At 32.9% G+C, this 72,089-nt stretch overlaps 3 protein-coding genes and 1 non-coding gene across 10 annotated transcripts; 2 read left to right on the top strand and 2 right to left on the bottom strand.

The window, feature by feature from the left end:
* The first annotated feature begins 19,172 nt into the window (after nt 1–19,172).
* LOC121222742 (small nucleolar RNA R71) lies at nt 19,173–19,279 on the top strand. Its single transcript, XR_005920113.1, has one exon. It is a non-coding gene; the product is annotated as a small nucleolar RNA R71 (small nucleolar RNA).
* A 12,196-nt stretch (nt 19,280–31,475) lies between these two features.
* Nucleotides 31,476–34,928, top strand: LOC107914351 (protein RMD5 homolog). 4 transcript variants are annotated; one of them, XM_016843246.2, is made up of 4 exons: nt 31,476–31,600; nt 32,024–32,068; nt 32,449–32,663; nt 33,420–34,928. In XM_016843246.2, exon 4 carries the CDS (start codon nt 33,475–33,477, stop codon nt 34,618–34,620), a length of 1,146 nt encoding a protein of 381 aa, XP_016698735.1. In that variant the 5' UTR covers nt 31,476–31,600; nt 32,024–32,068; nt 32,449–32,663; nt 33,420–33,474; the 3' UTR covers nt 34,621–34,928. The 4 variants fall into 4 exon arrangements, with proteins under 4 accessions (XP_016698735.1, XP_016698734.1, XP_016698737.1 ...); XM_016843248.2 differs by lacking the exon at nt 31,476–31,600 and adding an exon at nt 31,619–31,876; XM_016843245.2 differs by lacking the exon at nt 32,449–32,663.
* A 9,123-nt stretch (nt 34,929–44,051) lies between these two features.
* Nucleotides 44,052–47,389, bottom strand: LOC107914352 (auxin-responsive protein IAA9). Of its 4 annotated transcripts, none has more exons than XM_016843251.2 (7): nt 47,137–47,389; nt 46,560–46,595; nt 45,592–46,206; nt 45,261–45,487; nt 44,984–45,125; nt 44,588–44,649; nt 44,052–44,385 (listed from the first exon to the last, which is right to left on the bottom strand). In XM_016843251.2, exons 3-7 carry the CDS (start codon nt 46,176–46,178, stop codon nt 44,348–44,350), a joined length of 1,056 nt encoding a protein of 351 aa, XP_016698740.1. In that variant the 5' UTR covers nt 46,179–46,206; nt 46,560–46,595; nt 47,137–47,389; the 3' UTR covers nt 44,052–44,347. The 4 variants fall into 4 exon arrangements, with proteins under 4 accessions (XP_016698740.1, XP_040959090.1, XP_016698739.1 ...); XM_041103156.1 differs by having other exon boundaries at nt 45,261–45,490; nt 45,592–46,204; nt 47,137–47,295; XM_016843250.2 differs by lacking the exon at nt 46,560–46,595 and having other exon boundaries at nt 45,261–45,490.
* Nucleotides 47,390–67,629: 20,240 nt separating this feature from the next.
* LOC121222031 (uncharacterized protein At4g37920) lies at nt 67,630–71,120 on the bottom strand. Its single transcript, XM_041101914.1, has 6 exons — nt 70,814–71,120; nt 70,027–70,304; nt 69,088–69,253; nt 68,678–68,922; nt 68,087–68,274; nt 67,630–67,993 (listed from the first exon to the last, which is right to left on the bottom strand). The coding sequence occupies exons 1-6, from the start codon at nt 71,118–71,120 to the stop codon at nt 67,786–67,788; spliced, it is 1,392 nt and encodes a 463-aa protein (XP_040957848.1). The 3' UTR covers nt 67,630–67,785.
* Between the last annotated feature and the right edge of the window lie 969 nt (nt 71,121–72,089).

Below are 72,089 nucleotides of genomic sequence, written 5' to 3' on the forward strand. Positions count from 1 at the left end.
TTCGATTTAGTACAATTTTTACAATTTAGTCCCTATACCAAAATCTAACCAAGCAACATTTCCATCAATCAACCACCATAGATTTAGTTACCTAACACCATTTTCGTACAAAAAATAACCCAACACACATTCAAATCACACATTCAATTAAGCACAAAAATAGGGTTAAAGAAAGCTTAGAGATTTCTAGGTGGTTGTTTAGAGAAGATGATGGTGTCAACAATGGAGGTGAAAAATACCAATAAATTCTAAACTTTTAACTAAGAAAAAGGAAATAGAGTTGAGCTATATTAAAAGCTATGGATTAAAAAATGAAAATACAAAGAAAGGTTGAGTACCAAAATGTAAATAACACTAATCTACAGTAGAAACTAACTAAACTCAGAAAAAAACCCTAAACTTAACAATAGAGAAGAAAACATCTCCTTAAGCTAAAAAAATGATAAGAAAGTAAGGAACACAGTTGGTTCCTTTAAAGTTATCAGTCAAAAGTCTTTTTACATCTAAATACAACCCAAATTGTGGACAAAAGAGCCTCTAGAAGCTTTATTTTGATTGGAGTTGGTGTTAGATAAAAACTACCCATGTAGTAAATCCCTCTTGTCAGGCTTGAGTGTCGTGACACCCAAAACAGTAACTAACTTGTGGATTTTTAGAGTCTCGGTGTCACGACATTACTGAAGTTAGCCTCAATTTCTTCACTTCAACACCTTCAGGGATATCACAAATTTAGAGGCTTAATATTGTGATGTTGGCTTGGTGTCATAACATCAGTCCCTTGGTACTGTAACTCTCACGAAAGTATGCTCCATGTTTATTTTGTGTTGAAGTTTTGCATCCTCAAAGTGAAAGGTTTGGGTGTTGCAACTTCTACGTTGTGACACATTGTTAATATCATGATAATAGTAATAATATTTTAATATTATGATAATAATAATATTTTAAATAAAAATTAATTTTAAATATGGAGGATTTTTCTAAAGGTTTACATGGTGATTTTCCCCCTAAACTATCCCTCATTCCTAAATGTGGTACATGTGGTTTTTTTTCTCAATTTGGTATCTATGGTTTGATACCGTTAAAGAACTTACCCTAAACTATTACGAAGTTTAATGTGGCAATCTAGGGCTATTCAACGCTTTACACGTGTCATTTTTAAAAAAAAAGTCTTCAATTTTTTCCTTTTATATTGGTTGGTTATAGAGCTATAATGCACTTTAGTTATTTAGTGTTAGGGGATGTAATAAAGGATGGCTTAATTTTTGCATATGATAATACATCTTTTCTTTTGATGATAAAACACATAAGAAAAAATGGTGTGTTACATGTCTATATAGAGCATAAGGTAGACAAACCTCAGTTTGAAAACCATGTTCCAGTAAATAAAGAAGTCGGGAAAGTTGGGTAATCATGTGAGGCATCTAATGTTGGCGGTCCATAAAATTTTGTTGTTGGTGAGGCATTTAATGCTAGTGGGTCCAATACTATGAAAATTTATGAGAGGATGGTTTGATTAATATGGAAATATGTGAGTAAAAATGATAAGGATAAAACTAAGGGTTTTAGAGAGTTTAAAATAAATGGTGAGGATGAGTGTGGGATGGATGGTGAGGGTGATTCTTCATTGGACAATGATTATTTGGGTTTTATTTTTTCTCAACAACAAGGTTATAGGAGTGAGGATAAGGAGATAAGAGAGATAGAATAAAAATATGTTCAAATCAAGGAAAAGAAAAATAAGAAGACTATGTCAAATCATGATGTAGAGAAAAAGGCCAGTTTTGATGTTGAGTTCAAAGGGGTGAATTGTGAAGCTAGTCAGTTTGGTGGTAGAATAGAGAGCGAACACTCTTATAGGAATGATGGGAAAAATTAATCTAGTGGTTCTATGATATATTATATTAATATCTCAAATATAAGAAATTATGAGAGTGATGATGATGAAGTTCACTGCAAGAAAAGTAGAAAGGTATTTTTTTATCCTTCAGATCTAATACCACATTTGTAGCTTGGAATTATATTTGAGAGTCCAAAACAGTTCAAAGATGCTCTAGCAAACTCAAGCAAAGTATTTTATCTCAAAGAGGTTTGATTATATGTTAAGCAAGAATGAAAAAGATAGGACAAGAGCTAAATGTAAGGGTCTTGGGTGTCATTTTGTGGCATATGCTGTCACACCCTATCATCTTTTATGTCCCAAAATTTAAGGGAAGTTAGGATTAAATTGAATGGATTGGCAAATTTTTGGGCTCCATTGGGAATTTTAAAAATTTTAGTGGCTGAATTATGTTTAGTTGGATCCCAAATCTGGTTTAGTTAGTTTGAAACTGGCTACCTCCTTATTGGGAGACAAAATAATTAGCAATTAATGACTAAAATAGATTAAAGAGACTCTGCAAACTTTAAATATATATGTATATAGAAAGGAAAGAGTTCTCCTGAATTAACTTGTAATCTCGTTTTTGTTTGCAACATCTTCTTCGGTTATTCCGAAAATGAAGAAAAATAAATGTAAGAAGGCTTTGCATAAGGGAGTAAACGTGAGATTTTAGTCCAAAAAAAAAGATAGTTGGATAAGCCGGTAAGCCCCTAAGCCTCATTGTACTTGTGGATTAGAGGAAAGAAAAATAAGAATTCTTGAAAAGTTTCTACATAATTATTGATTTCAGGTTTTGTTTGCAATACCTTTGACTTGACCAGTAAATAGTTGTTATGCTTAGCTTCCAAGACGACAGAGGCTTTGGCGTTTGGACAAGCTAGCTGTTGAGGATAAAGAAAGCAATATGAGTCATTGTACTCAATTTTTGGGTGATCGTTGATGTTGTGTTGTTTGCTTGAACCATTTTCGTGTCTTCTTTGGGTTGTGTATGAATATAGAAGATAAGTAAGTTGGGTATACATAATGTTGCAAGTGTATTTTTTGGCTGTTATATAGTTGTGAATTGTTGAATAGATACATGATGTACTGTATGTGTTAGTAACTAGCATAATAGATTGTATGAGATACATGATTATATTATATGCGGAGTATGGAGGAAATTTACCTTGACGAGGTAGATGAAGTTATGAAAAATTGTTGGAATGGAAGAATGGGCAGGTTGTTTAGGGGATCCAAGGGAGTATGGTAGTTTCGTGGAATGTAATCGACTGGCTCTCTAAAATGACAGCGTGATGATGGTCTATTGAATCTATGAAGCGACACCAGCACAACAGTATTGGCTCACTAAAGTGACACCACCACGACGGTTATCAACTGGCTCACTAGAACGCACCATGACGATGGTCTATCGACTCTATGGAATGACACCGCAATGACGGTATTAGGCAGGTCCTTCAGTGCGACACCAAATTTTGTGGGCAACCTTCCCATTTGATCCCTAAACTTTGATACATCAGAATTATGTTCCTTTTTTTGTTCTCAAACTTTGTTCTTTTTGAAAAAATTTTAAATCAAACTTTAAATTTCATAAAGTTCCAACAACTCAAACATTGCATTTTAATTATTTTCAATTCATTAAACCATTACATTGTAACACTCTGAAAGTTAATGGTGCGAACAAATGTAATTTTGAAACCTTGTTTTCTGATGATTGAGCCTTAAAATATTATTAATTAATATTTACAAGTCTATTATGGTATTATATTAAATTTTGGTCTTCGAATTTTATTGAATTAATAGCTAATTAAGGTACAATTTTAATGACCCTAAAGTTAGTGGTTTTGAAATATGAGGTATCGGGATCTTATTTTTGTAAATCAAGCTCATAAATATTTTAAATAGTTACAGAGTTATTGTATAGGTGAATTGAATTTTTGATAGGTGTCATGTGCAAAATGGTGTGCGATTCTTGTGCAAGTATACACGTCAGTTCAAGTAATAAAGAGGTAAGTAAGTATCATTCCCACGAGGATCGAATTGAGGCATAAAATTGGTCAATTTATCTTAATAGGGTCAAGTTAATGCTATAGTAAAATGATTGAAGGAAATGTTATGGAAAAAACTAAGGTAAATATGCGATGATGGGTAAATAACTGGAATTCCTATGGCAAAGGTGATAACAAAAATGTAAATATGGGAACTATTACATGAATAATATATAAATGAACAAATAATCAACTAAGAATGCTAAGGTGAATATATTTCAGCAGAGAATCAAGTATAGGGCCTAAGATATTTATGTGGAAGGTTGGGATTACTCAAAATCAACCTTACTGTCAGTAATGTCGTGGAAAAATCTTGATTAACTTACTGTGCAAAAGAGTCATAGAGAGCTCTTCCCCTTTCAGGGGCAAAACCTCAAGTTACTGTCCCTGCTTATAGGGCCTTAATACAGTAACCTATGTAATTCCTTTTTTATGACACAAGCATCATTCAAATTTTGCTCATGCCATCCAATATTAGTTAAGTAATCTAACCTTTCCCGCATTAAATCAACTTAACAAGAATAATATGCCATCGACTATTCCTAAGGATTGCACTTAAATAATTGAATGGGCAGTAAAATAATCAGATTTATACCATAGAAACTTAAAATAGTTAAATATCATCAAAATAACCCCAACTCGATGTGATTTAACTCATCGGTTGGAAAATATAATTTCAAACCATCATCATCATTTACAACTAAATAAGTTCACAAGAGAGCACTAAGGAAATAATGAAATAACGTCGGGAAAATAGCTTCCGTTGGTCCACACTTTAGCAGCACAGTACTGTGTTGACCGAGAGGATGACTTCCTCTTCCAGTTGAGATCTCTTACTCTACTACTTTTCTCTGGGATGCCTTTTGAGGTTTCTTTGACCGTCCTTTTATAGATAGAGTTCAACCAATCAATTTGTGTTAATATCCTCCTCTTTTCTAGGGTGATTTATCTAGTACATTTTTAAATTTCAAATTGAAACAACTGCACGTGAAACGATTGACTCAGTCTTCCCAGCATTGCTGCGGCACTCGTGCTGGCATATCATTTGCACTTTGCCCTAGAAAAACTTCACTCCTTTATTTCATTTCTTCGAAAACCTGTTCTTTTCCTACCACCACACAAAACTTCCATAAAAACCAATTAAAAGCACCAAATAACTCAACAGAGTCTAAGTCCGAATGCAATATAACAAATGCTAATTAAAATTCCCTAAAGTGCAACAAAATATACCTAAGTACAAACAATTAGTTAGGCCAAAACATAGAAAGTATAACTCTTTTCAAGAGTTACCAATAGGTAATTTTTTTCAAATTAGTGACTAATTAAGGTATAATGACTAAATTATAAAAGTGGTAAAAGTTAATCGCTATGTGTTTTTAATTAATTGAAGGACCAATTAAGCAATTAAGCCATTAGAGAATGAATATACGGTAGTGGATGACACTAGAAACTCACCTAGTGATGTTAATTGTGCTTAAACTTAGTTAATAAATGTTAATTTAAGCTAATTATAATTACTTATAAGCTAATTATATGTATATAAATCAAAATAAAAAAGTCATCATCTTTTATGTTTTCTTCTCTCCATCAAATTCACTAAAGAACCTAAAGAAGCCATTGTTTTTTAGCTTCAAACTTTCGACCCTTTGGTAAGTGTTTTCAATTAAATATGTTTCTTGTAATTTTTAAACTTTTGAGATCCTGAGAGCTTGATTTAGATAATCCATGCACTAATTTACAAAACTATTAAAGTTTGCAAAAGTTTCCATTGTTGAATCTTGAAGCTTTTGATACTAAATTGTCAAGTTTTAAGGTTAGATTTGAAAAAGGACTAGTTTGTAAAGTGAAATCTGTTAGTATTGAATTCAGGGACTAAAATGAAATAATTTCAAATTTTGTGTAAAATTTCTATAAATATAGTTATTAGAGGGCTTTAGAAGGATAAAATTGAGATCGATTTTGAAATCAAGACTCAAATTTGGTAGCAATTTCAATTTTAGGGACTAAATTAAATAAAATATGAAAATTTAGGGGAATTTTGACAAATGAAAATTAAATTTTCATATGCATATAATTATTTGATATAATGTATTTGGGAGTGATAAATTGAAACCGATTATCGTATAGATCAATATTTGAATTGAGTCAAGGATAACCAAGAAAAAGGGAAAATTTCTTATTAGTCCCTTCAATTCAACTTGTCTGCCAATTTTTTCAAGTAAGTTCATATGGTAAAATTATATTTAAATTTGTATTTAATTGAATTATGCATGTATGAATGTTTAATTATACTTTGAAATTTTTACTATTTAGTATGAAAGGTGAAATATTGATTAATTTGTAAAATACTACAAATGTGATAATTCTAAACTTGAATGAAATACTGAAGGGATATGAAATATGTTATAGCAGACGGTATGTACATGATGATGCTATAGCGATATAAATGTTACGAATTCAGTATTAATACCCATGTGAATTTAGTAAACTATTAGGATAAGATTGACATTCCAACAAGGTTAGTTGCGTGATTGTACAGGTTTGCACTTCAGTGCCTCTGTACAACACTATAGTGCTTTCTGATGTGGTTAGTTACTTGTGTATCCAATTTTATTTACTAGAGTTCATCAGGTTAAATGGTAAAAGAAAATAGATGAATTGTGATCAAACAACATAAATTTGATTATAATATATTAATTGTTGTATTGATTATGAAAATGGAAATAAAATGTTGTGATATGTAATTAGAAATTTTTTTTCATGAAATAGTATATGATATGGTTTCAACTTAACTCACCTTGTTGTTATGTGTTATAACATGTTAGGCATTCTTTGCCGAGTAAGTAACTAGTTGTGTTTATATGTATAATAAAGTAAGTTTACATTTCAATACATATGAATGTACTAAGCATTCAAAATACTTATACCATTGTGTCTTTCCCTTATGGTTTCAGTTTACGAGTGTGACGATAAGATCGCATAAAAGCTCACACTATCTGCCTATCAATTCAATAGACTTTTACTCACTTTGTACCTCGGTATTGTGGCATTTACATAGGTGTTGTCTATGTGTCTCTTGTGAATGATATTTTGGGTTGAACTTAGTTTAATGCTAAATCTTGTAAATTTATGTGCATATATGTAAAAAAAAAATACATGTTTTGGTATGCTTGGAGGTTTATGGATAAGTTAAGTATTTGAAATGGAAATGTGATGATGAATTGGTAAGGTATGAAACTCATAGTGTATAATTAGCATGAAATGGTATGGGAATTTGATAGTAATGAATAAATTATATTCATGTTAACATTTTTGGTATGACTTGTTGTGAAATGGTGCCAATTGTGGCATATTCGTATGAGTTGGTAATGTTTAATCTATCATCTAATTGATATTTTGAGTATGTTTTGATATGGTATGGTTCAAATGATGGAGTAAAATGGTAACATATGTTTAGAATAAGTAGTGATGTATGTTTGAATGATTATGAATTCATAGGTTTAAATGATATGCTTAAGTGTCTAATTGGTGCATACTAGTTTGATGGCTATGAGATGGTAAAATGGATGTTTGTTATATGTTTTGAATTGATTTTATGTAGGACAAAAGTGTGAATTATGTATCAATTGTGCTAATGGTTTGGCTTGGCATGAAATAGGTATCAAATGGCCTAAAATGTACAAAAAAAACAGAGTCTACATCGAGACAAGAAACTCTCATCGTCGCAATGTCAGCCGATATTTTATGACATCCCGACATTGAGGGGTTGGACATCACAATGTGACAAACTATTTGGCGATGTCACGATGTCGGCCCTAGATTTTCAAAACTTTACAATTTGGTTCTAATTCCTAATCAAGTCAACAAAAGAGCTTTTGTAAGCTCAATTAAGGTTCGAATTTAGTTGTGAATTGTATTACAAATGTGTTTAAGTCATAAATGTTTTTTTATTGATGTATTTATTGTACTCTATCAGAAGTTACTCCAGAAACTCAAACCCAACAATCGGGTCAGGCAAGGGGTGTTACAACATGCAACTACTAAATGTGAATTAAACAAGTGATGTTCCTGACAGACATAAGTTTTGGGACAAGCCACTCTAAATTTAATTACCACCCATAAAATATATTAACATAACCATCAAGCAAAATAATAATGCAATATTGTACATGGAAGCTTCTTTTTTTTGGCCTTCATTAGCTTATCTTCAAACACTTTCGAGCTTTCTCTCTCGGACTCAACTTTCTTGCAATTCAAAATTACTTGTGCAATCCTCAATTTTTTATTGTCCCTTAAACAATATATTATTTTCAATTCATGAATCAAACTCCTGAAGTTATCTTCTCTTGCCTCAAACAACATATTATTTTCAATTCATGAATCTAACTCCTGAAGTTATCTTCTCTTGCACATTCTTCCTTAGTGCTTGAATCAATCCAATTGAAAAACTCACATCCACCTTTCTGTTATAAACAAATCAATAAAAAAATGACAATTTAAATTTTACAATTTTGAAACCTAATTTCTTTCACTTTGCAAAAATGGAGACAACCTCATATCAACTATCAACAAACCCAACTTTTTTAGCTTACATTATATTAAAAAAAATATGAAAAAATCAATTATCACTTTTAAACCCAAAAAATCAAATAACCATTTCCAAAGGTTTCTTTGAAAAATCAAAATACTAACCTCAAAATACATAGAGGAATCATAAAATTTATTCCTTTTACTTGATGGAGTTTTGGAGATAAGAATCTCAACCCTAAATCGACAATGAAAAAAAATATTTCTTCAACGTCTCATTCCTTTTGAGTTTGATGAGAATACCGACATCTTAAGCAATGTAGGGCTTCTCAATTATTTGTTCAACTCAACTCAAGGAGAAAAAAAAAAGAAGACCACAAGAATTATGGCAAAAAAAACCCAAGTTGAACCCAAGACAAATACCACTGTATAAATATGAGAATAAGAAGAAGAAGATATTAAAAAGAGAACTAATCAAATATACACATGGAAAATAAAAGAAAATATAAAGGAAAATTTTGGGGAATTATGACACATGTCAAGCGCTGACTGGCCTTGGACTACCATGTCAAATTTCATAACAGTTTGGGGTAAGTTGTTTGACGAAATCAAGCCACAGTTATCAAATTAAGACAAAAATCCACAAGCAACATATTTAGGAATGAAGGATAGTTCAAAGGGCAAATCACCATTAGTAGCCCAAAAGAGTATAAACTAAATGAAGTTTTTTGTATTTTGCATATTACATATGACTATGTTTAAATTAATAACATCAAATTATGATAGTAATTAATGTTTTCTTATTATTTAGTCGACAAATTGGAGTGATGTGTTTTAATCTAAAAATTACTAAACTAATTTAACTAAAATGGCAACAGAGAATGAATTAGGAAAAAAATCGAAAGATAACCAATGAAAGAGACAATACCTAGGAAAGAATCCACCTATTCTTCTATTATTATGAATCTAAATTAAAGGATTTATTCACTTGTTATCTTGATCCGTAGAAATCCCTAAATTATGTTAATATCTCTTTCGAGAGTAAGAACAACTAACTCTAGGTTGATTAATTGGAATCTCTTTCTAATTAAAACCCCTAGCGTCGCATTAATTAGATTTATGGATTCCCCTATTAGATTTGACTCTAATCCAATAGATTTATGTCATCTTATTTCTAGGATTGCATGCAACTCCACCCAATTATGCTAGATCTACTCTTAAGCATGAACTTTTCCTCAACTAAATTAAGCACATTAAACATGAATTAATATCCCGAAAACACTAAAACAAGAAATTAACACACATAATTGAGAACAAGAATCAAGTATTTATCATGTAAATCAGAAATCAAATAATAGAATTTGTCATAGGTTTCATCTTCCCTAGGTATCTAGGGAATTAGTTTATAATCCTAAATGAAAACATCTCAAAGTCAGAAAAACCACAAGACATAAAGAAACTCAATAAAACTTCTAAAAAAATTAAAATGAGATCTTCAATCTTGATGAAGACTCGCTTTTGAGTTGGCTCCGATAATGTTTCTCGAGTGTTTTTTTCGATCTTCTCTGATGGTTCCCTTATCTCTTCTTCTAATTGGTATTTATAGACTTTAAAATGCTCAAAAAGCCTAAAAATTTCATTTTTCTGTGCGTTTGGAAAGCAAGGTGCAAAATTGACGCGAGCTGGCACATGGGCGTGTGTCTAGCCCGTGTGGAAATGCCCAGGCCGTATGGCTCTTGAAAACAACTCTATTTATCCGATTTTGGCTCATTTTTCGCTCATTTTGCTCCCAAATGCTCTCTTAAGTGTAGACACATGAATTTAAATTATTAGGAGCATCAAATTAACTAATTTGCATAATTAATCATCCAAAAATGCAGTAAGAATGAGATTAAAATATGTTACTTTTATAACTTATCAAATTTCCCCACACTTAAGCGTTTATTTGTCCTCAAGCAAAATCCTCTATTCTCATTAAAATTAATCTTTCTCAACTTGTAATTCTCATCAATAATGTTTCAAAATAATTCACGAATAATCATGCATTGACAATTCAACTAAAAGGGCACTAAAGGTTCAAACAATCCAAGTCAAAATTTATAAAGCCCAAAAACATAGGTATCTCCCCTTATTTAAGTAATTACTTTTAATTCAAAATCTACAACAATTGACATCCTCACTAAAGATTCACTCAAATCACTCAGAGTATTTAAGGTTCAAGAATAAGCACTCAATAGTTGAATAAGAAATGTCATTACCATAGGCTTGCATGAAAATCAAATCTCCACCACTATAAAATGATATGATACACAAATCAACAAGTCTTTAAGAGGTTGTAATGGGGCTTAGGTTAAGGGTGTAGAGAAAGGACAGAAAAGTTAGTTATAATTGAGATCGAATTTATAAATTACTAAACTAGAAAAAAATAAACAAATGCTGAATTAAAAACAAGTCATAAATCAAGAACTATTCAAGAACAAAAACGTACTTTTTCTCAAAATATGAATTTAACTGTTCAAGCTCAATCAACAAATAAAACTAATTATTAATCAATATTTTTTTTCTTTTTTGATCTTTTTTTCTTTTTTTCTTTTTTTACAAGAACAATAAGAAATAATTCAGCAAATTAACCAGAAGAGCATAGTTAGGCAACTAACCAAATCAAATCTCGACAAAAAGGGATTCAATAAAATGGGAAAAAGTCTCAATGAAAAAATGAGTTATGGGTTAACATTAATGGATAAATCAAGAAACGCTGTGTTAGGCTCAACGGGGTTCACTAAGGGTTAATTAAAAAGGTAGATATTTTATGGGATAAGTGGGTTAAAACGTAAGTGCCTTTATCATCTTAGTATATCAAATCAAAGGTGTGGTCTCGACATGTATAATCAAAGCAAATTCTAGAATAACAAATCAAATTGACACACTCATAACCAATAATAAAATAAGCAAGAAAAATGTATGCTCTAAAGGCTCAAAATCTCACAAAAAATCATGGTTTTTGATGTCAAACTTGCAAATCTCAAACTTTAAGATAATACTTCAATTTTGGGAGACAACCTATTTTTTTTTAATTCTGAAAAATAACTGATCATGCTTGATTCTCTCATGTCTTAAAGTTTAAATCAACCAATCCACAAATATCTACAAATTAATCGAAAACAAATCGACAAAAATTCATTCTAATGGAAGTATGAGAAAGTTACTAAAGCATAAGAAATAATTTAGGGATTTTTTAATAATTATATAAATAACCTCTCCAAACATAAGATGTACATTGTCCTCAATGTACAAATAAATATAAACACAGAATAAGTAGAATATCATAAGAGAGGGAGAAAACTAAAACTGCCCTAAATATGGATGAAATTGTCAAAATAGTGAAAACCAGAATGGTAGGCAATTGAAAGTGTAGTGCATGGTTCCGAGCAAACTAATAAGAAAATAAAAAAATAGTGAAGAAGATTAAAATGTTACAAATCAATTAGAAATAACATCAAAATAAAAATATAGTTTAAAAGATAATAAACGAAATAAGTCTAAAAAAATAAATAAAAATAAAAATAAAACAACGAAAAAAATAAACATAAAAAGAAAAAAGAAAACTAAAAAGAAAACAAATAAACTCAATGATCCTCATCATCAGAGGCAACGATATCGTGAGTCGCCGGCGCTGAAGAGGATATATAGAGGTGCTGACAGATATGCTACAAACTCGTGTCAATATTGTCGAACCTCTGAACACAGTGCTGTTCGAATCTAGTTAACCACTCGAAGAGGTCCGCTAAAGTGACAGCAGAAGTAGTAGATGATGACTCTGATGTGGATGATGAGGTGGATCTACGTGATGGAAAGAGACATCATCAGTGAAGTCCTCAGGCTCATCTTGAGGGTCAAAATGAGATAATAGATACTGAGGAGGATCCATTCCACGAAGTCGTTCAATCATCCCCATATGGCTTATGTTCGATAATCCTTGCAGGGACATCTGGCCTACTAGTGTAAGTGAGAAAGGTAGCTTCGATGTGTCGAGGAAACCGAAATTTTATGAGAGTCGAGTCACATAAGGGCCTCAACAGTAAGGGAGATGAAATAGGCAAAATCAAAGGTGCACCTCGTGGCCATACTCCATAGAAAATAAGCATCAGTGGTACCGAAAACTCTGGTGCTCTCCCTCTGACCGATCAATGTGTAGGCCAAGATGGCATGAATATATCTCAAAGCTGAAGGTAGTGAAGTCACCTTCGATTGACTCATGTCATAAGGCGTCGTACTTGCCGTGAGGTCTACCCAGTAAAGAGATGGCGAGTAGTGGATCTGCCGATATAATTGGAGTAACCCCTCAGGACCCATGAACTTTGTAGTGTAGAGTCCCAATGCAGCGCCAAACTCTGGGACACTCATATATCGTGTCGTGCCCCCGAGTCTAAAGGTAATGGTGCCCGACTCATCATGGGTTGTCATCACCTGCTGTAGGAGGAATGTCGAACAAAACTCCCAATTCAACTCCATGTATGTGGGTTAAATGATGGAAAAAAAACTGATCCCAAGGAGTTGTGGCAATAATGGCACGAACGCTATTAGCTAATTGGCAATAGTGGCAATAATAATAATAATAATAAACAAAACTTTAACAAATAGAACAATAAGTCATCAACTACTAATATAACTATAGAAATACCAAAATGATTCATAACAAGAATAAGACTAACTAATAATAAGAAGAAATGAAAATAGAACAAACCAAACTAAAAGGAACAACTAATTTAAATCACCGAAACATAACTCCATAGCTAAATAGCGAAGCAAAAAAATAAAAGAAATAAACATAATAAAAAATAGAAAGAATAAATAAGAATAATAAATAAGAATAATAAATAAATATAAAAATAATAATAAGGAAAAGGGTAAAAAAGGGATGCTCGATGAAGGCCAGTGATGGTCACGACGAGACGAGCGCTGAGGGTGCGGTGGTCGGCGTGAGGGAGAAGGGCGTGGTGCAAAGAAGAGGTGAGGGTTAGAGGGGGTGGCTAGTTCGTGCATGGCTCAGTGAGGGGAAAAAAGAAAAGGAAAGAAGGGGGTCGAGGTGGGCAGTGAGGTTGGTATGTGCGAAAAAAGGGGTCGGGGGCGGGTTTGGTGAGGGACGTTGACAAGGCTTGGGGTGGGGTTGTGGCTAGGGGAAGGTCGAGGAGGGGATAAGAGGTGGGGTTTGGGGCGACAGAGTGGAAAGGAAAAAAAGGGGGAGGGAGACGCAATGAGGGGAGGGAGGTTGGAGTCAAGGCAAGATGGTCGTTCAACGAGGTGAGGGACGGTCAAGGTGACTGGAGTTTCAAAGGAGGGATCGACGAAATGAGGCTTTTGGGGTAGAAAAAAGTTAAACACAAAAGAAAAGGGGATTAGGGTTTGAGGGTTAAAAGGGTGACACGGTCGTGTAAGGCCCGTGTTGGGCCACACGATTATTTCACATGCCAGTGTGGATTCTTCTCAACCCGTGTACAATTAAAAGGTCCAACCCAATCTTCACACAGTCTTGGACACGCCCGTGTGTCTAGGCCATGTATGATTTCCTTCGTTTCTCCCATGTCCGTGTGCCGTGTAGGTCTCACAGTCTTACACACGTCCATGTGTCCTGGTCATGTCTTACACATAGTCGTGTCCCTTGCCTGTATAACTCTCTAACTTGAATTTAAATTGAAAATTTAGCTCCCGGACTCACTTATTCGTGTCTCCAGGTCGTATGGACCATTTTAGGCCGTGTAACCTTCAAATATTTGAAAAATTAAGTCCCAAGACTCACATGGTCGAGGACACACCCATGTCTCCAGGTCGTGTGTCTCACATAGCCATGTTTTTACACCGTGTAACTCTCTTTCAATTACTCCCTTATGCACACGACCTGTGACATGCTCGTATAACCAGGTTGTGTGGGTCACACGGCCATGTCGCCAAGCCGTGTGACTCACTATCGATTCCCTTATTATGCACACGGCTTAGGGACACGCATGTGTGTCCAGGCCATGTGGGTCAAAAACACTTTTTTATATTTTAAAATTTTAATTTAATTAAATTTAAAAATAATATGAAATAAAATTAAAAGAAAAGTAGAAGTTAAGTACTCAGGTTGCCTCCCGAGAAGCGTTTATTTAGAGTTTAAGCTCGACTTACCTTGTGCATGGTTATGGTGGTTCTCGGAGCCAAAGCTCCTCTCTATCATTTCTAAATTAGTCACCACTATAAAATTTGAGTTGATGTCTGTTTACCTTGAATGTGCCATATGCCAAATGTGTTACCTCTATCGTACCATACGGGGAAAAGGTTTGTACCACGAATGGATTTGTCTATCTTAATTTTAGCTTTTCGAGAAACAATTTGAGCTTTGAATTGTATAAAAGGATACGATCTCCAAATGTAAATTATTTAGGCTGCTTCAAACGAGCGTCGTGGCATCGCTTTTTCGCTTTTTTGTATAGTCTCGAGTTCTCGTAAACATTAGCTTGCCACTCGTCTAACTCATTTAGTTGCAACAATCTCTTCTAACCTGCAAGTTTAGGGTCATAGTTTAGAAATTTTATTGCCCAAAATGCTTTGTGTTCGATTTAAAGCGATAATTGACAACTTTTTCCATATACAAGTCTATAAGAAAATGTTCCTATGGGTGTTTTAACACAGTCCTATAAGCCCATAAAGTGTCATCTACTTTTAATGCCTAATCCTTTCTATTTGACTTTATAGTTTTTTCTAGGATACGTTTAAGTTCTCGATTCGCAACCTTGACTTGACCACAGTTTGAGGGTGATAAGGGGTAGTTGTTCTATGATGCACCCCATAGTTCTTAAGGACCTTATCAAATTGAGCGTTGCAAAAATGTGTACCCCTCTCACTAATAATCACTCTAGGTGTTCCAAATCGATAAAAGAGCTTCTTAAGAAATCAAACTACCACTCTAGCATCATTTGTAGGTAAAGCTTGAGCTTCTACCCATTTGACATATAATCAACTACTACTAGTATGTATTTATTACCAAAAGAGCTAGGAAATGGTCCCATGAAATCAATGCCCCAAACGTCAAAAATTTCACATGAAAGCATATAAGTTTGAGGCATTTCATCATGTTTAGAAATATTACTTGTTCTCTAGCATCTATCACAATAAGCAACATACCTGTTAGCGTCCTTAAATAGTGTGGGCCAATAAAACCTGATTCAAGTGTTTTATGTGCTGTCCTAATCTCACTGTAATGTCCTCCTGTCAGTCTTTAGTGGCAGTGTTCCAAGATTTTATTCTCTTCCAATTTTGTAACACGCTTTCAAATTACTTGATCTGCACATACACGAAAAAAAAGGGTCCTCCCAAAAATAATTTTTCACATCAACAAAGAATTGCTTATTTGCATGCTACGCCAACCCTTTTGGTAAGATGTTAGCAGCCAAGTAATTCACAATATCCGCAAACCTTGGGACTTCAAAATTGGTTACAACTAAGAGTCGTTCCTCAGGAAATAAGTCGTTTATCTCGTTCTCATAGAGCTTATTGATATGGGGATTCTCTAGTCTTGAAAGGTAATTTGTTACAAGATTTTCACCTCCCTTCTTATATCAAATTTCTAAATTGAATTTTTGAAATAATAAAATCCACCTTATAAGTCGAGATTTTGCATTGATTTTGTTAGAAGATAGCGAAGAGCAGAATGGTCAATGTATATGGTCTAAATTTATCGAATGTAAAAACTACAGCTAGCAATTCTTTTTCTGTAGTAGTATAATTTTCTTGTGCATCTGTCAAAATCTTACTAGCATAATAGATTGGTTGAAAATGCTTGTCTCTTCACTGCCCAAGAACTGCACCTATTGCAAAATCACTCGCATCACACATTAGTTGAAAGGGTAAATTCTAATTAGGTGCAACTATATTTTTCCTTAAGAGTATTAAATGCTTCTAAGCATTCCTGACTAAAATCGAATGACATATCTTTTTCTAGCAAATTAGTTAAAGGCTTAGCTATTTTAGAAAATCTTTTGATAAACCTTCTATAGAACTCAGCATGTCCTAAAAAGCTTCAAATAGCCTTAACTGAATTAGGGGGAGATAGTTTTTCGATGGTTTCAATGACATTTTTCCCAATTAAGCACAAGGTTCTTTTCCTCATATCTCATTAAAACTCGTTTTAAATTTTCAAAACAAAGATGAAAAAATTTACCGAATACTTAGAAGTCGTCCATAAATACCTTCGTAATGTCTTCTACAAGTTCATCAAAGATGGCTAACATGCAGCGCTGAAAAGTAGCAGGAGCATTACATAATCCAAAAGGCATTCTTCAATAAGAAAACGTACCATATGGACATGTAAATTTCATTTTTTCTTGATCCTCAAGAGCTTTCAGGATTTGAAAGTAGCCAAAAAGTCCATCTAGATAGCAATAATATATGTGACTAGATAATCTCTCCAACATCTGATCTATAAATGGTAGAGGAAATGGTCTTTCCTTGTGGCGTCGTTCAACTTCCTATAGTCATTACAAACTCTCCATCTTGTGACTGTTCTCATTGAAATCAACTCATTCTTCTCATTGGCCGCAACAGTTATGCCTCCTTTCTTAGAAACAGCCTACACAAGACTCACCCAAGTACTATCAGAAATAGGATAAATAACTCCAGCATCTAAAAGTTTAATTACCTCAGCCGTAACCACTTCCTTCATGTTAGGATTTAATTTTCTTTGAGCTTGTACACATGGTTTGTACTCATCTTCAATTAAAATTTTATGGGTGCAAAAAGGACTGGTCCCTCTAATGTCAGAAATCTTCCAGGCTATACTCTTTTATGTTCCTTCAACACTTGCAATAACTCATCTTTCTCATTTGGCTTTAAATATGAAGCAATAATCACTGGTAATTTAGAATTGTTTCCAAGAAAGGCATACTCTGGGTGATTTGGTAATTGCTTCAGTTCCAATTTGGGAGGTTCTTCAATAGAGGGTTTCAATTTTAATTCCTTGTTTACCTCAATGTCCTCATAATTTTTTTTGTCTCAGTGAAGACTCACTAGAGTCTAAATCAATTTTTATCTCACTTATCACAACATTATCGTCATCTACCTCCTCTCCTTGAACAAGACAGAGTTCTAACTTGTCCTTATGAACGATTTTCTGCAATGAATCTTGAATAACATGATCAATAAAGTCAATAAAATAACAGGAATTATCTTGTTCTCTAGAGAATCGCATGGCATCATAGATTTTAAAAATGATCTCCTCATCACCTACCCTAAGCACAAGTTTACCATCACCCATATCAATGATAGCCCTTGTAGTGCCTAAAAAGAAGTGACCTAAAATTAAAGGCACCTCAACATCCCCATCCATGTCAAGCACAACAAAATCAATAGGGAATATGAATTTATCTACTTTTACAAGTACATCTTCAATACTACTCCTAGGATATTTAATAAATCTATCAGCCAATTGAATACTCATCCTAGTGGGTTTTGGTTCCCCAAGACCAAGTTGCTTGAACATTTTATAAGGCATCAAATTAATGCTAACACCTAAATCAGCTAATGCTTTCTCAATGTTTAAACAACCAATAAAATAGGGAATAGTAAAACTTCCTGGATCTTTCAACTTAGTTGGCAGTTTATTTTGGAGAATAGTTGAACATTCTTCATTGAGTTCCACAGTGGATAGCTCTTCAAACTTTCTTTTATTTGTTAATAGCCCCTTTAAAAATTTTGCATATGTGGGCATATGTGAAATAACTTCAAAAAAAGGTAAGTTAATATGTAAATGTTTAAAAAGTTCAAGAAATTTACCAAATTGTTCATCCATGCGGCCTTTCTTTAACTTTGTCGGATATGGGATCGGTGGTTTATATTTTTTAAGCACTGGTGTTTGAATTTCTCCGGGTTTTATCCCCTCATCATTTGCCTTATCAGGTTCCCGTTGCAGCTTCTTTTCGGGTTCAACCAACACTTTCTCATTCCTCAATGTAACTGCTTTCACATGTTCTTTTGGGTTGGGTTCGGTGTTACTAGGTAAACTACCTTGCTGCCTTTCTGCAACCAATTTAGCAAGTTGTCCAATCTAATTTTCAAGCCCATGAATTAATGCTTGTTGATTTTTCAAAATTGTCTCGGTGTTTTGAAAATGAGTCTCTGACACAGAAATAAATTTTGCCAACATCTCTTCAAGATTTGGCTTATTCTCTTACTGATATGGTTGTTGAAAGCCTGGAGGGGGTTGTGATCTTTGGTTTCCTTGACCACCCCATGAGAAATTTGGGTGGTGCCTCCAACTTGCATTATAATTATTACTATAAGGGTTATTTTGAGTTCTATAATTATTACCCATATGATTTATTTACTCATTCTCCATGCTAGGACTGAAGGGTAAATATTATGGATTATTTATTCCACCTCCATTTGCATCGCATTGCATCACCGGATTTACCTGCATAGAAAGATATAAACCATCAATTTTTTTATTTAATATTTCTACTTGGTTCGATAACATGATGACTGCATCTAAATTAAAGACACCGGCTGCTTTTATCGGCTTTGTCCTTATGACTTGCCACTGATAATTATTCAGTGTCATCTCCTTATTGAATTCATAAGCCGCTTCGGGTGTTTTATTATTCAGAGTTCCACCTACTTCTACATCGATTAATTGCCTAGTTGAGGGATTCAAACCGTTGTAGAAGGTTTGAACTTGTAGCCATAGAGGTAACTCATGGTGAGGACACCTTCTCAATAAATCCTTGTATCTCTCCCATGCATTATATAAGGTCTTTGTATCGATCTGAACAAAGGAAGAGATGTCGTTCCTCAACTTGGCTATCTTAGCAAGTGGGAAGTGCTTTAGCATAAATTTCTCGGTCATCTGAGCCCATGTAGTGATGGAACATCGTGGTAAAGAGTTCAACCACTGTTTAGCTTTGTTTCTCAACAAGAAAGGAAATAACCGTAAGCGAATGGCGTTATCAGTGGCGCCATTAATCTTGAAAGTATCACAAATTTCTAGAATTAGTCAAATGAGTATTTGGGTCTTCATCTTGCAAACCATCGAATTGAACAAGCAGTTGTACCATACAAATAGTGTTCAGCTTCAGTTCGAAATTATTTGCAACAATGGTGTGTCTCGCAATACTCGATTCAGCCCCAGTTAGAGTGGGCTTGGCATAATCGTACATAGTACGAGGAACAGGAGCTGCAGCAACTACAGGAGGTAGTTGATTATTCTAATTATCACTTATCTCCTTAGTAATAGTAATGTCCTCTTGTTCGTCTACTAAATTTTGTCTACTCTACCCTGCTTCTTTACAGTTTTACGAGCTGTACTTTCAATTTTACTTTCAAATAACAATGGTCCTGACGGGTTTCTTCTTGTCATAAACTAAAAGAACCTGCTAGAAGCAAATAAAATAAAAATTAGAATGTAAAAATTAAACTAAAAACAAAAATATAATAAAATAAAATATCGCTAAATTAATAAAAACAAAGTGTTCCTAAATATTTTAGTCCCCGGCAACGGCACCAAAAACTTGATGGTCACTGAACTAACTATAAATACAACAAAGGCAAGCGCACTTATCGAACAACAGTATAGCTACGGTGAGTAAAGATATCATATCCACGAGGACTAAAAGTATTAGTAATTATCGTTTTCTTACTATTTAGCCGACAAATTGGAGTGATGTGTTTTAATCTAAAAATTACTAAACTAATTTAACTAAGAACGCAACAGAGAACGAATCAGGAAAATAATCGAAAGATAACCAATGAGAGAGACAATACCTAGGAAATATCCACCTAGACTTCTTCTATTATTACGAATCTAAATTAAATGACTTATTCACTTGTTATCTTGATCCGTAGAAATCCCTAAATTATGTTAATATCTCTTGACTCTAGGTTGATTAATTGAAATCTCTTTCTAATTAAAACCCCTATCGTCGCGTTAATTCGATCTATGGATTCCCCTATTAGATTTGACTCTAATCCAATACATTTATGTCGTCATATTTCTAGGATTGCATGCAACTACACTCAATTATGCTAGATCTACTATTAAATAGAGACTTTTCTTCCACTGAATTAAGCACATTAAACATAAATTAATATCCCAGAAATATTAAAACAAGAAATTAACACACATAATTGAGAACAAGAATCAAGTATTTGTCATGTAAATCAGAAATCAAATAATAGAATTCGTCATAGGATTCATCTTCCCTAGGTATCTAGGGAATTAGTTCATAATCTTGAATAAAAACATCTCAAAGTTAGAAAAAGTACAAGACATAAAGAAACTCAATAAAACTTCCAAAGAAATTAAAAGGAGATATTCAATCTTGATAAAGATCCACTTCCGAGTTGGCTTTGATGGTGTTCTTTGAGTTTTTTCTTTAATCTTCTCTGATGGCTCCTTTATTTTTTCTTCTGATTGGTATTTATAGACTTTAGCATGCTCAAAAAGCCTAAAAATTGCATTTTTCTGCGAGTGTGGGAAGCAAGGTGCGAAATCGACACGGGCTAGCACAAGGGCGTGTGTCCAGCTCGTGTGGCTCCTGAAAACAACTTTATTTGTCCAATTTTGGCTCGTTTTTCGCTCCCTTCGCTCTCAAATGCTCTCTTAAGTATAGAAACATGAATTTAAAGGATTAGGATCATCAAATTCACTAATTTGCATAATTAATCATCCAAAAATGCATTAAGAATGAGATTAAAATATGTTACTTTTATAGCTTACCAATATCCTGATTACAATAAAAAAAATATTAAGAATGATATAAAACATTGAATGAAATGGTAAAGTTGAAGATTTAAAATTTGTAGTGTTATTTTTAGAATAAAGCTTCATTATAAAAAAAAAAAAAAGTGGGGAGAGGGAGAGAGTACTTAAGTCTCAAGCCATTAGGCTTACCCAAGTACAATGAGCAATGAGAACAATGAACAATGAGAAAAAAAACATTATTTGAAATAGAGACAAGACAAAAGACATATTCAGAGTAATTCGCTTGAGATAAAGCCTCCCTGGCCAAAGCATGAGCCGCTTTATTAGCGCTTTGTAGTGTTTTTTTTTTCAAATTCCACTATAAGTTTTTACTTATTTATAAGAAGATAAAAACACTCTCATTATAATATAATTTATTTTGTAAAATAAATGGTATTTTTGTAATTTTTCAATGAGTTAATACACAATTAGCTCACGGTAACAACTCAATCAAAAGCTTAAATAATAATATGGATTAAATTTAATATTAAAAAATAGAAGCATCAACTATTTTGCCTCTATTATTTTTATAATAATATTAATTATTTTTTAAAATAAAAAATATTTTAATAATCTTGTAATTGAATTATGTAGAATTAACTTATCACATTGAATTCACTAAATCATTATATATATAATATAGTTACAAATATATAGAATAGATTATGCAATCTTTTTCAGTTGCATGAAATATATATAAAAAAAATACATATGATTTTTTGTTATGTATTTTATTTCAACTTAGAAAAAAAAACAATTTATTTATAATTAAAAGAAAGGAAAATACTGATTGTCCATGATATGCGGCAACACCGGGCTCAACTGTCCATGAACCTTGCATGTGATGGAGTCTGGTAGCTTTCAATTTCATAAATTAATGGCTTTAGATTGAATAATTTATATAAAGATTTTGGTTTTTTAAAGAAAAGTGAGAATTTCTGTCTATTTCTTCATGTTGTTTAATACCCAATACATGTGATATTGAATATTGATCAAATTATTTAGATTTTGCTACACAAATTCTTTTAAAATTCTGAGCCTAGATTCAATAATTTATGTTTGTTAATATAATTAGTATACAATGAGGGAGGTGATAAGGAGAATGTGATGGTGTTAGGTCAGTTCACTTAAAATAAGCGGTGACAAAAAAAAAAGAAAAAGAAAAAGGAGATGAATTAATGAGAAATAATGAAACAAGGAAGATTTAGTGCGTGCAGGTGAAGGCTTAAGGATATAGAAGAAGCCAAAAAGATACATTCTTCTGATGTAGATGGGGTACCGTCCAGGTGGTTCTCAGTCACCAAGTGATGGGAGGAAGAGGGTCATCCGCAATATTATCTCATGATTTCAGGTGTCCATGTCAAATAGGGGTATAATAATTTGTATATTTATTATACTAAAATATTGTATTTATAGTTTTTTTAGAATTAAGCGTGCAAAAAAATCCTCAAACCTAAAAAAAAAAACAGTTAAGCTCCTGTTTTTTTATTTTTGTACTCATTTAGGTATTTGAGCTTTCAAATTGCATCAAAAAAGTTTTAAAATTTTTTCGAAAAAAGTAATTAAGCCCGTACTTTTTTTACACTTAATTGGATAATTAAACTTTCAAAATGCATTAAAAAAAACCCTCAAAAATTTTTTTTTTTTAAAAAGAAGCAATTAAGCCTCTATTTTTATTAAAAATTAGAAAAAAAATTTATAAAACATTAACATCAATAAAAGTTATAAATATTATTAAATTTTAATAAAAAATTTAAATATTAAAAATTTAGTAAAATTAAAATATATATATAAAAATCGTAAAAAAATATAAAAAATTGTAAAATTTTATAAAGATCGTAAAGAATTATAAAATATGTAGAAATATAAAAAAAATATAAAATTTTATAAAGTTGTAAGAAAGTTATACAAAATGCAAAGAAATATAAATTTCATAAAAAATTATAAAAATTATCGTACAAAAGAAGCATTTTATAATTTTTTTCTATAATTTTTATTTTTTATCATTTTTTGTCGTGTGTCACCCTGTGTTGCGACACGTGATGACTTTAATTGAAAAGTTAATTTTTTTATGATTTTTATAAAATTTTACAATTTTTATTTTTTACAATTTTTATAAAAAAATTATAATTTTTAATAAATTTAAATTTTTTTTATTTTTATTAAAATTTAATAATTTTTTTAAAATTTATTATTTTTTATAATTTTTTTCTTATTTTTAATAAGAGCATGGGCTTAATTGTTTTTTGAAAAATTTTGAGGGTCTTCTTGATGCGTTTTGAAAGTTCAAGTATTCAATTGAGTGAAAAAAAAAGCAAGGGCTTAATTGTTTTTTTTTTTTTGAAGAAGTTTGAGGGCTTTTTTAATACATTTTGAAAGTTCAAGTGCTTAATTGAGTGTAAAAAAAAGAGAAGCTTAATTACTTTTTTTTTTAAGTTTAAGAGATTTCCACACTGTTAAAATTTTTTTATAAAAATTTTGATATTCGATAATTACATTAAATCTTAAATTAAATCAGTCTAAACGAAGGACAAAACTCTCGTAATGTCAAACCAAAAACTTTATTTAAAAAATATTAAATTTATTATCAGTCAACCTAATAAATATTATACTTTTATGCCGTATTTAATGTTAATAGGCTTATTATTTTATGTTATGATGGATAGTAGCAGCGTTATTTGTTTTAGTTGAACGTTAACACGGTTTATTCAGTAAATTTAGTTTGTTAAAGGCGTCTGTGGGTCTGGGCAGCAATTGAATTATATAAACTGTAGGTTTATTGAATAAAGAGAATGAAATTCAGTTAATTTTATTTGATTTACTTAATTGAAAAGGAACTACATCGAATTACATTTATTTTTGTTATAAATTTTAACATATCCAGTTAAATATAAAAGTTTGATTTCTCATTTATATTTATCTTTTCAATTTTATTCATTTTATTTAATTCAAACTATTGAACTGATAACAAAAAAGAAAGGGAAATAGAAACAATTATTTCAAGGAAGTACAAAAAGAAAAAAAACTGTCAATGAAGCATGGTAAGATTGAGGGTGTGGGAACTTTGAAATCATAAAATAATATCTAGATTTTCAATCAAATTTTATTTTTGTATGTGTAAATTATATTCAGATTTATTCTAATTTGTGTACTTTATAACAATTGTAATTATGATTTAACTTTTCAAAATAAAATGAAAGACATGAAAAGTATTGAGTGAGAAAAAACAAGTTAAACACCAACATCAAATTTAGGCCTTAGCCAAGATTATAGAGATATTGACTGAAATTCAATTAAGATGCGGTATTTTTTTCACTTCAAATTAGAACTTCATTAGGGTAATTTTTTATCTTCACTTTTCATGTACATATATAATTTCTATAATTATTAAGGGGTGCTTGGTTTACCGAATCTTAAATTATGTTTTATAATAAGATTACGGGAATGTAAGATTACGGGTGAAATGTGAGACTACATTATTTGATTCATTTAGCTGAAATGTAAAATTCTAGTTTTTAATTGATAGGATGTAAAACTACCTAAAAGCAAATTTCATTTTATTGTCATTGTTATAAAATATGTACTCATCAAATAATTAAGTCAGGTGTAAAGAGGATCCTAAACAGAAACTCCACCAAATTTTCAATTATTCTATAATCCTAATAGCCGGAAAAAAAATCCCTAAAATCCTGTAAAAAAAAAGAAAAGAAAAGAATTTGATTGAAAGCAATGACTTTAGTGACATTTTCTATTGAAACAACAATTTCAATCACAAACAACAAAGCAAATAAGCTTCAAACTTAATCTATAACAATAATTTTAAATTAATCGAATAAGCGTTAGCAATTGTTCTTAATAAAATAAATTAAACAAATAACAAAAAATTGAGATTTAAAAATTGAAAATTAAAAGTTAATTGAAACTTACAAACAATACAACACAGAAGAAGAGATCCGATGGTGGCAATTGTACAAGGTCTCATCTTTCTACCTATATCACTATATACTCTCTTTAATTAATTAAACAAGAATCCATAACAATTGAGAGAACCTTTTTAAAAACAAACAAATGAGGGAACCTATAACAATTAATAATGCAAGAATGCAACAAACATGAAGCCTACAACATAAATTGAAAAAATCCTACAACAATCAATAAACACGAAACCTACAACAAATATTCAAAAAAAAATCTCACAATGCAATAAACCATAAAACAATATGAAGATTTAACTATAAATTGAAAATATTAAACTTACCTAATTGGAGACGAGGGTGAATGCCCAATAGAGTGTGGAATCAAAATTGGGAGAAGGCTAGGGATATTGGTTTTCAAATTTACTAGAGAAAAACAGAAGAAAAAAAAAGAAAGAGGTATTTTGATTTTTGTCTTGAAATATAATTAAAAGGATTATATTGATAAATATAATAAAAATGAAGGGTAAGTTTGTCTTAAAATTTAGATTTCGCTTGTCATCTTAGATTACCTAAAAAAGAGACTAAAATGAAATTACACCCTATATTACGAGATGATTGTAATGTGAGATTACGGGATGGCCAGAATGATGAACTCCAAACATCACAATCTCATTTCGTAATGTAGGATTACGGGTTGTAATGTTATATTCGGCGAACCAAACGCCCCCTAAAGAATTTCTGTAAATTAATTGGAGTTAATTGTTTCTTTTTTTTGTGCGGATTGAGATTTAGTTTAAGTCGCATCTTTTTCATTACTGCAACTTGAAGGTTATTGATTCAAGTGCGCTTAAGTGTAGCATAACATACTCCATTTATTTATTTTGATGCATTTCGTAAACTACTCATAAATTCCTTCAAATTCTTAATTTGGGAGATATTATGCGCTTAAGCACGCTCAAATGTCACAGGGCTAGACCTTTAGTCTCGGAATTCATGCGGCCCTAGGCGGTTCCTTCGTTTCAAATGCGCTTAAGACAACCTAACTCCCACAAAGTGAGTATTCCCGCAGAATTCCTCCAAAGCACCAATTGCAGAAGCAACTCAAGCCAAAAGAATGTTCACAAGAAAAAAATAACCATAGAAAAATAATGCACTGGAGGTGTTTGAGTAAATGCTCTCAATTGTATTCACTCCCAAAGAATGTATGATACAATAGATAAGTTACAACTGAAGGGGAGACTCTTTATTTATAGTTGAGCTCCCCAGATACAACGGTCCAGCTATATTTACATCGACAAACTAGATGAAGTCTATCCCTATAATTAAGGGATTTACAAGATTGCATAATCAAATATAATCTAATCTTATCACATATTATTCTTCTCAATCTTCTAAGATTAGTTTCCTTATTTACCAAGGTAGCCTAATTTTCCATATCTGCTTCATTGGGTTATCTAGGCTGCTATATCAATTCTGTGAATCGGGTCAATTCTCGTAGGTCAAATAATCCCCATCTAACCAATAGACCTCTATTGAATGCATTTTGTGTGATGGTCAGGAGCTTTAAACTACAGCCCATGAAATTCTCCCCCACCCATTCTCACAACACCATTGTTGCAACCTCGAAATGGCACTGACTTGATTCACCTCGGAACTAACTCGATGCCTTAGCTCCTTCTAGACTAGTCTCACTATCGAGTTGTCCCACCCCTCAAAAAATTTTCCTCAACTTTTTTTGCTTCTTAGCTCTATCTGTTCCACTCATTGGACTTACCTCAATCGGGATGTTGAGAAATGTGCCTATATTTTAGTAAACATGTAACTGTTTTCTATTTATTTGAATGATGAATAAATAAAGAAATTTAATTTCACATTTCACTATTATGTCTTTTATATTTTGCATGTATGGCGAAATTGTGATAAGAAAATATTAGCTCATTGATTGTCTAAAGTTCAAACTGAAGATAAGTGGCATTGTAAAGAACGTTTACATTACAAGAGAGACGACTTACTTCAGTAGATAATCTAAATGAGTCTATAATCTCGTAGAATAATCAAAGTGAGCATTTTATTTAAATACTGAGAAGGATTACTTTGTCGTCTACAATTCCAATTGGGAAGATGGCAAGTCTTGGCTATCAGAGCAGTTAACTCCACGAGTAGAGACATAGATGTATTCATTGGTAGAATGATGCATTGGATTGGACCCAAGATGAATCAATTCTGAATCCATTTGTGGATTAATTCACCTGTGAAATTCATGGTATGATTTACCTAAATCTTGAGTTAGTCACTGACCATGCGTATGCAACTCATGTGCTTTGATAAAAGTGAAGGCTTATGCTCTAAAGATGATCGAGCCCATAGCCGGTATATTGGGTACATGACTTTTGTATGGCATGACTTTACTAGAAATAAGGGAATTCATAGTTCAATTAAAGAGTTAATGATATCTTCTCATTGGCATTGTGTGGATTGATAAATATGGAGCGTGGCCACGAGTTGCTTATTCTCGAATGAGCAATTTATCAAAGTTATTTGTTGATAGTGGTCATACTAATTATTAAGAAGACATAATGCTGACAATGAGATGAAATAGGATTGTATTGAGTGAACGGATTTAACTCAAAGGAATCAAGGATATCATATGAGAGTAACACACACATAACAAGATCATTGGACAAAGCAGTTGGATGAATTGCTTTCGTAAAGAGCATACAATAAGGAGTTTTCAATCATGGTACTTCTTGTGGATTGAGTAATTGTATATTATAGGAACGATGCTTCTGGACATAATTACAATCACTAGAGCCTAATTGTATATGTCCGATTGGTCCTTCCACTAGCTCAACAAAAACTCGATCGGACTACATTTGAATCAAAAGAAAATTCTACGAATTTGGGAATAAATTAATTGAGTCAATTTATTTTATGTGGAATTAAATTAGATGGTTGTAAGAATTATTCAACTAGAGACTTTGATTAAAGAATTTTCTTGAAAAAATAATTTGAAAAATCTAAGTGATTTTTGGAAAAATTAATTTTGATCAAGTAAAATTTAATTAATCAAATCATTTAAAATTAATATCATATTTTTGGTAGTTAATTTTCAAGTTAAAGAATTGGCCCAATGGGTAGTTAAACTTGAAAATTGGGCTTGGGAGCCCAAAACCGAGACCAAGACCCAAAAACTAGTCTAACCGGGCCTGGTATGTGAAACCGGGTCGATGGTCCAACCGGTACCTAGATCGAACCGATCGGGTCGTCATTGACCCAGACCAAACTGGCAGCAATCGAATCAGCTTAGGTGCCATAAGGATGTTGCACCTGCATCATCGGACATGGCTGTACTAATGGCTGCAACAGCGGTGTCCCGATGGTCGGTAGCGATTGATCGTCAATGGTTAAGTAGTGGAAGAGTTACACTCCTACTGGAATTCTACCGGAAAATTTGATTTCAGATTAATTATTTCAAAAATAATATTATTTTAATAATTTAATATTAAATTTAGTTTAATACTTATCTTAATAGTATTTTATTAATTTAATGTTCAAGTTATTATCTTAATATTAAATTTAATTTAATGTTTATCTAGATAAACATTAAATTATTTTAATAAAATTTAATATTAAAGTAATTAAGTTTAATAATAGTTGAACTCTCTAAACTCTTCCTATATAAAAAGAGCATTGGGTCATTATTTACACACACTTGAATTCAATAGAAAGTTGTAGAGAGAAAATTCTCTAAAACAATTATTCCAGAAAATTTCTAGAGAAATTTTTCTGATTTACAACTTGACCCAAAATTTTAGAGAAATTATAAAATTACCCCACTGATAATTTTTGTGAAATTTTTTTTAATTTGAAGTGAGCCCACACTCGGCAAACGTGAGCTTGAGGATAGCAGAGAAGACTACTCAATCAAAGCGCTCATCCTAGATGAATCGAAAAGGTACAATTTTGATTAAGTGTTTATTACTTTAGATATCACAATCAAGATCTTGTTTTGGAAAATAATTGAAAGCTCTGGTTTTTCCTTAAATTTATTTTTCACTACGTTTTCTAAACCTGTTTTTTCCAATAATTGGTATCTGAGTCGGGTTGTATTCTATCTATAAGTATAAACAGATAATCAAAATAAATTCCTCTTCTTCTTGAATGATTTAATTACATAGAAAGTGACATTTTTTAGATTTTATGCATGTTTTGAGTTATATATGGGAATGGATGTGATATTATATATTTGTTATATAACTATTTTTTGTCGAGGTTGTGGTTCTTAGGAAATAGACCGTGGACTATCATCTCCACGTATAACTATATTTTTTTAAATTTCATAGAATTCTTGTGAGTTAGAAACGGACATAGGACTTAAATTTAATTTTTCCAAAAGAAGTTCATGACGAGGAAAAGATGCGATGGCGGTTGAAGAACCAATGAATGCCTTGTGGTGAAAAATTATGTAATTTTATTTTTCCATTTATTTTCTAAAAATAGAACCATTGAAACCTTAGCTAGAAATTTTATTTTAATTACCTATCTTATTATATATCTGTTTTATATTTTTTTATAATATTTATATTATGTGATGTTATAATTGTGATATATATATGAGATGATCCACAGTTGATCGATTAAAAATAAGAACTGTGGTAATGAGAAAATACATGTGTTGTATTGTTCTATTAACTTTTTTAAGTTATTCGATAATTGTGAGAAATGTGGTCATGAGAATGTACATGTCTAGGATTGGCTCTGGCTAGGAAAGGATTGGTTTTTAAGCGGTCAAATTTGACTCACCTCCCTTTCCTAGGATCCTACCTGGTGCACGGTTCACATTCACTTCTTCAGTTTTTCCCTTAAAAGAAAAATTGTGGAGAATCAAAATTGTTTGTTTTTATGATTGATTGATTGATTCTTGTGAATGAACGTGAATATTATAAAATTGTCATAGCATGTCATGCATATATTGGAAGCATGTCACTTAGATTAGGTAAGAATGCCACTAGGACTATTGCATGATCATTCTTGAAAGTTGGGATAAAAAAACCTTGCATGTATTTAAAATATTTAGTGGAGAAAGTCATTGAACAATACCTACGGCCTCCATTAATGGTACGTAAGTGATAGCATGATAAATTTTCAAGTCGATACCTACCCTGGCCGCACCCCAAGGTATACTTTGTCATGTGGGTTCACTAGATGAGATTTCCTTTTAACGAAAACTAGCTATGCATGACTTTTAGAGAGATTGTCCCAAGCTGACTCACAAATGAAAGCATGTTCATGATGGGTGTTGAGTCAATAGTTACACACTCAAGATCATCTCTTATAAAATAGTTTCCCAAGAAATTATATTTAAGCTAATATTAATCATGAACATTTGGAGTGTGGAAAAAAAATAGCCAATATTAATAGATATTCCAAGTTATTCATTCAATAAGCAAGTTTTAATAGTTATTGCAACAATGGTTTTGCATAATTACATTCGAAGACATGCTTCGTCAAATGATGAGGATTTTCGAGAATTTGAGAATATACCCGACATGCCAGTCTCTTCAAGCCAGTTTGACAGAGGTGAATCGAGTTCGTCTAATAGAGAAAGTGACCTTGAAATCACGATGTTAAGGGAAACCATTGCAACTAGTTTAATGAATCCATATTTGTAAAAACATTTTGTATCATAACCTAATTTCTAGTAATAATGAAACTTGTTATGTCTTATGTTACTATTTTTTTTATTAAAATTTATCCGTTTAGATACTTTAAAATTTGATCCAAGTATAATGTTACTATTTGTAAAAATAATATTTAACATTGTTATAAAAAATATTTAACTATAAAAAATTAAAAATAATTATCATTTTATCTAATAAATAATTTAAATTAATTATATAATTCATTAAAATATTGGAAGATACATTTTAATATTTTATTAAATGAATTTATAAATTCACATATTTTAATAATTTTAAAAATTTTAAATAATTTAAAAAACTTCTATTATATATCAATTCTAATCCGATGTCCTTAATAGTCATTTTTATTCTCACCTCACCGCTACAGCTGCGTTTGAATCCAAACACACACTCCACCATTGTTTCTAATCTCACCGCTACAGTATCCAATCTCACCGCTACAGTAACTAATCTCACCGTCACCGCTATTTTTAACCTCACCAGAGGCAAACACACCGTCCATCCAAACTAGCCCTTAACCTCTATCCATAAAGAGAATCTTGAATCTCTCAAGGTGTAGCCCAAGGGCCAGGATACATGATCCAGTCCACAAATGTCAAAATTCCATAAATACCCTCAATTCTTAAACGGGATAACAAGTAAAGAATAACGTAAAACGGCTAAGCCCTTTTCAGCCATTTCCTCCCCTTTACTCCTCCCTCACAGGGCGTCTACTTCCCCACCAAGGCTTTCCCTTCACTGATTCGATCCTCCGCAAATTCGTACGGTCTTCCATTTCTTTCTTTTAAAAAGAAACTATCATTCTAATTTCATTTTTTTTCCTTAAATTAATTTTTATTTACTTTTTAATTTCCTCTCATTTACCTTAATTTTTTCTTCAATCTCATGTGCCTAGATGAAATAATTATGGATTTATCGGTTTTTTTTTTGTTTTTGAACTTTGACGCTTTAGTTTTCCCGATTGATTTGTCACTCGATTTCATTTGAATTGCGTTTTAATTGTTTCTTCGTCTGGTTAAATTGTTGATATGGCTCAGGTGAATTTTTTAGTTACATTGGTGATATTAATTTGACCTACATTCTGAACTTAAATTTATAGCTTTGAATCATGCATTGAATGTAATTCTTGTTGTAATTTTCAGATTGATTTGAACATTGAATTTTGATTATTAATTTTGTTGCAGGAATCATATTTCCGGTCTCACTGTACTCGCCGAAGTTTAATATCGGTAATTTGAGATTTATCTGTTTCTGTTTCGATTGCCTTTCTTTTTTCATTTGTTAATTGTGATTTGGTTTTTTGCGCAGTTTTGTAGCTATTTTTGGTTAACTTCTTCTTAGAAGAGTTTTTTCGTTCTATCACATGAATTATATGAAATGCCACTTTGAAATAGATTGTTGGTATTAAGTTGTAATTTTGATTATCATAAGCTTTGGTTCATAAGAAGTTCAATATACGGACAAGTACTTTAACCTCGTTGGAAATTAACTTATTTGATATATACCATGCAAACCTGTAGACCATTCTCATCTTCAATGTTGATACTAATTTGTTTGCGCTGAGACTCAGATTTGTCTTCTCGACTTTGTTTCTGTTTATGTTTGGTAGGGCGGATGGAGATGGGGAAGGATGGAAAATATTTTAATCCAATGGCTGAGATTAGAACTTCTTCCTTTGTCCACCCTTCCAACCAAATGAAGTGTAAAAGTCTAAAATAATATGGAATATGTAAATCAACAAACTAGGCTTTTTCCCAACATGTATGTGGGGTTGGCTATACGATATATATTTCACCACTATACTTATTCAAGGCTATGGTCTCGGTAAGCTTATTGAAATTGAAGTTCTTCTTCTTCTTTTTATTCATTTGTTTATCTTTGGTGATTTCTACTGCATCCTTCTTGGCCTCATTCCCCTGTCTTGAAATTGGTTTCTGTTGTTCAAATCATATCTTTCCGTTTGGGTATATTGAAGTATTTACGGATCTAAACTACCTTAAATCTGTTTTTTCCTCATTTTGTACTCAATGCTTCTGAAGTTGCGGAATTGATTTAAGCACTTTTTAGCGTGTGATCTTTCCTTGTGCCAAAGCTATATGTCTAGTTTTATGGATTTTAAGTTAATAGACTAAAAACTCTTCCAAATGTATTTAGACTAGTCCTATTCTTATTAAGCTTTCAGTTTTGCTCTCCTATTTAACTATAATAGTGAATTGAGCATATGCTCAATGTTGTTCTTGAAGCCAATTCATTGTGATATGCATTTTCTAGAATTAGTACCATTTTATGCAAACCTATCTTTTCTAATGCATTTGAGATTGTACCAAATGAGAAACCATGCATCTGTGGAGTTATCTTTCCTCCCATATATTATGCACTTTCCTCCTCTTCCCAAGTTTATTTGAACATGTACTTTACCTTTCATGCTGTTGATGCCTTTGCTGTTCCGGCATGAGTTGCATTTGTGAATATGTTAGCTGCATTTTTTAGGTCTTATTTTCTTTTTTTGCTGCCACATATATGAAGTTCTTTGAAATTAGAATTTTTCAATGATACAAATTCTTAATTGCTTTTTTGCAGGTACTCTTGTAGCAAGATTCTAATATAACAATTGATACAGTGGATAGAGGTAAAAATGGAATTGCATAGCCTGAAAGATTCATTTGATCGTGTTGCAAAGAAGCGAAAGGTGTCCTATTCTAAAACACATGAAGTTACAGACCTGATTGTTCAGGAAATCAATAAGGCAATCAAGGTGATGCAGTCAAGCACCCTTGAATATAAATCAGAACTAGCTGAATTGAAGAAAAAGTTACAGGAAGTTTCTCCACTCAATCAGCTAGAAGGCGCCCAAAAGGAACTGAATATAGCACTGATAAAGTATCCGAAAGCTCTTGAGAAAGTGTTTAATCGTGATATATCCAAGGCTTATCAAAATATTGAGTTTGATTCCCCTATAGTTAACCAAATAATTGCCAGTCATTTCTACAGGCAAGGGCTGTTTGAGGTTGGTGATTGTTTCATAGCTGAGGCTCAGGATGCAGAAGCTGCTGTTGCTATGAGATCACTTTTCCAGGAACTTTATCAAATGCTCGAAGCCATGAAGAGTCAGAACCTGGAGCCTGCCCTGAAATGGGCAGCTGCGAACTCTAATAAACTGAAGGAAAATGGTTCGGACCTTCAGCTGAGAATCCATCATTTGCAGTTTGTGAAAATATTACAAAAGGGAAGCAGAGATGAAGCACTCAAGTACACAAGAACCAACTTTGCTTCTTTTGCCGGAAACCATATGGCTGAAATCCAGAAACTCATGGGGTGTCTCTTGTATTCTGATAGACTTCATGAGTCCCCATATGCTCATTTATTATCGCCGACCAATTGGGATACGGTAACCGACGAACTAACCAGGCAGTTCTGCAATCTTCTGGGGCAATCATACGAGAGCCCATTGAGTGCCACAATAGCGGCAGGAATTCAAGGCTTGCCACCTCTTCTCAAGTTTATGACTGTTATGGCAGGGCAGAAGCACGAATGGCAATCAATGAAGCAGTTACCCGTGCCGGTAGAGTTAGACAAGGAGTTCCAATTTCATTCAGTATTTGTCTGCCCCGTAACCAAGGAGCAATCAACTGACGATAACCTACCAATGCTTATGTCGTGTGGTCATGTGCTGTGCAAACAGTCTATCAACAAGATGTCAAAGAATGGCTCGAAAACTTTCAAGTGCCCATATTGTCCAACTGATATTGATTTGACGCAATGCAGGCAGCTGATTTTCTGATGTATGAGGTTATATTAAAAAAAAAAAGTTTCCTTTACTGAATTGATAGTGTGGAGAACTAGTAATTGGTGCGATGTGGCGGATGTGAAATGATGACAATGCAGGTCAGTGATGGTGTCAGTGTTTGTTGATGAACTTGTAAATAGACATTCTTTCCCACATTCATGCTGGTAATAGGAAAACCAAGTTGCTTTATAAATTTCTCCAAAACAAATGGAAGATAATGATTAGGTCATATCAAAATGATACTTAAATCATTAGTAGTGTGTATACAGACGTACATAATGTATATATAAAAGATTTTAGCATCTCTGTTTTCCTTGTTCTCTTCGTAGTACTTCTATAGGTTGTGTTGCTTTTGCTCTCTATTTCTTCTGTGATCGTCCTTAGACTTCCATCTTTTTCTGTTTTGTTATGCCCATCGTGTAATAAATCCGAGGAATGAAAGGGAAAGAATGATCCTTTCATTTGTTAGAGTAGAGAAAGTAAAGAAAATAGAGTATCCATTGTTTTGTTTTCCCTTGAAAGTTTAATTTTTTTTTTTTCAACTTTTGAGACTTACTCTCAATTCCTGGAAAGCTAAGGAAAAGAAACAAAAGGTGTAAATATGCCAAACGTTTCTGAATTCTTTTTAAATTTAAAAATTAATTTCCCTATACTTTAATTTTGAGGCATTAAGTTCTTATACTTTTTTATTTAAAAATTTTGGTCTCTTCATCTAAACGGTGTCCTAACGTAAAAACTTTTTTAGCACAATTATAGTATTTTGTTAATTTAATCATTACAGTATTTTTTTTTCATATTTTAAATAAAATCATAAAATAAAAAATATGAAGAAAATAAAAATTCTTTAAAAGTAAAAAAAAATTAAAAATTTCAAAATTCAATATTATCTAAATCGGATCGGACTAGCCAGTCGAATTGGGAACCGCTAGGATATCAGTTCGATGAGAGATAAAAAATTGATTGACCCATAAACTGGTACAGACTGGTTGAACCGAGTTAAAAAATCGATTGAACTAGTAGTTGAATTGATTTCGAACTAGTTTAACCAATTGGTCCCAAAACAACTAGTCTGACCGATTAAAAGTAAATAAATTATTAAAAAATATTAAAAATTATAAAAATCATTTCAATTGTCAATTTAACTGGTTTTTTTAGCTCGGTTAAACCAGCTCAGACTAATTCATGAGTCAACCCTTTTTTTTACTTCTCACTGCATCGATACCCCAGTTGGTTCTTGATCTAATCGGTCCGGTCCGGTTTAGATAACATTAAATTTTGGAATTTTTTTATATTTTAAAATAATTTTATTTTTGAATTTTTAATTTTAAAGAGTTTTTAATTTTTTCCATTTTTTTTTATTTTTTTAAAAATTATAACATTTTATTTTTTTTGTTTTTGTTTAAAATAAGAATAAATAAATTTTAATTTTAAAAAATACGTACTTTTGAAGCGTATGGACCAAATTGACAAAAACATATAAATGTTGAAGGCTAAAAAAATTAAAAAAATTTTAAAAACCGATTTACCCGCGAACCGATAAGGAGTGGTTGAACCGGACTAAAAAATCAATTGAATTGGAAATTGAACTGATTTTTTTATAATTTTTTAATTTTTTTATATTTTTAATATTTTATTTGCTTTGAACTAGTTGGACCGATCATTTTGGGAGCCAATTGGTTAGATCAGATCGAAATCAATTCAAATGTTTGTTCAACTAATTTTTTTAGTTTGGTTCCGCATCGGTTCTCGAGTCAACCGATTTTTTACCTCTTATTGGACCGATATCCCAATCAATTTCCAGTCTGATTAGCTGGGCTAGTCCGAGTTGGATAACATTGAATTTTGGAATATTTTGCTATATTTTTTAAATCTTTTTATATTTTTTTGAAATTTAAAATGTTTTTAATTTTTCATAATTTTTTATTTTTTGAAAAATTTAAAATTTAAAATTTAAAATTTAAAATTTAAAATTTTTTATTTTTTATTTTTTATTTAAAATATGAAAAAAAAATTATTTTTATGTATTTTTAAATAGTAAGGACCAAATTGACAAAAAACTATAAATGTTGAGGGTTAAAAAATTATTTTATCATTGATATTGTTAACTTTAACGACAAAAAATTAAATGGAGGGACTAATATTTTAAATAAAAAGATACAGGGACTCAATGTCTCAAAATTAAAGTTTACATTTTGAAAAAGTATAAGAATTTTTGGCATATTTAAACTAAAACAAAATAAATTTGAAGATGGAAAATATTTCTTGTTGTCCTCTCTTTCTTTTATAAATAATTTTATGAAAAAATTATAATTGTAAAAAAATATTATAATAATATTTGGATAAACTTTATTCAAAACCCAACCTAAATAAAAATAAACTCAACTAAATTTAAACTTAATATAGAGGTAATAATATAGGTTGAAATTTGAATGTTGCTCGTACTTGGCAGTTGGTCTAGGATAGCTTAGTTTTTTTTTTTAACTGTATTAAGAATTAGATTTATATATTTGTTTAACTTTATGAATTTCAGAATATCTTTGTTATTAATATATTCTATTTGGACATGTTTAATTGAAAAACAATTTTTTAATTTTCTAGTTTATATTGTTATAGATCATTTTATTAAAAGAAATATGGTTTAAGATAAATCATGTTTAATTATAACACTAATTATCATATTATTAAATTAATATATTATATAATTATATATTTTATATTATCATTAATTTTAGATTTTATATATTTTAATAAATATTATTTTTTATATATTTATAATATAAATAATTATAGTCTCCAATTGGTGAGGATCAATTAATGGGGGTAGAGGTTCATGATCATCATCCTGGGATGGTGAGTCATCTGGCCTTGTGTGCTTCGTTCAAGGAGATGGTGGTGGGATCAATAAAAAAGGGAGTGTTGGACATTCAAGAGAATGATGAAGATGATGTTTAGTTGCTTAAGGAGGATTTTACGGTTTGGGGTAGAAAGATGATATTTCGATTGTCGTCAATTAGGTTCTTTGACCGAATCCACCAACTCTTTACAAAAGAATGTCTAGATCGGTTGTTGTGAAAATTTTGGGGTAGAAAGATCGAATATCAAGCATTGTCAAATAGAATCTATAACTTATAAAAACCTTCGAGTCTTATAAGGATTATGGATTTGGAGAATGATTATTTATTGATAAAGTTGCAATCGGAACAGGATTATGTTAGGGCCCTTACTGAAGGTCCGTGGTTAGTATATGGACAATACCTTACAGTTCAACCATGGTCGGAATTTCTCTACGGGGCAACATTTCCCTTCTAGTATCGTAGTTTGAATATGCTTTTCGGGTATTCCTGGGTTTATGTATAGAAAAAGTGTGATAAAGTCTATTAGGGAGATGATTGGTCGAGTTATCAAACTAGATGATAATACAGAAAATGCGCAAAGGGGACGCTTTGCTCGGTTGGCGGTGGTTCTAGATCTTAAAAAGCCATTAATCTCTAGAATTAAAGTCGACTGTCGAATTTAGAGGGTAGAATACGAATCCCTTCGTAATGTGTGCTTTATATGTGGTCATTATGGTCATATGAAGGAGTCCTGTTATAAACCGTCCGAACGAGGTTGTTCTGATGAAGATATAGGTACGTCTACATCAAACGCGCAACCACAAGTTCAAGGAGAGAAACGTGATGTTGCGGAGAAGTATGGTCCATGGATGCTAGTTGATCAATGCCCAAGGAAATCTGATCAGAAAACCAGGAATGGAGGTGAGGAAACAACTAGTTTTAAGAGATCACGTTTTAATGCATTGACAACTTTGAGAGACAATGATTCGGCTGAAAATCATGTGTTGAAACTCGTTAATTCAACTAATTTAAAGGGTAAGGGGCTGGCAGTTTACGGTAATCCATTAGGTGGAGAGGATTCTAATGTGGAGTGTGAACTGTTGCATGTTAATGGGTTGGATCGATTGGGTCAGACTAATGAACCTAGTAAGAAAACCCAACACCGTGGCAGTTTGTCCAAAATTGTTAGAGGGCCTATGATTAGTCCTGGTCAAGTAAAAGATCTAGGTCAAAATATTCAAGCCCCATTTGTATCATCTGACAAGGAATTTTTCCCCCAAACGGTGGTGCAAGATCTTTCGACAGCTATTAATCCTTCTCGATTGATAGAAAAGAAAGCTGATGGCTCAATTTTATTGATGGAAAAACAATGAAAACCACTCTTAACGAGTCAAACCATTCAGTGGTTGCTTTTCTTTAGAACAAGATCCCGAACTTCCCCACAGATGTAGCAATATTTTCTAGTTTAATGATGGTAGCTAATGGTCGCGCTTTAGTTCATAGTAGTCAGTCGGAGGGGAGTTTCAAACGTGTTAAAAAACCATTAAATATTCTCAAGGGTAAAGGTGGTACGTTCAAAGTCTGAGGCTTAGCCTGTGTTCATTTATCAGAAGCAATGAATAAAATAGCTGAAAGGCTTGGGGCAAATGAGTCACCTTCTACGTCTGATATAGTGGAAGGTGTTTCGTCGGGTACTGTACGAGCGGACACAGCCTCTGTTTGAGGTCAATTTGGTTCTGCTTATAATCTTTTCATTTTTATGATGTTACTGAATTTCTTTATTTGGAACTATCAAGGTTGTGCAAGCCCTAAATTCACAAAGGTTATCAAAGACTATTTTAATGAACATGAAGTCGACATAGCTTCTTTTCTTAAAACAAGGGTGAGTGGTGTTAAGGAAGATAGGATTAGTTCTAATCTTGGTTTTAACTACTCCTATAGAGTTGAATCTCGAGGTTACTCAGGTGGGATTTGGATTGCTTAGAAAAGTTGTATTGAGGTCCAAATACTTCAAAACGATCCTCAATTTATCCATTGTCGAGTTAGGAAGAAGATGAGGGATCAGGCCTTACTAGTAACCTTTGTTTATGGAAGCCCAAATAAACAGAAGCGTTTGGCCTTACAGAATTGTTTAAACAGTATAGGTCAGTCTGTCAATGGCCCTTAGATGTTGGCGGGAGATTTTATTGCGATTTTGTCACCGGATGAAAAGAGAGGTGGTCGTCCGGTTACTTTTGGTTGCATTATTTCAAGAATTTATTCAGTTGAATACCTTAAGGGATCTTAGTTTCAAAGGTCCACAATTCACATGGCGAATAAGGTCTATATTTGAAAGACTTGATAGGGCCATCGAAAATCTTGAATGGTTCCGGCTATTTGCATCTACTGTGGTATACCATCTATCTCATTTGAAGTTGGATCATAGGCCAATTTTGATCTCTAAGAAGCCTTCCATGATGTCTAGATTGATTAGGCCCTTCAATTTCTTGGCTTCATGAGCATCCCATCCTTCTTTTAGCCAGCTTGCTCGAGAGAGTTGGAAACATGGAACAGATGTATCAACTTCCTTACATTCTCGTAGTTCAGATCTTTGGAAATGGAACAAAGAGGTTTATGGTCATATTGGGAAAAGGAAACGGGATCTTGCTCGTCGTATTGGGAGTATCCAAATGGCGTTGGATAGGAGGTGCTCGAAATTCCTCTTAGATATGGAGTTGGATTTGAGGATTGAGTATGAAAAGACCCTTGATGAAGAGGAATTACTATGGAGACAAAAATCAAGAGTGGAATGGTTTCAACAAGGTGATCGTAACACAAAATTCTTTCACAATAAAACACTAAGGTAGAGAAATTCTAATAGAATCTCAGCTTTAAAAGTTACTGGTTGTTTCGTTTTTCAGTTCCCTTTATTCTCTTAATGACGATAGGCATGCTATATTTCCTTTACATGGCTTTTCCTACAATTGATTCGATTAACATGGATTACCTGGGTAGGGATGTATCCAAGGATGAAACTTGAAGTGCTTTGTTCAGTATAGGGTCATTGAAGGTTGGGGAATTTTTAGGGGACACAGCCTATGGTTTTTCGTCGTGAGGGTGCACCCCCAACCCTCTACACGCGAGGGAGACACAGCCTATGGATTCGCACCCCCTACACGCGAGGGAGAGCATTACTTTAGTCACTCAATAACCCATAAGTGGGTTCTCAAATATATACATATCTCACAGTTGGTATTTAACCAATGTAGAATCTAAACTTTTCTTTTCCTCAACAAATATTCACAAGTGGCTTACTTTGAGCATCAATTTCTCATTCATCACTCATTCATTTTGAATATATGGTATACAGTTATAAAGGTCTCATGTAGTAGAGTATAAACCATAATTTTATGATTCAACTATCCACCTTTACCAATCTAGCCTCAAAGTTTTCAAAAATTAATTTTTTTCCAGCAAGACTCAAGTGTGATTTCTTCGAAGATACTTTACTTGATACAAGAATTCCTTTTTTGTTGAATCAGATTATTATGGATTGTGTTTCTTCTGTACAGATGCAAATAGTTTGGAATGGTAGCCTTTCTAAGGAGTTTGTCCCGATGAGAGGTATACAACAAGGTTGTCCTCTTTCCCCTTATCTGTTTGTTCTTTGTATAAAGAGACTGGGTCAGCTGATTCATAAAAAGGTTCAGGAAAATATTTGGAAGCCAATTTATTTTGTCAGAAATGGGTCGGCTATTTCACACTTTTTTTTTTTGCTGATGATTTGTTCCTTTTCGTGGAAGCAAATGTGTCACAAGCTCATATGATTAAGGAGGTTATGGATTTTTTTAGAAGTGCGTCAAGTTACAAAGTCAATTCTAGCAAGACAGGGGTGTTATTTTCCAAAAACACAAACCCTTCTGATACAGTTGATATTTGTAGTATTCTTGGGTTTGCTAGAACAGATGACTTGGGTACTTACTTGAGGATGCCACTGTTTCATCGGAGAGTGACATCGAGTACATTCAACGTTATGGTGGATAAAATTTGTCAAAGCTTGATAATTAGGATGCTAAAATGCTCTCTATAGTAGGAAAGGTGACGTTTGTGCGGTCAGCACTCCCCTCAATCCCCAATTACTTTATGCAGACAGACAGAATTCCCCTTAGTATTTGTACAAAAATTGAAAAGATTACACGGGGTTTTATTTGGGGTAAGGAAGCAGGAGAACATAAACCATCTTTGGTTAATTGGTCAGATTGTTGTCAACCATTCATTAATGGTGGACTTGGTCTTCGATGTCTTAAAGAGCAAAACGACTCTTTCCTTATAAAGATGGGGTTCACTCTTCTCACAAATAAGCAAACGTTGTGGATTCAGCTTTTCTGTGCTAAATATAAAGTCAAAGACGACTACCCTATGGACATTTCGAGGGGATCGCGTTCCTTTCTTTGGAGGTCCCTTTCGAAAGTTTGGCCTCTCCTGCGACAAAGCCTTGCTTGGTCTGTTGGTGATGGTAGACTGATTAAGGTTTGGACAGATAATTGGATTCCGAAAATTGGTTTTCTAGTTACCTTTTGGTGAAATATAGACCTCATTAATATGGAAACTACTCTTTCAGAGGTAACGTTTGCGGATGGTAGTTGGGATTGGATTTTTGGCATTGTATGGTAAATAGGGACGTTATTCCATATATTGTAGGTATTCCGCCTCCAAATCCTTCTATTGGGCAAGTCAAATTGATCTCCAAATGGTCGACTAACGGGGAGTTTACTATTAAATCTATGTATAATTATTTGATGTAGAACCGTTTGAACCCTGTAGACAATAAATGGAGACTGGCTTGGTCTTTTGTTGGCCTTCAACGTGTTAGACAATTTCTCTGGCTGGTTTTCAAGGAACGCTTACTGACGAATTTCAAACGGTTTAGAAGAGGTATGGTTGGTAATCCTTCTTGTTTACTTTGTGGTAATTCTGTAGAATCGATCATCCATGTATTGAGAGACTGTAGCAAGGCTCGTGGCTTCTGGAAGTAAATTATCCTTAAAAGGATTTCAATGCAATTTTTTTCGGTCATGCTTTTAGATTGGATCTCGTTGAATTTAATGAATGAGTTTGATTTGGCCTATACGGAGGTGGAGTGGCAATCTCTCTTTGGGATAATTTGTTGGAATCTGTTGAAACAGAGGAATTTGTGGATTTTCCAAGGTAAGGATATTGATTTAAGGCATATTCTTCATTCTTCGTGATGTTGGGCGACCTCTATCAAGCATAGCCATGTGGCCTCTGATGGGATTTCTAAGGGTCTTAGACATTGCAGTCAATGGAAACCTCTTCCGTTGGGGTGCATTAAATTAAACACGGATAGCTCGAGATCCCCGAGCTAGGGATTTGCTTCAGTTGTAGTAGTGGCAAGAAATGTTGAGGGTAGTTGGCTTGGTGGTGTGGGAAGGAACATAGGAAGGTGCAGTGTTGAGCAAACGGAACTTTGGGCAAGTTATTATGCCTTTTTGTTGGCTTGGGATGCGAAATGGGTTAATATCATTGTTGAAACGGATTGTGCTCAAGCTCTTACGGCAATCTTTGATAAGTCTTGTGACAAATCGAACAAGGGTTTAGTGATAAGAATATAGGATCTTTATAGAATAAACTCATAGGTGATTTTTCAAAAGACTCCAAGAGAAGCTACTACTACAGCTCATACTTTGGCTGGGCTTATGCAAAAATTCCCATATGGCTCTATAAGGTTCAAGAAAATCTCGACAAAAATCATTGAGCAATTTTGGATTGATGGGCAATCTATTTGTAGTGAAACTGTTTAACCTTTAATTGATCTCTATATTTCTTTACCAAAAAATAAATAAATTATTCCCTTATAACTTAAGGTAAAAATTTATTATTAAATACTCTTGTTATTAATAAAATTTTAAATTAAACATGTAAGGCTGATGAATACATTTTTATAAAATAAATAATTATCAGTTATTTATTTTTATTTTAAGTAATATCACATAATTATATTAATTATAACGTTGAATATGATTCTTCAGTTATAAATTGAAGTTTGTTCGAACTTTAGGTCAAATTTATCTTGGATTCAAGCCAAATCAATCTCAAAATCAAATTCTTATAAACTCTAGCTTTCTTGAGCTCGGACTCAAATTTTCTCGATTTTGAAACTGCTACAGGCTCAAACTCGGACATGTTTCGTGCACTTTTGAAAAAGGAAGAGATTATCATAAATGAATAAAAAAAACCATTTAAAAGGAAATAAAAAGGAGAGGAGGGATTAGAGAGGGGAAGAGATCAAGTAAATTTACCATGGCAGTTCTTGCGAAAAGATTTCACAAAGGTGCTTCTAAATTACTTGATCACTGATGAAATCAAAGCTTAATAAACCAAATTCAGATGTACTAATACTCAAATAACTCCAATCTTTTACCCCCCCCCTCCCCCCAAAATAAAATAATTAATTTTAAATTTGAATTCATCTTTTACAAAATAAATAAGCAACTCGATCAATCTGGAATTAGCTCGAAATTCTTTCAATACCAACCAAGCCAGGCTTTTGATAAAACCAGTATCTTTGAAATGAGAATAACATTTACCAAATACCTCATCAACAAGACATAATTTTACGATTAAACACACATCCAACGAAATTCGGTACATCTAAACATTAAAGCCTCCTATTATCACTATTCTTTTTGTTTTTTGTTTTTTTTTTGATAAAACAATTATCATAAACTTGTGACAAACATAAAGTGCAATCACAACATGGATGAGATTGGAATATGAAACGAACTTTTCTTTCTGCACCAGGTACCCTGCAAGTTTCTGGTCTCAATTATCTTAGTTTACTCCACAATAAGGAATTTTCAGCTTCAATTTTCGCCATCAGAATTTATCTAACAGTCTTTCTTGGACTTGTCCATTGCTTTAGGAGCTGTATGACACAGAAAATGCCAGCTAACATTAAAACCTTAGATTTTGTCCAGTTATGGTTCAATAGGCAAAGTGAAACCACTGGACATAACTCAGATATTACATGGTAGGAGTGCAAAACATATGCATATACCCAGATTACAAACAAATAATTTAATGAATTTGATCCATACTGCAGAGCTTGCTAAACATAAATTACTTACCTAATCCGATCGCATCAGCACTCTTCATTATTTTCAACCTCCTGCATGTTTCAATAAACATCCTGCAACAAATCAAATCACAGTTAGGTAACTTGACTGAGGAAATCAATCTACAAGTTTAAATAAGCAGCACTTGCATGCCAAATTAATTTCAGTATTAACAAAAATGTAGAATAGGCACAGAAAAGAACAAACACAAACACAAATACTAAATCTATTTATTTGTATGTCTCCTGTTGACAACAAATAGGAGAGCCAAAGTGCTTACTGACAAAAGAAATTCAGTCTTCAAAGATACATGCTGCCTATGTAATTTAAGATTTAAGGGGGGAGGGGAAGAATTTGGGGACAATAAAATGTCAAGGCAAATACTGATGTTGAGTGAATGAAGCTTACTCCCATGGAACATCCCCAACCAGCATCCAGTCACCATCTTTATCCTCGTATGTAAGCACATATTCCGATCCATGCAAAAGATCCTTCAACTTGCTCTCACTCAAGATTTCCTTCCCAGGAGTACCATGAGCCCCACATTGACCTGAAATGATAATGAAAATGTGGTAACCAGGTCCATGACAAATAACAGAAGTTTTCCTTTATTATGTGCATTTCTTGCAACAAGAAGGATTCAGCTCGATAATGCAATAAGGCAAAGAATGCAACGATAGCTTACCAAGGGTGAAACAGCTGAACATCTTCTCAAGAGCAGAAGACAGTTCCTGGTAAGTTGAATACATTCTCAAATCTACCTTCCTCAGATAAGGAGCTCCATCCATACTGACCTTGACAAAAAGAGTACCAGGTCCCGGTTTTCCATCAACTTCGTCATTGTTTTTTGAAGAAGTGGTCAGTGTTTTAGTCCTAAATGATCTTATTGGAGGCCAACCAACAACCTGAGCCCTGCTAAGAAAAGGGATATCATAACAACAATAAAAAAGGATAAGAAATAATGCCCTTTATACCATCAAAGCTTAAGAGTCATTTCTCAAGCTAATTATACTTACTTGGCAGTAGGTGCACTGCTGTTGTTAGAAATGTCAGTTCGGTTGACTTTGGTTCCATTACTGGTGCAAGGCTGTTCTTGTATCTCATTTGCAGGCCCGTCTTTCTTTACAGATGCTTGAGCTACAGAGTATTTTCCATGTGACACAGGTTGCAGAAATTGAGAATCCGGAACAGCTCCAGAACCCACCCATTTTTTTTCAGTGTATATGGTGCCTTTCACCTCAGAGAATCCCCTTTTGTTTCCAGTAACAACACTTTTCTGGGATGATGAGCAGATTACATCTTTAGAAGGAAGTAGAGGAAACAGTGTCTTCTCATCAAGTTTTCCCGAGTTTAGAAAGCAAAGCTCAGTTTCTCTCTCAGGGGACTGGGATCCAGGAAGACCAAGCCTCAGCTCTGTGGCTTTCAAATTCAGGTTATTCCCATTATCATCCAGGACACCGGAGCTGTCAACTGAACAAAAATCTGATAATCCAAGATAATTCCACTCCCTTATCCCCAAGCCATTTTGGGAGATACATTCAACAGATGAAGAAGAAACCCTACTCTGCCCTTCCTCCTCCACACCAAGCAACAGCGGAGACATCAGAACTCAAAGCTTCTCAAGATAGCCTCTTAAAACCACATAGAAAAACAAAAGACAAATCAAAATTTCCGCAAACTAACAAGAATAAAACCGTTTAAGCCAAGTTATTTGAAAACAGAAGATCCAAAAACCACTACAAATTACAGCAGATCACAATTTATTTTACAAAGATATCTAAATTAAACCTTCAAGTAGACTCATTCACAATTACTATTAGTTCCAGGTGAAAACCCACCCATGCATTAGCTGTTTCTGAATCCACTAACAATACCCATGAAACCCACCTCAACTCATTTTTTCAAACAACTTCAGCTACAATAATTGGTTGTTATGCGTCAATTTTTATTGTTTATAAGGGTAACAATTAATCAAGGTTCTCACCTTCTAAAGCTCAAATAATGGTGTAAGCCAGAAAACCTGCATTAGAGCAATCTAACTCATAAAACTAAATTACATAAACGGAAATATCTTTTAACAAGTCGAGAATAATTACCACTATGATTTTACAAGAAAAACAGTGCAGCAAAAAAGGACTCCAATTTTACAGTCTTACGGAAATTCTAGCAAAATCTTACGAGAAAGAACAGAGCTTAAAATAGAAAAAAAAAATTAACCGTGAAGAACAAATTTTATTTAGCTCATAAAAAGATAGGGAGAATATTAAAGGGAAAAAAAAGTCAACTCTCTTATGCATTAAATCTTTCTGCAACAGCCCATTTTCCCTGAATAAAAGCAGTAAAAAGAGAGAAAGGGAAACAAAGAAAAACAAAGCAGAAAAAAAGTAGCAATCTTTTTCCTCCATTTTCTTTTGCTTTTGCGGCAACCAAACAGATACAATAACAGGGGGAGGGGGAGAAAAACTTGAGATCTTACCTTTGATCTCAAGCAAAACTGCAAAACAAAAATCGAACAGAAAAACTGAAATTTAAAAAAATAAAATAAAAAGAAAAGAGCTTACAGGAGTAAAACTTGGTAGAGTTGCAGAGTAGACAAAGAAAAGAAGATCGATTACTGCTTTCAAATATTGCAGGCTAAAATGCACGAAGTGCAGAGAAAATAAAAGCAGAGAGAGAAAGAGAATAAGCTTAAGACCCTTCCATTATAAGCAGAAAGCCATAAAAGTCATTAAAGAAACTCGAGAAGTAAAAAATAAAAAAGCAGGGGCAAAAGCGAAAATAAACACAAAAAGTTGTGTAAACTTTGTACTCATTGTGAAAGAATGGGACCATGTCGGGTTATATAGTTATACTGCGCCGGTCTATGGGGTTGAAGGGTATCTGATCTGACGGTTGAGATTGGTGTGGCAATGAAGGGATCTAGACCGTTCGATTTCCCAAAAGAACTTATAATTAAACACGTGTCATCATATTTGACTAAAGTTAGTTTTGATTGGTTCCCGGTACTTGTTGTACTTTTTTCTTTAGCTCAAGCTAGGCAATAGGCATACCCTTTTTACCTTACTATTCATATATAATGTTTTTTTTATCGTTTTAGATTTATGGATATTTTTAATTTTAAATATTTTTCGCTTGTAATTTTTTACTCTTAATTTATAATTTCATTTTTACAATAAAGTGAAACCTCACATGAGAATACAAATTAAAAATGAAAATAGTTCCTATAATGAATGTGAGTCTCTTTCTGTTTCATTCTATTTTTCATGTCCCCAATTCAAAGTATATAAAAAACAAATAATTATTATCGATTGAATATTAATTCGATTAATATAAATATTATTATTGATGTAGGAGGATGTTAAGTACATTGAAGTACATTATCTTCCAATTTATGGATTAAAAATTATGGGTAATTAGACATTGTATCAAAAAAGAGCATATATATTATCAAAACATATAATAAAATTGTTTTTAAAAAAAACCAACAATTATTCAACAAAATATTTAATCTATTGAACTTTGTCATGTAAATTGGGTTTAACCTCACACTCCTATTTTGATCGACACAATCTTTTTATTCATCAGATTTCCCTTCAAATGTATGAAATTATAAATTAAATAATAAAATTACTTTTTAATCCTCCAAAAATTTATTATTCATTTTTTACCACATAAATGGAAATTTTTGCATATATGTGACCTTAAACATGAATTCTATTGAATGCGACTTTTTATGGGTATGGAATACAAGTGGAAATAATAATTGATGTCTAAACGAAATTAGGACTTTGTCTACCAAAGTCACTCAAAATTCAACCACTCCTCCCTCAGTGCTCCGTTATCTAAGTCTTGTAAGTCATTCTTGATATGCAATAAAAGGAATTTTATGTATTTTTTTTATCCATAGTATTTTCATCTTCATTTTTAAAAAAAATTGAAATGAACATGACGTATGAAAATTTTAAATTTTACCATATTAATACCATCTATCAATTAAATAGTTTGTATATGATGAATGCACACAGCTCACTGATACAAAGTTGTAAATGATTATTAGTCTGATGAATGTTATTAATCACGGTCCTATAATTTTTTAATTAAAATTACCCCTATCAACTATAAATTTTTATTTTTATTCTTAAGCACGAGATATATTTTCGTTTTTTATTAAAAGAAATTATTAATTAAATCCTAATGACTGTAATAAAAACTGAATTATAAAAAGTAAAATAATTTTAATAATTAGATCAAAATAAATAGTTGGATTTTATATTTAACTTACATCCTGCAATTAAAAAACATTTGTACATCTTTACTTTCATATTTAAATTCTTATATTTTGTCGCCGTACATTTTACTGCTATTTCTTTTACATTTTTTAATAAAATTGAATAATCTTTACTTTATTTGCATGATGGAAAGGGAAAAAAAATAAAAGATTGAGTGTTATTTTTATTTTAATGAGGTAAATTAAATATAAAATCTAATATTTAGATTCATTTATTTTAATTTAATAATTAAAATCATTTTTATTCTCATAATTCTTATTTTAAAAATTCTCATTATAATTGTCATCTAAATAAATAAGCAAATTTAATAACATATACTTTAAAGTAATCTTATATTTCATGTACAAAATATCATATCCAAATCAATAATTTTAAAAAAAATAAAACATTTCGTAAACCAAACTATGCCATCATTAACTTTGCTTACTGCGGCTCGTCCGAAATATGGGAGGGTTCGAATAAAAATATAAGTCCAAAATATGGGCTTGAGCAAAAAAACGAGGCCCATTTAAAAAATGGGCCGGGCCTTGGGCACCACTTTTTTGACCCGGGCCCAACCCGAATATAATAAATATATATTTTCATTTTTATTTTTTAATTTTAAAATACTTTTAAAATTATTTTTTTTTATTTTTTTATATTTTTAAAATAATTTTTTAATGTTTATTTTAAAAATGGACGGGCCGGGCTCGGGCTTATGATATTTTTCTCGGGCCGGGCCTAGGAAAAATTTCAAGCCCATATTTCGGACCAGGCTCGGGATTAGGAGGCGGGCCAAAATATTTTTCTAGGCCCGGCCCGGCCCATGGACAGGTCTACTATGACTCATGTTAAAAAAATTTTAAAAATTTGTATAATATGTAGAGATTTTTAACAAACAATATCTCTAAGTTTAAGAGAAAGTCTACACTTTCTTACTTGGTATACTTTTATTTATACCCAAATTTTATCATTTTTAAAATTCATATAATCATTTCTCAAAAATTATATTGAATAACTTAAAAATTAGTTATCACCTTCTCCACTAAATTTTAAAAATGGAAAAATAAATAAATAAAATGGCATGAAAGGGGTAAAAGTGGAAAAAAGAAAAGGTGGGTTGGTAGGGAAACATGTAAAAGGACAATAAAAATAGGGGATTAAGAAGGAGGGGGGGGGGGCAGAGGAAACAGGGGAAAGAGCAGTGATTGGGGGGACAGCAAAAGCGCTATTTCCAAGTCGGTTTGCCGGGTGGTGACCCGGACACAACCTCTTTCATTTTTTCTTAATTTCAATCATGCCCCTTCTCTTTTCATTTCTTTTTTCTTTTTTGCCAACCCCCTTCTCTCTTTACCTATTACTTCTCTACTTTTATACATATTTTTATAAGCTTCAAATATGTTTCAATTCCATGTTTTCTTAGTAATTTAGTATTTTTTATTTTTAAAATTTTAGTTTATTTATTTTTTCATATTCCAAATATCAAGCCTAACTGTTAACATTGATAAACTTTTGTTAAATTTATTAGTGTGACGTTTTCAAATAAAAAAACTCACTAAGATGCCATGTAACAAAAAAATGACATTATAATTAATTTAAATTTAATAAAAGAATATTAATAATATTAACAATTAGGCTTGCATTTTTAAATTCAAAAAGTAGAGAGACTAAATTTATTAAAATAAAAATAAATAGATTAAATTCCAAGCTTACAATGACTACAAAAACTTTCAAAGTTTCAACATATCTTAACCTATTTATAATTAAATTTCATAATTTTGGACAGGTTAGATTATGCTATTAGCTCTTATTCAACTTGTAAGGTGAGAATTTATCGATTTTACTCCAATTTGATTTAATTTTAGTTCTTGAACTTTTTGAATTTTCAATCATGATCCAAACCGTAACGATTAGACTAATTAGGTACAATTATATTATTTGTATGTAAGTTGTGAATTGATTCTATGCTTTTTAATTTGATTATTTTTAATCCTTAACTCAAAATAATAAGTTGATATGATATTACATATACAATAATATGTTTCCTACAAAAGGTATTTTAGATATAATAGAACTTTATCTTATTGAATTTGACAACTACTATTTAGTTAAGCCAGGGTTTCAAAATTCAAAATGTACAAAGATAAACCTGATCAAATTAGAGTTAAGATGCTAAATCCTTAATTTAGACCTGGTATAAGAACTAGTACTAGATTTTGACCTTTTAAATATAATATAATTGTAATTTTAATACAAAAGGTTAGTATTTAAAATATAAATAGTTGTTTTAAAAAACCACTATTCACTAAAATTTCAATGATATTCCATAATTTAATTTCTAATACACAAATTATTTGACTTGCTAAAATAGAAAGAAAGAAAACAAGTTTGGTTTATAATGGTGGGAGAGAAATGGAGTACAATGGTAGCATGATTAGTAGCAACAGGTACTGGTTGAGCATGCCTTAACAGCCGCACATGTCCCGTGCATGCCACACACCCATCATCACCTTACCTCATCTTTTCTTTGCCTGTCGCTACACCTATCCATTAGCCCTGCCATTGATTCAATATCACTTTTCAGCCAAATTGTTTTCATTCATCACCCACTTTAATCCCTAATTACAATTTTTGGATTATGTCTTCACTGCCTTTCCCAAACATTTTAATTAAATAATGGATTACTTTACGCTACATATTACTAACGGTAGAATGCAGTGGAAAACTGGGAATCATATGTTGCTAACAATTAAAACATCATATGTCTGCTCTTTTTCGGCATTCACTCCTAATTTCACAGAAAGTGAGTCTTACCATTTATTACGAACATTAACAGCTCCCTGTCTTTTACCAATTTAACCTTTGATTTATTTCTGCTGCAGCGATAAGGGAATGAAGTATTATACTTTCCCTCCTTTTCTCCTTCTCAATCTCTACTTACAAGTAACATAGCTTGCAGTTCACGCAAACAACATTCATACATCACTAGTTGCTGCTCACTTTTGCTTTGACTACACCTTCTATATTAAAAATATGAACAATTTTCTTTTTTCAATCCTAAAGTAATTCTCTTATTAATTATGCCTTAATAAAAAGCATGTAATTTCCATATTAATTGACTTCTACTTCATTTAAGTTATGATTTTAATGAAAGACATTATAGTGTATTTAATTTATGATAAAGAAGTAAGAATTGTCAAGGGATCCTGGTAGGATTTTGATAAAACTATAGGCTCGAAAAATGGATTTAGGTAAAAAAATAAGACCCGTTTAGAAAACGGATCAAATCTTGAGTAAGGTTTTTCTAGCTTAAGCTCGGCCCAATTCGAATTTGCAAAAAGAAAAAAAAATTGTTTTCTCACTGTTTTGTTGTCATTTCACTATTATGTTGCTACTATTTTGTTATTATTATTTAGATATTATATTACTCTTATTTTATTATTAATTTTGCTACTATTTTAAAAGTATTTACTTGTTATTGTTAAGCTGCATCTATATTGGTATTATTTAAATAATTTTTTAAATTTATTGTCAATTTGTTGAGAAACATTTATTTTAATATTTTTAATATTTTCTACGTATTATATTTTTAAAAACTTATATATAAAAATAATATAATAAAATTTAATACGATCGAGCTGGGTTGAGCTAGACCTGTCCATAGGTAAAAATATGGGAGAGTTTGGGTAAAAATATAGGCCCGAAATATGGGCTTGGGCAAAAATTTAGGCCCGTTTAAAAAATGGGCCGTGCCTTGAGCAAGATTTTTTTGGCCCAAACCCAGCCCGGCCCGGCCCGAAAAATATTAAATATATTTTTTATTTTTAAAATATAATAGTTTTTATTTTAAGTTTATTTACTTTCATTTCCTTGACTAGTGTTACAAAATAATAATAATAAAACATCAAGTTTGTTTTACTAATCAAATGTTAGATTTTGTTACAACAATTAATACAATTAATACAATTAATAATTTGATAAATTTACTAATCAAATGTTAGATTTTATTACAACAATTAATACAATTAATAATTAATAATTTGATAATTTTACTAACAATTAATTTTAATAATAATTAGTTTTAATTTTATTAAAAAATAATTTTAATTTTAATTTAAAACGGGCCAGGCTCGGGCCCCATATTTTTTCTCTGGGCTGGGCTTGGGAAAAATCTTAAGCCCATATTTTGGGCCGGGCCCGGGCCTAGTAAATGGGCTGAAATTTTTTATGGGCCCGGCCCGAACCCGGCCCGGCCCGGCCCATGGACAGGTCTAGGTTGAGCTTGAATTTTAACATTTTTATTCAGGTTGGATTTAGACAAAATTTTAAATCTATTTTTTGAGTCGAGATAAACCTAAATCTATCAAACGAGTCTAAAATTGTATGAAGGCCGACCCGGCCATATACAATTCTAGTGGGAAGTAAGTTTTTTATGGAAAGAAAAATCATAACTTGCTTATATATACCAAGTTCTATGTAAAAGGTCTCTGTATTTGGTTAAATATTTGTTAACATAGAAATATGGATAATAAAAATCAACGATTAGGAGTAGAAAAGTTTATTCCGCCTTTTATAAAAATATGTTTCTTCTTAAGTAAAAAATTAATTTAACAATATCTAATATTATTTATAAATAATGGTTGGTATCAAAATTAACTGTTACTATGTATATTAAAATATGACCAAGTTTATAAAATTGGTATATTTATAATGGCTACAACTTATGTATAAAAGATTTTAATGATCAAGCAAGAAAATAAAAACGAAAAACACTAACATTTTATTGATCAATAAATCTCAACATTATATATGAATTTTAGTTTAATGTGTAATATTATACAAGAATTATTATTTTGTGTAATTTTATACATAAAAATTTAATTTAATTCAGTCTTCACAAATTAGTAACATAATAATCGATAAAGCATTATTTTACATTTACATATTGTAAAAACAAAAAATTATCTATCTAATATAAAAATAAAGTGATGTATTTATTTCTTTAAACATGTATAGATGAATCACAATTCAGATTTCATATATACATTTGAATTACAATCAAAGTTTATGTGTATAATTGCACTTAATTAAAATTCATATATCAAATTGCATATTAGATAAAAATTCATATGTAGTTTTGAGATTTATACCATTCTAAAAATACCCATAAATCCTTATAATTTTTAAATTGAAAGAAAATATGCACTTTACACGCTAAAACTTCACCCTGATTGTTGCAACAATAATAGTGCTAGTTAAACTAAGACCAAGGTAGTTAGGCAATGTATCAATGTACGTACCGTTTTTGTTCTAATATTATTACATACTAATATCAGTGTATTTCAATGTATCATTTTAAGTTTATGTATTTTTTAAAATGTTTTCATATATATTATATACATGTAATATATCTTAGTTACATACATATAAATATATTTATATGAAAATATTAATTTTAAAATTAATAATTATGCCCAATAACTTAATTAAATGGCAATAGTTTTTATTTTTAAAAGTAATTATAAAAAGTAAAAATAGTTAGGATAAAAATATTAAAATTTTGTACGGATCAATACGTGTTGGTATAGACCAAAATGCATCAAAATACTTATATCGACCAAAACTTATACCGGAGCAGAAACTAGAATTTGGTGTTTTGATTTATTACTGGAATGGGATATTTCAACCGTTATGAGCGGTATCAATACAAAATTAACTTGCTTGACTAAGATTCAATCGGTGATCAATTACTCCTTTAAAAAGATGAAAATTGAGTAATATATAAAATAATTTTATAATATAAATTTAGGGTAATATCAAAAGTATACATAAACTTTGATTCAATCTGCAATTTGATACATAAAATTTGGTTTTGTGTAATTATGCATATGAAATTTGATTATGGTTCAAATTTATACATAAACCTTTAATTTTGATCCAATTGAACACATTTAAAGAAATAAGTACATCAATATATTTTTATATTAGATAAGTATAATAATTTGCATACGCAATGTTTAAACGTACAAAGGTCTTATATAGATAATTATAATAGTGGTATGTGAAACTGAATCTACTCAAAATATCATGTATAAAATTGTATCAAATCAAAGTTTATATATAATATTGCACATTAGTTCAAAAGTTTATCTATAGATTTGAGATTAATCCCTAAAAATTTAATCCTAATTGAACTTTTTTTAACTAAATTTAATCCTAAAACTTAGTCTCATGGTAGTTGGTACCGACTGGTACATACCATTTCAATCTCAAACTAGTGTCACGGGCCACAGTTCAAAGCCCGTGACCATCGCACCAAATGCATCCAATGAAGGTCTATTGCTCAGATGGGGATCATTTGGCCCACGAGAACTTGCCCGATTCAAAGAGCTATTAGGAAAGTCTGTCAGATTGGAGCCTGATTGGCCCAATAATGAAGACATGGCAACTTAGGCTGATATGGTAACTAATCTTAGAAGATAGAGGGAATCATATCTTGTAAAGATTAGATTAGATTTGATATGGCATATCTTGTAAATCCCTAAAATAAAGGGATATGGCTAATCTCGTCTGTCGATGTAAATATATCTTGACCGTCGGTTTTGCGGGAGCTCAACTATAAATAGAGAGCCTCCCCCTCAGTTGTACTCACTCCATTCATTGTTTCATTATTCTTTGTGAATAAGAGAATTGAGAGCATTTACTCAAACACTTTGCGAGCGCTATTTCTGTTGTTCTTTGGTTTAGCTTCTTTTGGCATAAATCGCTTCCGCTCTTCAATTTGGTGCCTTGGAGGAGTTCTTAAGGAATCCTCACTTGAGTTAAGGCTGACTTAGGCGAGTTTGGACGAATGGATTGCCTAAGGCCGCACGGATCGCAAGAGAAAACTCTAGCCCCGTGACACTAGTACAAAGTAGTTTACATCCCTCTTCAATCAAAATATATTTTGATTATACCATTTCAATCTTAAACTAGTACAAAGTAGTTTACATTCCTCTTCAATCAAAATATATTTTGATTGTTTCAATTTGCTTCGACTCGTTTCAATCAATGTTGACCTATATTAACCTGTATCAATTAGTACAGAAGTTAGATATTTTATACCAACTTTTAGTTTTTTTTATCTTACCATTGTAATTATTCTATAATTATATTTAAAATTGGAATATATTTATTAAATTAAGTTATTGAAACTAACTAATAATTTTAAAACTTAGATTTACATATAAATATATTTACATGAATTATTGAAATATATTTCCATGTATATATAATATATATAATTTATTAAAAAATTAAAAAGTAGACTACAAATAAGAAAAATTAACAATATATGTTGATTTTATTTTTTAATTAGGCCTTTGGGTTGTTTTAATATCTATTTAGGGAAATAGGCCGATTTTAGGAGAGAGAAATGAAAAGCGCAGCCAGCTAGATGCGCTTTCCCTCAACGGTAAAAAGCAACGGCTTTTTAAACATTGCCGTACCAACGATGAAAAAATTAATACCCCTAACGTAATATATTTTTTACCTTATAAATACCCCCTAAATTTTATTTTTTTCATTCACATCCTTTTCTCAACTTTTTCTAACTCTCTCAATTCTCTCGTTTTAAACTTTTCGATATTTTCATTTTAAAATATAATTTTTTTAATTATCTTGTTTCAAATCGACTTCTCACGAATGACTGCCTCTCTAATCAGCTTCGACGACAAGCATATTTTCGCCACCCACCAATAATGATAAGACAAAATTTTAAATTTCGTTATTTTCAATTATGTTAAATTTAAATAAAAAATTTTTATTTGAATTTTTTATTATGTAAATAAGCAGATGATCATGTTCTGAAGGGTTTCATTCATAATATAGGAAAGCCTGCGTTCCTTAAAATTTGTGGGCACTTGCAATAGGTCAGATTCTTGCATGCGTCTCGCATGACCGGGGGCTGCAAACTCGATTTTACACTAACCAACGGTTGGTGGAAAGATGGAGGCACGAAACACACAATTTCCACCTTCTATACGGGGAGTGTACAATCACACTCGAGGACGTAGTGCTACAACTCAGTCTACTAGTGGATGGGCCAGTCATCATGGGATCAACGGTTGTTTCCGGTAAAGTGGATATTTGCAGAGTACTATTGGGAAAGGTTTCAGACAAGTTTGAAGGTGGTCGGATATCGATCAACTGGTTGGAGAAAAATTTCGATGAGCTCTCTCAAGACCGGATGGAGGAGGTCATAGAACAATACGTTTGATCATTCATCATGAGGTTAATCGGAGGCATTTTAATGCCTGATAAATCTCGAAATTTAGTGCACATAAGGTGGCTACTACATCTTATAGACTTCAATGAATGCGAAAAACTAAGTTAGAGATTGATCGTCTTGTCCATGTTATATCAAGAGATGTGACAGGCCACGGTACCGAATAAGATACCGATCGATGGTTGCCTGCTCTTGTTGAAATCGCAGGCCTAGTGGCGACTACAGTTTCTACGTCCTAGGGTGATCGACCCATACATGTTCCCGTTGGTGATGAGGAAAACAACATTTAATAATAAATATGTAGTTTGTACAATAATTTTTTTATTATACATTTCGACTAACATATCACTTATACATGTGAAACCATGAGCCGAGTTACGTGGGACTGCCCGATGAGTTAGAAGATTTTAAGCTACTGTTAAACCAACGCTCGGAAGCCGAGGTTAGTTACTTATTATTTTGAACCTATATTAATTACGTAATGTTTCGTAGAAAAATTCATACATAATGATATTTACAATTTTTCTTTTTAGTTTGAATGGATGTCGTACGCCGACACCAATATCATTTCTTGTATCCCACTGGAAGTGTTGGAAAATCGGGAGATATGAACGCTAATATACCATTGGTAGTGTACACGACAGTTGAAATATACGAATCGGACCGAATGTTGTGGTAGTTTAGGTGGAGGCAATGAAATCCGCTGTCACCGCGAGACTTGAAAGAGCTGCACAAGGTGGACATGCAAGGGAAGAACGACGACGATTGGGCAAAGCAGCACGGGTAGCACATTGAGGCTTGGTAGCATAGGATGCAATCCTTACATATCCATGAACCATTTTTCTCAGCGAACACAACAACAAATGTTAAGTACATGGGCAAGCCATATCTACTATCGCCAGAGGAGAGGAAAAGGAAAATTTGACGCAAGAGGCAACAACGACAACTACAACAGCAACACAGAAAGGTATACGGTCGTACGACGGGATTATTATTGGCCCTGTTAAAAGAAGCATCGCTTATGTCTACGCAATATACGAGTCAATTCACTTCACTTATTTTGGTTCATTATACTAACCCCATGTTTTTTTACAAGCACCACCGCATTACGAACCACCGTCACAAGTGGCTGATTCTTCTATTCTCGCAGGTACATATTTCTCTACATCGATGTCCCTTACATACTTCACGCCCTTGTCGACCCAGATGTCGAGGTGTGCACTGCTGTCAATGATGATGTCGATGCCGATATAGATACCAATGCATCACTCGACGCTGATGTAGATGTCGATACAATATTTAACGTTAATGCAAAATCTCATACAACACTTGATACCAATGCCGATGTATCCGAGATTTAGGGCACCTTATGGTTACTTGTCTATAGTGACTTAAACACCGATCGCATCACTGTTTTACCAAGGTAGGTCATTGGCGCATCCATCACCTACTAAAGTGCTAGATACATGATGGGAGGTTAGGATCACACAGCAATCGACCACAGAGAACGAGGACGATGCTGGCAAACCCGAAAACGAAAGCTAGGGGCATTGGTAAATGGGAGTTCTAGCGATGATGATGCTAATGAGGAAGTCTACAGGCCTGCACCTCCAGATACACCTCTGATTGCGTCTCCGGATGTAACTCCGGTTGCAGCTCTAGATGTACATCTGGTTGCACCTCCAAATGTACGCATAAATTCTCCACACAACCGTCGTCCACCGCCTTGCGGTAGACATTCTTCCCGATGACACGGATGATGTGTTTTTGTTTTTCTTAATATTGTGATGTAAATATATACAAAAGTAAGTAAATAAATAAATTGTTTTATTCGAACATTACATTTGTCTTTGTTTCTCTGTAACGTAAGTTATGTGGAAGTTAACAATATAACAAATTTCAATTTCTGAATAAAGGAAGCACTACATTCGCAATATTATTCAGAAAAAAGTTCTATTGACACTAAGGCCCAAATCTATCACTGTACAAAGAACATGTTGTCTTCATATGCCCTAGATTTCTACAGTACCTGCATAATCTTTATTGACTGTCCCTCTCCCAAATATCCATGTTGTCATTATCCTTGTAAAATTCTAACGACTTTTCAGGACGCGGCGCAACTACTTGTTCGGTGCCAACTCATACGGTGTGCTAGACACCGACGGCTATATAAATCATCTGGAATGGTCGGGAATTTATGACTCCATACACTGTGAATCTATTCTAGTTGGTAGACATCGTTGATGTGAGGCGCGTACTCAATTTGTAGGTTCCTACATACAACAATCGCATATGCATACGGGAACCGAAGTGCTTGGAATCTCCCACAATCGTAAGTTTCTGTCGTTAGGTACATACGATAGGATGTCGTCAATATGTCCTAGTCGACTCTATGATACAAAAATTAAGGTTTTGATGCCAGTGTCACACTACATACATTGTGTTCACCCTCACTGTATTCCATCAAATCTCTTTCATGACGTCATCAAACCACATACCATCGCCCACTATTTGTCCAGCACACACTGTCACCCTCGTCAGGAATAGAGCGGCCAGGGAAAAATATGTTTCCTTGACAATTGAGGTCACCGACAAATGAGACGTCCCATTCAGTACGAAATTGATGCACTCAGCTAAGTTTGATGTCATCTGTCCGTATCGTCGGCCCCTGTCGTATGATTGTGTCCACTGTTAGATCAATATATTCGTTAGGTATGTCACACTGTAGGCGTTAATGAAGCTCATCTTGTTCAACATTAGAAGGAATCGATGTTGGACGAGCTCATAACTTATTAAGAAACGTCTATCCATTAATACAAGGAACAAACACCTGAATAGTGGAAGCACTGTAATGTATATATTAAATAGTTCAAACTATAAAGCCATGTCAATGATTAGGTCTCACTCAGTTTTCGAATGATATTTTTTTGTGGTAGTTCGATCCCATATGTCATAAGCAATATCGATGATGGGTGCGATCCCAGACGCTGCCATGACGCTCAATCGTAGACAATATTCCTAGTTTCCTGTTGGATATGACACCTATGTCGGGCTGCAAGCAAATGTGGCTACGCAATCGACTCAGGAAGAAATCCTAATCATTGGTCATTTTTCCAAGAGTTATCGCAAACGCTATCGGCAAAATCCTCTGATTACCATCCTGAGCAATAGCAAGTAGCAAATGATGCTGATACCTTCCATACAACCATGTGCCATCAATTTGGACCAAAGATTTGCAATATTGCTCAAAGGTCCAAAAGACTCGATGGAACACTATTTTTCTAGGGACCAATCGATCACCAAAGTACAATGTGTACGTTTCCAGATCGGTTGTGGAACCTGGGACGTACCAATCCAATACTTCACACCATTCTCAGTGATAATTGTATGAATCATCCCACTCGTGATGCAACTTATCCATGGCCTTCTGTTTCATAACCCACACTTTGTAGTACGTTGGAGTGTACTTATACTGAGATTGGATGTTCGTAATCAACATCAGGACTGGAATCCTGGAACTCGCATTCACTATTGGTAGAATAATGTCAGAAATCATGTCCGAATCTAGTTTTGGATGGTTCTAACTTGCACCTGCCGCAACATAGGTATGTGGACTGTAGTACCTCTTTTTTGTTCACATCTCGATTTTCTTGTGGAGAGATGTCATTATTTTCTACTTACAACTTCCATCTCGCATTGGCACTTCCCTTCGATTTTTTGGAACGGGATTCGTGGCAAAGTACTTCACGCTATTTTTGAAGGTGTACCATTTCAGTGCAGCAAGGAAAGTATCTTTGTTCAGGTATTCCATTCCAACTTTTAGCACTCGTACATCACGAGATATGTTTACATGACCAGGTGTTTTGTGCAGTAGTCATGGAAACTGTAAACCACCCTCGATCGATAAGTCGATGTTTATTATATGGGGTAAAGGTTCGTATTCCCTAAATCATGGATCTGGATCCAAAAGATCATTTGAGGCATCCTCGTTGGACCCGCAAGGTTCCGACTCTGGTTCAAAAAATAGTGTCATTTCTAAACCATCCGGACCGTACTGCCGGATTGACTCAGAATCTAACTCCTCTCTATCAACTGCATCCACTGCCCCCTTTTATTCACCTGTATTCTCTTCCTCGGCTACCCATTATTCCTCACATAAATATTATTTCCTTAGCCGCATATTCTTCCTTATATGCGCCTTCATTGTCACCTTCAAGTAGGGGTTTAGAGATACCCTCACTGGTCCCCGTCAAAAAGAGTAAGTCATCAATTTTCTTGTGCCCATAAAAAAATAAATCAATTTGATGTCCGGTGTACATCGATGATCCCTCCGTATAATTGCTTCTACCCCATGAAATCGACGAAGTGCCGAAGTTGAAATCAAATGCACTGATCGAATGTCGAGCTCAAGTGTCTAGATTGGGGTTATGCTCAAGCTTTGACAGATACTAACCATTGAAGTTTAGATCCGTACCAGAGACTAATGAGTGTTTGCCCAGCGATGTTTCAGGAACATCGTAGCAGCTGCTTTGTAACAAGCCAGTGAACCCACCGCATAACCATGTAGTAGGACTTTCTGCTTCGACTTCAGCTTTGATTCTCGTATTTTCCGCAACAGTGGTCAAAGATGAGCCAGATCCATCAGCCTCAGCGAACTCGACATATAACTCCATTACAATATTTTTGCTTGAGCAATTAAATTGTAACACCCTTAACTCGTATTCGTCTTGGAATAGGGTTCCTGAGCATTACTGAATAAATGTTACCTAAATTATTCATTTCAAAACATTTTAATAATCACAATATAATCCGGTATTAAGCATGCATATCGTCCATTATTCAAACCCTCGAGGCCTTAACTTTAGAAATGATTCGGGACTAAATTGGGAACATTTGAAAATTTGAGGAAAAAGTTAGAAAAATTTAACTGCAAGGGTCACACGGCTGATACTCACTCCTGTGCCTCAAGCCGTGTAACTTTGAAATAGGGACACATGTCTGTGTCCCAGCCCATGTCTGTGCCCGTGTAACTCTCTGAATTGGGTCACACGGCCAAGCCAGACGCCGATGTGTCAGGCCGTGTACTAGCTAACTTACTTCCCAAGCACCCCACAGATGACACACGGCCGTGTCGCCCAGCCGTGTGGGCCTAAAATGCACCTTAAACAACAAGTTTACCATTTCCTACTTGCTTGGGCATTAAGCAACTCAAAAACCATTCGTTTAACATATTCAAAACACGATCAAACATAATCAAAACATGCTAAAACAATCATCCTAGGTGCTTAACCAATGTACCCTCATTGGTACCACAAGTTATATCATCAAAACATAACATCCATGCATCATTCAAATCAAAATTTTAAACATGCTAAAATCAATCAATTTGACCTAGCTTATATCTACCTAAATCATCAAACTTAAATTCACAAACATCTAACAAGTCTTGGTTCAAATCAATATGCAAAATTATGGCTCCAAACACAAACATATATTATATATACTCAAACCAACATTATAATAATAACTCCATTACAATCCATTCACAAAATAGCTATTACTAAGACCTCCTAGGTACATGCCATCACAAAAGGTAAACTTCACCACATTTGAGATCGGGATCATTGTTGGATGCTAAGCCGGCGATCAAAAGAGAAGTACCTAACTTGCGCACGGAAAACAAAACCATACACTAAGTAAAACTTAATGATATTTCTATAATCCAAACAATTAACGACATAATGATATAAGAATGCATAATTTGAATTATACGAACATACTATTGTCTAAGCTTACAATTGCCATATACCATCATTTCAATTTCATTCATATTACCATATCATTTCATACCATATTCAATTTTCACATGCTATCATATCTAATTTGTTTAACAAATATCTCAATTCACATCAATCGCTATATAAATAGCTTTTCACATATCAATCCACATTTCATTTAAACAATGGTATTATCCATTCCATATTCAATTCATGAGTACATAACTCATATATTCCATTTGTTCACAACATATTTCACATTTCATTTTCAATCCACTATCTTATTTCCATTTCGCATATCACGTCATTTCAATATCAATTATAAAACTTTATTATTTATTTACCCCTATTAATACAACTCGGACTCGGACGGATACACAGATCCAACCAACACACCAGTTTGGCACCCACTTTATCAGATAAATCTGAAGTAATAATTGCGCCCAGCACTATATAAATTGAAACCCAGTGTATCATCGGTTAAACCGAAGCAAATTGGCACCCAGTGTCTCATTGACTCAAAGTCAAAGAAATCCCTGAACTATTCCTCTCCTATGGTATGCCATCTATATCTGACTCAGCCCGGTACAGTTAATAGGGTTTTATTTCACTTTTCAAATACAACCAATATCCAATTCTCATAATTGCACATTATCACATTTACACATATATTCATTCCAATTCAAATAATCAATACATTCATAATGTATATACCAATTCAATCCATTTCAATCCACTATAATTTCAATTCACTATCAAAGTGCCAAAATACTCACCACAACCACTTACCATATGCATTAAATTAAAATACAACAATTAACAACTAGGTTTAGATTATAGAAATACAAACTATGGATTCTGAGCTATTCGACGTCGATTTTATCTTTCCCCTTTTTAGTCGAGGATTCCAGTACGACGTTAGCTGCGGAATTAAAACAATTTAAATACATCAATACAACGCAATTCAATTTCACATTGAATATTTCAATTTTTATTCAATATTTGCTTAGTCTCTAAGCCGAGAATAATTTTATTTTTCACATTTAATCCTATATTTTTATACTAATTTCACTTTAAGCTAAATTTAGCTCCCTATTTTTAATTAAACCCCTAAATTTTGAATTTTTATAATTTAGTCCCTATTACCCAAAATTTATAATTTATTCTATAATTTAATCCTTTTCCATTTCTAGCTTAAAAATCTTAATCAATGCTAAAATTTCAACATGGGTCGGGTAGTACTTAACATCGGAATTCTAAAAATATAAAAATTACAAGAAAATAGACTAAATTGACTAACCAATTGAACTTTAAAAGTTTTGAACCTTTGTGGTCGTGCATTCTCCAACCTTTCTTTCCTTATTTTCTTTCTTTTTTTTTCTTTCTTCTCTTTCTCTTAATTTTGCATGCTTCCACTTACTATTCTATTATTATAACTATTATTATTTTATAACTTATACATATAAATTTTATTTCATTTAATTAAAACATTTAACATGTATATATATAATAAGTTAACATATTAATATTTATAATCATCATTAATGCGGTCCACTTAAAGAAACAAAGGTATAATTGCTTTTTTAATCCCTTTAATTATTTTCAAATCATAATTCAACTTCTACCTTATACGCGATTTAGTTCTTATACTTAATAACTTTTAATTTCACAAAATTCACTTAATCAAAATCTAATTAACTACACAACTAACTTCATAAATATTATTAAAAATATTTACGAGTCCGATTTATGGGAACGGAGCCCCTGAAATACACTTTCCAACACTCCTGACTATAGAGTCGTTATATCAATTATATGACCGTCTTGAGATGGACCTCACCAGTCACATTGAATAGGTTATGCCTATAAGGGTCAATGGACGCAAGATATCTGCATTGCAACTTTGAAATCCTTCCTCGGGTTGAGTCCCTGACTTTCCTTCTAATTCTGGTCCGTAACTCACGTAATTGAATGGTAGAATTGAATGCCATTTCCATGAACTTCGCTCCTACAAACACCACCCCAACATCCGTATTACAGATTTGACCATCCTAGTAAATAACTGATTTCACTCGTCGACTCATTTCAATATTTGTCACGAATTGGATGAAAAATTTCAAAAAAAAAAGTAGAGGGTTGTCCAAAGAAGCCTACGCAACTCTCGTGACACAAATATTCGATGTTTGTTTGTTAGTTGTTTGATGTGTGTCTAAGTTATGAAAATTTCATTCCATTTATAGGAAAATTATATAGGGAGAAAGAGAATACATGCTCCAAAATTCGTTTACGAATGCACGCATTTGTTACATTTTTTATTATGCAATCCATATTCAATGCACGTTCAGAAGTCGTATAATTTTATTGCACTCATGCTCCCCAATTATTCTGCATCTTAGAACGTGCTCCTAAAAAATTATTTGTACCCTCAGTAAGAAATAAAATTTTGCTGAAAGAAGCATGCCCAAAATTAAAAGTCTGACGCTTCGTAATTTTTCAACCACTTTAATCACGTTTCGGATATGTTCTTCACTCTTGCAACACGTTTTCAAAGAAAATAATTTTTCTTTTTGCAAATAGACATTTCCCTACGCTTATAAAAGGGTCTCACACACCAAGCTTCAATTGCCCTTCAAACATCTTCTACCAAACACTCTCCACCTCTACTTCATAAATCATTTTTGGGTGTTAACAATTCCGGTCACTAAAAATATTTCCTTAACGTTTAAGGTGTTCTTGAGTCATCGATGATGCAATATCACTTCGAGCCAGACATATTTCATATATCATGCTGATTGGGGATCATTACCTCCGAAGCCTATCGCGGGGAAGTCAGGTTCGGGGTGGTTTTGCTTTCTACGGTCAAGGGTGAAAGTTTATGTGGAGGTCCCAATCGACGGACGTTATGCGATAATGGATCAGGGTATAACGAGGGAGCCAGTTGACGGTCATTACGCGGCCACGAGCTCAATCTTTTCGGATACCTGAAAATGATGCCCTATAAATAACATACAGAAGTTTGAAGACATATTTATACGAAAAAACTCTGAGGCTTTCTGCTATCATCGGTGTAATTTTGTTCTCTATTTCCAAGCAATCGGTACCTTTAACCTTCATTCTTATTCTAATGCTCGCACCATTGTGGACACAAGAGGACTCTCAGGCGAGGAGCCGCTATTGCGGTGCAGTAAAGGTGATGCTCCTTTCGAGGCGACGATGATTGTCTTTAGTAAACAAGCCATTAATAACTACAACCGCTATCGCGTAGACCCGAGTTTGACCTTTATTGTGCCGGAACATTCGTTCTCCACCTGAGATCCCTCTTGTGTGCACCTCGATGTCAGCCTTTGGATAAAAATGAAATGTCAAAGACATCGGCTGCTTGTAAATAGAGAAAAAAATTACGTTGATTACACCAGAATTCCCCAAAGTTTTTTCATATAATTATAGCCTCAATCTTATGTATAGTATATATAAGGCATCATTTGCGAGTATCCAAAAAGTTTGAACTCCTGACCGTGTAACGATCGTCACCTAACCCCCAGTTATACTCAAACCCGTGACTGCATCACGACCGCCGACTGAGACCTTCACCTAGACTTCAACCCCTGATCATATCAAGCATTATTACCCCGAAACCAGATTTTCCCATGATGCGTTTCTGAGGTGATAGTTATATCCTACCATGACATATGAAATGTATGTGTTCTGAGGCGCATTATCACATCCCAACCCCTCAAATCTACTTATGAACTTCGGTAGTTTTAGCTGAAAACCTTAAACCCTTCCAAAAAAATCCTAAACCCTAAAATTAAAAAACCCTAACCTTAAAAAAATTAAAAACAGTTAGGGTTTTTAGGAGAGAGAGCGCCCAACTGGTCGCGCTTTCCCTTTCTCTCCTAAAATCGACCTATTTCCTTAAAAAAAATGGCCCAAAGGCCGAATTAAAAAATAAAATTAGCATATTCTGCTATTTTTGCCTTACAAATATATGTAAAAAATATATAAGACACTGATAAACTTAAAATGATACACTAAAACATAACGATACAAATACACACCAGTACCAAGACAAACGATTTTGGTTAGGCCTACATAATATATAAAAGTATTGAGAAGTAAAAAAAAAAAGGCTCAATCCATTTGTCCATCTTAGAGGTGCTCATGGGCTAGGTCGAATCTAAGCATGATGTTAATATGTTTTATGCTTGCTCAAATCCGACCCAACCCAAAATCTAAACTTAAAATTTTGCCTAAAGATGTCCATATTTTCAAAAAACAAACCCAAACCTATTTTAAACCACCCACATTTTTTTTTAATTTTTGTAAAAATATTTATATTATATTATTTTAATATTTAATAATTTTATACATTTTTTGTTTATTGAAAATTTTTATATAGTCATATTAACATTATTTTAATGTTTACATTAAAGTAGTATTATATATTTATATATTTAGTATAAGTTTTTTTAATATATTCTAAATTACATAATATATAAAAATAACATAATATAAATTATTATTAATTTAAAATGAGTTAGGACGAACGGAACTTAAGCTTTAATTGTTCAAGCTTGAGCCCAGCCCATATTTTAAGTAGGCTTAATTTTTTTGTCCATACCCATCTTTTGAGCCTAATATTTTTGTTAGAATCTTCCCAAATTTCAAGTGAACCTTCGAACTTGGACGGATAACTCAACCCATTAACAGGTCTAGTCTGTCCTTGCAAATAGAACACGTAAATCCAAAAAATTCTCTAGCTATACTATATAAGCTTACAAGGATCACAACATAAAATGATTCACCATGAATACCTAAGTTACATTCTAACAAAAAAGACATTGACAGTAGATGCTTGATGGTCTTGGGTATAAATTGATACAAACAGAGTCATATAGTTCATAACTCCAATTCGGTTTTATCCTCTGTTCGCGGTGCCATCGTTTGATCCAAGTATTCTTCTTCAATCGTTTCCTTGAGGATGAACAGCCTTTGTATGACCACAGGTTGAGTCATCTTCTTAGCTTCTTTGATGTCAGTTTCTTCTTTATGGAGAGTGTATGCATCCAGCATTATCTTAATCCATTTATGCAACTCCTTTGGGGTACTGTTTAACAAGGAAAAGGAAGCCATATGGAAAATGTCATATGCCACTATAATCTATGGCGTTTAATCTGAAGAAGGGAACAATATTTCTTACGTGTATAAAGCACGGGGATCCTTGGCTTCGTGTTCATTTCCAGGAGAGAAAGCTGTTGCTAATGCAGAGAACCGCTCTTCCGGATCTGTGATGTTTAGAAGATGCTTGAGCAACTTTATCTCTTTCGGTGCCATGCTCTTAAGGCTGCTCTTTGTCGCTTTGTATAACCGATACATAATGTCTTTAACCTGAAATTAGATGGCGCAAAAGAAATCTGAAAAAGAAGGAACAAAAAGCCTAGAAGTAGCAGGGTTAGACTTAAGAACCTAACCATGTTTGATTCCAAACATCCTTGACATCGACAATCTTAGGTGTTTAAGGTTTTCATATATCTAATTAAGTTTCTAGACATGAATTTGTTTAAATCATCAGTTTTTAATTGGATTAAATTACTAACAGGTGAACTTTTTTTGCTCTATGACATCTTATTCTCAGAAACCATATTCTAATGGTTGATGGGTTGAACGATTATCTCGGTTTAAATTTAGCAACTCACATACATGCCATTGCATCATATTCTACAACTTAAATCCTAAGGAACACAATTATAGATCAAAGAATGAGACCAAGATGCACTATAAACAGCAATACCTCATTCTTCATAGTTGTGGAGTCCTTTGCCGACGCCCAAGCACTATTTATCAATAGAACCAAAGACGAGTCGAGTTCCTTTCCCTTGGCAAGGCTTTTGATCTTTTCACATGCCACATCCACAGAAGGTGAATTTAGTAAATCATCAAATTTTGCCTGCGCAGAATCTAAATTCTCCACAGCCTCCAGTGTCTTGTCATAAGTACCAACAGCGGACAAGCATCTTGCTGCCAGTCGGGAGACCTCTGTTCCAAAAAAGTAATGGAAAAGGTCCCTAATTAGACCAACTTCAAAGGTACAAGTGAAACATATTTAATTTTTAAAGACATTGCCACTTTTTAGCAGCTTAAAGCATCCACTTTTCAACCATAAAAATAATTGAGTCTGCAAAGGTAATGCATAATATTTACCATCTCGGTCCTCCAGACTATCACATGTTTCGAAAACCAGATTAAGGTATTGGAAAAATTCATCGGTGAAGTCTTTACGCCGCCTTGTAATGATTGCATTTATATCAGTTGGGCTATCTTGAATCTCCTTAAAAAGTTCACAGTGCCTATCCATTTCATCATCAATCTGCAATGCTCATTCCTTATAAGAGAAAAAACTGCAGAATCTCTAAAACAGAAAGGAGTATCTAAAATCAAATTTAATCCCATAATAGTTTACTAATATTCACTTCAAGAAGGTATGGAAAAGAAACGAAATCAAACTATCAATCCTACGTGTTTTGATGCTAAACAATATAACAATCCAAGCCTACTAAGTCCCTGGCAAAAACTTGGTTCACTCGGTGCAAATTTTCGGGTTTGTTTGAGTTCCAAAATCACATAAAACATTCACATTCCAGAATACATATCTTTACCACAAACCAAATTTAACCCCATGATAGATTACTAATAGTCAATTTAAAAAAGTAAGGAAAAGAAATGAGATCGAGCTAGGAATCTTAAGTGTTCTGATACTGAAAAATATACCAATTTGAGCCCACTAAGTCCCCAGCAAAGACTTGGTTCATTTGGGGCAAGTTTCAGGTTCCTTCAAGTTCCAAAATCTCATAAAAGCAAACCAATCACATTCATAGTACACAATACTTATCACTAAAACCAAAAGGAGCATCTAAAATCAAATCCAACCATTGAAGATTAGCAGTAGTCACTATGACTCTTAAGTGTTTTGATACTGAACAACATACCAATTTGAACAACACTAAGTACCCAACAAAACTTGGTTCAACTGGGGCGAGTTTTTGGGTGTGTCCAAGTTCCAAAATCACTTAAAACATTCGAAACTCACATGTATTTATCAAAGAAGTTCTAGTAAAAATTCAAACATTTTGGTTTTTATACCTTCTTCACCTTGTTCTCCAAAGAAACTAATTTGTGCTTCATAGTTGGATCAATCTCCTTATCGGCACGGATTCTACATCGATTATAGAAAGTTTCTCTATACTTACTCCACTCTTCCCTCAAAATCAAGTACTTTTTCCAATCCTTGACTCTTGGTTTCTCATTCAAAAACACATCAATGATTTTGTCACAAAATTGGGTCATTGTATAACCTTCTGCAACTTCAACATCTACTTTTTCTTCAACTTCAGCATTAGTTATACTACTTGCTTGAAGACCTGAAAATAAAAGGCAACCAATAAAAAAAAGCCCATAACTTTCAGCTTCAATTTTTTGCTTTCAAAGAGTAGGGTTTGAGAGGGTTTTTAGTTTCAGTTGTTAAAACACAGAAAAAGGCATGAAAAACAACTCCATTTCGAGAAATTAAAGCAGCAAAACAATAAAAGAAGAAACACCCAGAACCATAGAACAGCCTAGGAATAAAACCTGAGATTAATAAAGGAACAAAAACGAAACAATTTGATGCTTACAGAGATTAAAAAGGAGGTTCTTTTCAAGGGAGGACTGTGGCTCTGTTTTGTTCTTCTTGGCTTGATTTTGCAGGGGAAATGAGAGAAAGAAGAGATAAGAGGGAGTTCGAGGGTTATGGGAAACAATTTGTCACTGAAAGAGATCAATAGAGTGTTAGTGTTGGTGGGGATTGATAGTTTAAGCCTCGAAAGTCTGCTCATCGCTGCTGTCTTCTTTACAATGGGAGAAGCAGCTGTTTTCTTTAATGTTCCATTACCTCCATAACCATGGCAGTATCCGGAGTTTTCAGGTTCGGATAAAATAAATATCTTTGAACTGATATCGGTTTGATTGGTCCTATAAACTTGTCTCCGACTGGGCTTACATTTTGCGTTGTAATTTTGGACCAGATTGGTTACTAGAAGATGCCCACTTCTTTGGACCTTTGAAAATCCAAATCCAAAGAAACTAGCATCAAGATGAAAGAGAAACTGACATGAATCACTAGGGTTGAGCAAGAGATTCAAAAATAGAAAATTGGACAGCTTAGGAAAATGTAGAATAAATGACCAGAAATGTCCCATTTTCAAAAAATTACGGAAATGGATAGTTTTTCTTCATAATTACGGGAATGGTTCAATTTCTTTAAAATGCGTTGAGTTGGAGTCATTTTTAGGAGAAACGTAGAAAAACATGTCTAACTCAGCGCTTTTTTCTCTACTGACATGTAAAATGTGCCCACTTTAGCGCAATTTAGTAAAACGCTTCCACGTAGGTGAGCTTTTGCCCATATTTTTCTCATGTCCTAATTATTAATTAAGGTTTATGAAATTAGGGTTAAGATTTAAGGTTGTTTAATTTTTAAGTGTTTAGGTTTAAGGTTTAGGGTTTTATTTATTTTTAAGTGTTTATTAATTATGGATTTAGGGTTTTATTTAATTTTTAGGGTTTAGGGATTCTAAAAAAATAAATTTTAGAAGATAGGTTCTAAAAAAATAATTTTGAGGGGATGAGTTCTGAAGAAATAATTTTGACAAGATGGGTTGAGTTTTGTAGAGAAAAACACTCAAAGTAGGATGCACAATCAACAAAAGTACTGAAAACGCTTCCAGCTGGACGACCTTCTCAGTACTAATGCTTCTAAAAAAATAAAATTGAGGAGATGATTTTGAAAAAATATCCTGGGATGAGGTTTGTGAAAAATGTCCTAAATAGTAAGGGTTGGGGTTTGTAGAGGAAAAACGCTCCAAGCAAGATACACTGTCAGTAAAAGTACTAAAAACGCTTTCAGCTGGATACCCTTTTCAGTACTTCTTCTGATAGTGCGTCCTCCTTGGAACGTTTTTCCTCTACAAATTTCAACCCCCACTATCTGGGGCATTTTATAGAAAAGAGTAGAATGATATCCCTTAGGCTATAAATGACCCATATTTTAGCCTCTGGTGGCATAAGTTGGAGCAATAGAAATTGAAGAAGTTTAGAAGAATAGAAGTTCGCAAGAAAGGTATAAGTTGATTTTTCGTGTTAATATTTATATGAAGCATTATATTTAT

The sequence above is a fragment of the Gossypium hirsutum genome, chromosome D10 (genome assembly GCF_007990345.1).
Source record: "Gossypium hirsutum isolate 1008001.06 chromosome D10, Gossypium_hirsutum_v2.1, whole genome shotgun sequence".
NCBI lineage: Eukaryota > Viridiplantae > Streptophyta > Magnoliopsida > Malvales > Malvaceae > Gossypium > Gossypium hirsutum.

What these genes read in the sequence shown, in the direction of transcription:
- LOC107914351 (XM_016843246.2), top strand. Translation starts at nt 33,475, where the DNA reads ATGGAATTGCATAGCCTGAAAGATTCATTTGATCGTGTTGCAAAGAAG.
- LOC107914352 (XM_016843250.2), bottom strand. Translation starts at nt 46,178, where the DNA reads ATGTCTCCGCTGTTGCTTGGTGTGGAGGAGGAAGGGCAGAGTAGGGTT. An exon ending in AGCAGTGCACCTACTGCCAA is followed by an intron (nt 45,491 to 45,591) that starts GTAAGTATAATT and finishes CCCTTTTCTTAG; the next exon opens with CAGGGCTCAGGTTGTTGGTT. An exon ending in GTTGGGGATGTTCCATGGGA is followed by an intron (nt 44,650 to 44,983) that starts GTAAGCTTCATT and finishes GATTTGTTGCAG; the next exon opens with GATGTTTATTGAAACATGCA.
- LOC121222031 (XM_041101914.1), bottom strand. Translation starts at nt 71,120, where the DNA reads ATGGGACATTTCTGGTCATTTATTCTACATTTTCCTAAGCTGTCCAAT. An exon ending in TAGTCTGGAGGACCGAGATG is followed by an intron (nt 68,923 to 69,087) that starts GTAAATATTATG and finishes TTTTTGGAACAG; the next exon opens with AGGTCTCCCGACTGGCAGCA. An exon ending in CCACAACTATGAAGAATGAG is followed by an intron (nt 68,275 to 68,677) that starts GTATTGCTGTTT and finishes ATCTAATTTCAG; the next exon opens with GTTAAAGACATTATGTATCG.